The sequence below is a fragment of the Microtus oregoni genome, unplaced genomic scaffold (genome assembly GCF_018167655.1).
Source record: "Microtus oregoni isolate MIOR12 unplaced genomic scaffold, Mior012 000050F_ref0000143, whole genome shotgun sequence".
Lineage (NCBI taxonomy): Eukaryota > Metazoa > Chordata > Mammalia > Rodentia > Cricetidae > Microtus > Microtus oregoni.
Window position 1 is genome coordinate 10,475,181 of NW_024543256.1, and position 71,364 is coordinate 10,546,544.

Consider the following 71,364-nt stretch of genomic DNA (forward strand, 5'->3'; position numbering starts at 1 on the left):
GGCTTTGCAGCTAAAGCTGAGTCAGGAAGCCTCTCTTAGATGAGGTGCTTGCTTGCCTCTGGCAAGCAGAGCAGACCCGAGAACACAGCGAGTCTAGTTGCCATCAAACTAATTGTAGCACTTTACTCCATTTATGCTCTATTCAAAAGCTCTGTCTCCCGCAGGAGCCAGACAGAGATCACAATGGCGGCACAGCCCCAGGAAGTCGCGCATTAAAATGACACAGCGTTTTTTCTGCTACTGTTGCCAAATCAGGAAATCTCTCTACAGCATGCCACCAACAAACGGCAAAAATCTGTGTTAAACTCTCTCTCCCTTATTTTTAAGCCTTCTCAGGTTTTTTAAGTGGGTTTAGTCCATCACGTGGGGCGCCAACTGAAGTAGTGGGGGCGACGGGGTTGCGTTCCCAGCACCCCGGCCGCCTGCTTGGCTAGCTTATGCCCCAAAATAATTACACAGACACTGTATTCTTTTAAGCACTGCTTGGCCCTTTAGCTCTAGCACTTACAGGCTAATTCTCACATCCCAATCAACCCATCTCTAATAATCTGTGAGAACCGGTCTTACCGGGAAGATTCTAGCCTAGTCCATCCTGGGTCGGAGCTTCATGCCCGGAGCGGGGCATGGCGTCTCTCTCAGGCGTCTGCTCCCGAGAGAGCTGTGGAGTCTCTGACCTCACTTCCTCTTCCTCCCAGCATTTTGTTCTGTTTACTCCTCCCACCTATCCTCTAGCCAATAAAATGGGCCAGGGCAGTGCCTTTATTAGCCAATGACCTTCCTCCATCAACAGAGGGCTGATATCCAAAATATACAAAGAACTCAAGAAATTGGTCATCAAAAGAACAAATAATCCACTAAAAAATGGAGTACAGACCTAAACAGAGAACTGTCAATAGGGGAATCTAAAATGACTGAAAGACATTTAAGGAAATGTTCAATATCTTTAGTCATCAGAGAAATGCAAATCAAAACAACTCTGAGATTCCATCTTATGCCTGTAAGAATGGCCAAGATAAAAAACACTGATGACAACTTATGCTGGAGAAGATGTGGGGTAAAATGAACACTCCTCCATTGCTGGTGGGAGTGCAAACTGATATAGCTGCTTTGGAAATCCGTATGGTGATTTTTCAGAAAATTAGGAAACAACCTACCACAAGACCCAGCAATACCACTTTAGGGAATATACCAAAAGAATGCTCAATCATTCCTCAAGGACATGTGCTCAACTATGTTCATAGAAGCATTATTTGTCATAGTCAGAACGTGGAAACAACCTAGATGCAACCTAGATTGAAGAATGGATAAAGAAAATCTGGTACAAAATGATGGAATCTTGAAATTTGTAGGAAAATGGATGGATCTAGAAAAAACATATTGAGGTCACCCAGACTCAGTGAGTAAAATATAATATGTATTCACTTATATGTGGCTTTTAGACATAAATCAAAGGACCCTAAAGAAACATACATGAATCTACACAGGAAGGTGAAAGAGATAGGATCTCCTGAGTAAATTGGGAGTGTGGGGTTCATAGGAGAAGGTAGAAGGGGAGAGAGGAGGAAGAGATGGAGCAGAGAAAATGTATAGCTCAATAAAAACAATAAAATGGAGTGTTGCAACAGTGGTGAATTATTATCATATTTATGTAAGGAATATTCTTGTATATTTGAATTTCATTTATCATATAAAAAGAATAATGTTTATTATTTTGTCTTGCATTCTATTTTCTCCACGTGCTAAGTGCTGAGATTGTAGGCATGGCCCACCAGCCTTGACTAAGAGGATTTGGGGGGTGGGTTCTATTGCTTTTTAAATTGATCAATTTGTTTTTTAAAATTTCATTTTACATTCCAACCACAGTTCTCCCTCCCACCTCTGCTCACACTCCCCATGCCTCCCCACAGCAGCGCACATCTCTTCTACTCCTCCTAAGGGTAAGGGCACATTAATTTGGGACGGGACCAAGTCCCTCTTCCCTGCATTAAGGATAGCATCACATCTCAACACAGAGAATGGGCACCAACAAACAAGGCTGAGCACCAAGGATAGATCCTGATCCCACTGCCAGTATTACCTCAGATAGTCCAAACTTCACAACTATCTCTCCACATACAGAAGGCACATCTGAGTCCATCAATTACTGGAGAAGCCTCTATAATGATAGTTGGGGTAGTCACCAATCTGATAATAGGGGAAGGCCGCTTCAGGAACCCTCTCCACTACTGCTAGGAATCTTAGCTGGGCTCATCCTTGTGGATTCATGGGAATTTCCCTAGCACCAGGTTTCTCCCTAAAACCATAGTGACTCTCTCTATCAAGTTCCCTCTTTCATTGCTTTCCCACTCCATTCTCTATGACCATCCTGTTCCCTCATGTTCTCCTTCCCCATTGCCTCTCCTTCACCACGGCCTCACCCCCAGTTTACCCAGGGGATTTCATCTAATTCCCCTTCCCAGGGCGATCCATGCATCCCTCCTTGGGGCTTCCTTGTTACCTAGCTTCTCTGGAGCTCTGGATGGCAGCCTGGTTACCCTTTGATTTACATCTAATATCCACTTAGAAGTGAGTACATACCATGTTTGTCTTTCTGAATCGAGGTTACCTCACTCAGAATTTTTTTTCCAGTACCATCCAATAACCTGCTAATTTCATAATACACTTATTATATAAGTGTACAGCATTTTCTTTATCCCTTATTCTATTGTGAGACATCTAGGTTGTTTCTAATTTTGGGCTATTGGGAATAGAGTGGCAATGAACATGGAATAGCTATTATCCTTCTGGTAGGTTGAAGTGTCCTTGGGGTATATGCCCCAAGTGCTATATGTGGAATATGAGGTAGTTTGAGTCCCATCTGGAGTACAAGTATTGAAGAGATCAGGATACAAGGAACCTATCTAAACACAATAAAAACAATTTACAGCAAGCCAACAGCCAGCATCAAATTACACGGAGAGAAGCTCAAAGTGATTCCACTAAAATTAGGAAGAAGACAAGGATGTCCACTCTCTCCATATCTTTTCAATATAGGATTTGAAGACCTAGCTAGAGCAATAAGACAACAAAAGGAGTTCAAGGGATACAAATTGGAAAGGGAGAAAAGTTAAACTTTTATTATTTGGAGATGAAATATAAGTGATCACAAAAACTGTACCAGAGAACTCCTACAGGTGATACACATCTTCAGTAATGTGGCAGGATGCAAGATCAACTCAAAACAATCAGTAGCCATCCTATATACAAGTGACTTGATTGGTTGAGGGGGAGAGAAATGGGAAGCTGTGGCGGGGAGGAGGCAGAAATCTTTAATAAATAAATTAATTAATTAAAAAAGAAATCAGAGACATCACTTTTTGCAAAAGCCACAAATATAAATTCTCTTGGGGTAACTATAACTAAACAATTGAAACACCTGTATGAGAAGAACTTTAAGTCTCTAAAGTGATGTGGGAGAGTCTTCTGTTTTGTCTTGATTTCATTGGTTAAAGAAAGAAACTGCCCTGGCCCTTTAATAGGACAGGAAATTAGGTAGGCGGAGTAACAGAACAGAATGCTGGGAGAAAGAAGCCAAGTCAGGCAGTTGCCATAGCTGTGCTCTCCAACATGGATGCAGGTTAAGATCTTACCGGTAAGCTACCACCTTGTGGTGGTACACAGATTATTAGAAATGGATTAATCTAGATGTGAGAGTTAGGCAATAAGAGCCTAGAGCTAATGGGCCAAGCAGTATTTAAAAGAATACAATTTCCATGTAATTATTTGGGGTGTAAATCTAGCCATGTGGGCAGCCGGGTGCTGGGGAGGCAGCCCACCGCTCACTCCATATTACAGAGTGGTGCCCTACAACATTAAAGAAAGAAACTGAAGAAGATATCAGAAAATGGAAAGATCTCCCACACTCATGGATGCTCTTGCATAGGTAGGACCAACATAATATAAATGGCAATCTTACCAAAAACATTCTAGAGATTCAAAGAAATACCCATCAAAATCCAAACACAATTGCTCACAGACTTATAGAAAAATATTCAACTTCATATGGAAAAACAAAAAATCCTCAGAATAATTAAAACAATCCTGTACAATAAAAGAACTTCCAGAGGCATCACCATCCCTGACATAAAACTTCACCATAGAGCTAAAGTAATAAAAGACAATTTGGTAGGCATAAAATCAGACACATGGACCAATGGAATCAAATAAAGATGCTGACATTAATTCACACACCTGTGAACACCTGATTTTTGACAAGGAAGTCAAAATATACAATGGAAAATGGAAGTATCTTTAACAAATGGTGCTGGATAAATGGTGTCAACATGTAAAAGATTACAAATAGATCTAAATCTTCAGCCATACACAAAACTCAAGTCCCAATGTATCAATGACCTCAACATAAATCCAGTTGCTCTGAACCTGATAGAGGAGAAGGTGGGAAGTATCCTTGAACACATTGGCACAGGAGACCGCTTCATAAATATAACAGGAGTAGCACAGACACTGAGAACAACAACCAATAAAAGAGACCTCCTGAAACTGAAAAGCTTCTGTAAGGCAAAGGACATAGTCAATAAGACTAAATGACATCCTTCAGAATGGAAAAAGGTCTTTACCAATCCCACATCTGACAGAGGACTGATCCCCAAAATATATAAAGAACTGAAGAAACGAGGCTCAAAATACCCCAATTTAAAAATGGGGTATAGAGCTAAACAGATAATTCTCAACAGGACAATCTCAAATTGCCAAAAGAAATTTAAGGAATTGCTGAACATCCTTAATCAACAAGGAAACATAAATTAAAATGACTCTAGGATACCATCTTACACCTGTCAGAATGACTAAGATAAAATTATGAGGACAGCTTATGTTGAAGAGGATATGGAGTTAGGGGAACACTCCTCCACTGCTGGTGGGAGTGAAAACCTATACAGCCACTTTGGAAATCAGTATGGTGGTTTCTCAGAGTGGGAATCAGTCTACCTCAAGACCCAGCTATACAACTTTTGGGCATTTGTTGTTGTTCGGTTTTCAAATGTTGCTTGACTGCTTAGTCAATGTTTTGGAGAAAAATCTTGCAGTTTTCTGTCATAGGTGGATGGCCTATCTTAGACATTCCTCTGAAAAGACTTACCTTATATTCCACAGTCCTACTGTTTATCCCTAGCTATGTCTTCACGGTAGATCCTACACTCACTGCTATAATGCAAAAATTCCTGAGAGGAGATAGTTTATTTCCAAAAGTGAGTTCTGCCAATTGTCTGAGTCCCCACCTAGGTCATCTTAGTTCTGTTTCTCAGTTGGTAGCCTTCTAAGGAAGGACTTTTGCTTTGAGTGAAAGCGAGGAGAGAAGGGAGGCCTTTCCTGTGTGCAGGGACAGTTGTACAGCAAGGTTATGTTAGAAGCATGAAATCATGATAGTTATCCTGATACTTTTCTTATTTTCGCCCTGTGTTTAAAAGACACATTTTTCTTTAAATATATTCTGATTAGAGTTTCCTCTCCCTTTAACCTCCCCAGTTTCTCCCCTCCTCCCATAACATCCAGATCCACCTCCATTCTGATTCTTATTAGAAAACAATAAGTTCCTAAGAGATAAAAAATAACAAAATTAATTAGAATAAGATAAAATGCAACTATCACATAGAAGTGTCCTTGTGGTAGGGTAAAGTGTCCTTGGAGTATATAACGAGTGTGCTTTATTTGGAATTTAAGGTAGATTGATTACCATATGGAGTACAAATCCATCTAAATCAACTCACAGAAACTCAAAGAGACCAAAGCAGCAAGCATGAGGCAGGCATGGGTCTGCACCAGGTCTTCAATGTATATATTATCTCTTTCAGTATTTTAGGAGAACTTTTATTTGTATTTTTTTGGGGCTGTTGAGTGTGTGAAGAAGTGCGTCTCTGATTCTTGGGTCTTCTTGTGGGCTCTTTTACTCCTGTTCATTTGTCTCATCCAATTTCAATTTGATAATTGTGATTTAAAGTCTTATTCTAATTTATTTTGTTGCACTTTGCTGTTATCTCTTAGAAGCATATTATTATCTACTGAGAGATAGAAACAGAATGGATCCTGAAAGAAGGGAAGGTAGAGCAGAACTGGGAGGAGTAGAGGGAAGGAAAATTATAATCAGGATAGATTACGGGGAAAATCTATTATGAATGAAATTGAAAGGATGATTCCCAGAAAGAAAGATAACACAAAAGGGTCATGGCTCACAGAGATACACTGACTCATATTTTATTACTTCTAGGTCATTTGGGTATCAGTACTTATCCACCAACATCTCAAACCTAGACCACAGTCAGTACTGAGATGTTATTGCTTCTTCCCTTGCCCTCATTTACCTTTTGTTTCCATCCCTCCATCCCTCTCTTTTTGCTTTTGTCTTCACTTAATTTAGGTAGCTCTCGGTCTACCACACTAGCTCACCTGTTTGCCATTACTCCTTGTCTTTATCTAGAAGTTATATATTAAAGGCCTGTTTTAATATCATTCTTTGTAGTATTCCAATAATTGTTGAGGTTAAGCAATGTCTTATGTGGACTCAGTCTTCTATAGTCTGGCATCTTCTCAGGTACTCTTTATTAATTTTTTCCAGTTGAAACCTGGGAGGAGTGAGAATATGAGCAGAGGTCAAGACCATGATGAAGACACCCACTGAAATAGTTGTGAGTTCACCAACTCTGGCCAGACAAGGAAGGAACCAGCATAGGACCAAGATGGACCTTCTGAATGTGGGTGACAGTTTATGGCTGGGGCAGAGTGCAGGGCCACTGGCTGTGACACCAGGATTTATCCCTGCTGCTGGTGCTGACTTTTTGGAAACCATTGTCTTTGGATGGATACCTTGCTCAGCCTGGATATAGTGGGGGAGGCCTTGCTTCTTCCTCTGGGCAATGTGCCTTACCCTCTCTGAGGAGTGGATGAAGGTGGGCTGGGAGGGGGGGTAAGTGGAGGGAATGGGCTGAGGAGAGGGAATAGAAACTTGGATAAGCATGTAAATGAAAAAAAAGATAGATTGCTTTCTTTCTAAAAAATACTCACTTTTCTCACTCATCTGAACATACATACAATATTTATTTAATGATTTTGTATATTGAGACATATACTAGATGATGTGTGAAAAGGAGGACATATTTCAGAAAACCTCTCATTTTTGAAACTTACAAAGCGTGCGGTGAGATACATAAACGTGCAGAAAGTGACAGTACCTTAGGGTTTTATGAACCAATAGCTACCGCACATTTAGTTATTGCCATAAATGGAGTGATGGACAGTATTGGCAACGTTAAGAAACAAAATGAGCAGCCTGACCAAGATTATAAAAACTGCCTTTCAAGCCCTGAAACTAATTAGTGCTTTAAAAGAGGAAGAAGGTATGCTAGAGAGGGTTTCAGGAAGCTACTCATACTCTCAGATATGACCGCATATCAGCAACATATAATTATTAATTCCGCATGATACTGGCATGTTGAACCACCTGCAAGGTAAAGTTGAAGTAAAATTGATGGGACTGAGTACTTCAAAGTATCATTCATTGTTAGGTTACTTTGCTTTAAAGAGCATAAGGTTTGTTGTTATTTTTGTTGTTGTTATTATTTTTATTGTTATTATTTTTCCTTTGATTGAAAATAGATTGTTTTCTCATGCAACAAATGTCCCAAGAATCCTATCAAAGCACTAAACTCAACCTGGAATCCAGGATGCTCAAAGGACCTGATGCAGACCCTTGCAGAGACTCTGAACGTTGGCTCGGTTCCTCTGACTTCACAAGGGCTTTGATGAAGCTGTTATCAGGTGTGGGGATGTAGCTCAGAGGTAGAACACGTGTTTTGCATATGTGAGGCCCCGGGTTCGATCCCCGGCATCTCCAAAGCAGTTCTTTTAACCTTTGACTGTTCTTTTTCAGGATGTTTCTGTACAAGGTGTCCCAGACTTTAAATTCCCGTGATGAGGTCATATATGCATAGCTAATTATTGGAATGAAATTGCTCGTTTGTCACCGTGACAGCAATGTTCATCTTTGTGACGACATTTCCATAGATACCACCATGGTCTGGTGAGTACAATGTGGTCGGGCTTTTAGGGATATGCTTTGTTCACAGAGCGGAAAAAAAAGAAAAGCTCTGCATTCGTAGTGGGGACAGTTTCTCTAATGGGTATGCTTTCTTGGGTGAAAACAAGGGTGAAGAGTTCTTCCTTTGAGAGGAAGTAAGGGAGGGCTGGGCGGAGCCATTCCTGGTTACTAAGGGGGAGGCAGCATTGCGGTTGTCATAGAAACCGGGGTCATTATGGCGACTCTTTTCAAATGGCGACCGGACGATGTCCTGGAAAGGAGCATTCAGTTCCTGGTGTTTGGACTGAGTTGAGCTTATGGATTCCCGGAGGTGAGCACCAGAATCTTTCTGAGGGTTGGGAGGCAGATGCAGGGATTCCAGACCCAAGTAGGACCACTCCTACCTCGGGGTTTGCAGCCTGTGTTTCTCCGGAAGGAGAGAGACTTGGGACCATTCTGCCTCCTCCTGTGCTGTTCTGTACAGGGCTGTGCTGGAGCCATTGTCCAGGAGGGGAATTGTGGGAGAGTGAACAGGAGGGAGATGAGGCCAAATGAGCACTCTGTGATCCCGACTTCCTACTCTGTGCTTGAGATTGTTCGCCCATGGATCGGTGAGATGTAAGAGATAAGTGAGATGGCAGGGCTGTCTTTCCAAGTTGCAGTCAGTCAGATCTCTGGGCAAACAGAAAAGAAAGCAATTGTTTTCTCTTTGAACAGTTTTAATATTATTTGAATGAGTTAATATTCAGCTATTTATTCCCAGCTTTATTTACCACTGGATGACCAGCGAGTACCTTCCTCTCCACTACCCCCTTCTTCCCCAGACCTGTCTGTACATGTCCCTCTCTGTGAAAAGGCCATGAGATTGCTAGCCCATAGGACCGGTGAGATTTAAGAGGGAAAGCCTAAATGCTAGTCAATAATTACCCTACATGTCTCAGATGAGTGGTAAAAGACTCACTTGGTTAGAGGATTTTCTTTTTAGTAATCTGCGGTTTTGTTTGGATTTGAGACAGCATTTCACTGTGTCCTACCCTGGCTCAGAACTCTCAGTGATTCTCCTGCCTTGGCTGCCTCGTGAAGGGGTTGCAGGTGTGGGACACTTTGTGCTTGGCACCGGTCTGGCATTTTAATTTCCATTTCCTTGGGCCCGCCCTGCCAGGTGGCCCTGATCTCTCCTCAGAATCCCTAAGACACTGCTTATGGCCTTAATATCTCTAATGAATCTCTATAAAGGGGGCAATCCTATCAACACCCCCTTGAAAAGCACACCTGAAATATTTCACGGGTCTCAATGACTACTTTCTGACTGACATATGAGGTTTTCCGTATGTTTCATAGAAATGCTTTATCAGATATATGTATTTCTAACTTTTCTCCTAGCCTCAGACTTATCATCTCAATTCTCATCCATGTCTTTGGAAGAGCAGGAGATTTTCAATTGTAAGATCCCACCTTCTCTAGTTCTTCAATTACGGTTTTTATTCGGTGTCTTGTCTGCGAAATCTTTTCCTGGAACCCAGTGACAGGGATTTTCTTCTTGTTTTCTGTTGGACATTTATAGGCTGATTTTTATATTTTTACATCTCTAATTTATTTTGAATGGTCTTCACATATGATACGATGTAGGTCCTAGTTTATATTTGTGGGTTTGGATATACACTTGCCTCAGCATTGCTTCCTGAAAGGCCATCTTTCTGCATCAAATTGCCTTGTTTATTTGTGAAACATCAGTTCTCCAATAATCCAATCATGGTACATATGCCAGTAATCCCAGTGCCTGGGAGGCTGCAGCAGGAGTATGGTCAGTTCTTCTCAGCACACACTACACGCACTACACACAAGCTTGATGCCAGCATCAGACACAGGAAAAATGTTGACTCGATATAGGCAGTGGTCTGCAAATGTGTGGATGTGAGCGTGGAATGTTGGTTTTGGACTTTTTCTTGCCAACTTTGATTCAATAGCATGCTGGTCCAATTACTGTAGGTTCACACAGAGGTCTCCTATCAGGCAATGCTGTTCTCTAACATTTGTCTGTTTCTAAGGTTTACACAAGCTATATATTTAGTCTACAATGTTTAGAGTTATCCACTCAATTTTTAAAAAGAATAAGTGCTATTTTATTGTTAGTGCATCGAATCTGTAGCTCAGTTTTGAATCAACAGACATCTTACTAATAATGAATTGTTTGAGCCGTGAACATAGTTGTCCTTCATTAAGACAGGTTGTCTCCAATTCAGCAATGTTTGGAAATCTCTCGGCCTATCAGCACTATGGATCTATCTGTCGGGATAATGCACAAATATTTGTACTTTTTGATTCATCTATAACTGCTATTATTTTTTAAACAAATTGATACGTATTGTTTTTTCTGTGAACAAATTATTAAATCTTCTGTAAACTGTCAGGAAACAAGTGTCAATGAAACTTACAAAGGATATTTTTTGTTGCAAGCATGGATTATTTCATGATGCAAACTATATTTGATGTGTAATGCAGCATGTCCCTATTTTCGTATCGGCATTTACAGGTTATTATTGACAGTCTGAAACAAATGAGAGAAATGTCCCAGAGACAAGTCCATGGCCATCGTCACAGGAATCTCATTCAGACCACATAATTTAGTAGCTCTCACCATCCTGTGTGTGGTCAGAGATGAATCTGTTGTAATGTGGTTGTACCCCTTGAGCTCTCAGTAAACACCAGGGAGCTAGGAGAGTGAGAATGAGGTGTCGTGTGTGTGTGTGTGTGTGTGTGTGTGTGTGTGTGTGTGTACAGGAATTCCTTGGCAGAGGCTGGTCTGCAAAGCCTGGTTGATTGACTCTTAGACCTGCAGTGATATGGAGATGGTGGAAGTCGCAGTCCCAGGGCCTAATTACAATTTCCTTTGTGTTCTCTTGAGCCCATGAGTAGCCACTCCTTGGGCCCCCTGTGTTGGACTTACCTAACACCTTGTCACTAACAGATGACGTTGGACCTGACATTTAAAATATCAGAATATGTCTCCTTATCAAAGCTTTAAGTCTCTACCAGTCAAACGACTGCGTGTCATCACATAGCAGCTAGTGCCTGTAGCTGTGGTTTCTCTGCTTTACCATAATAGTCTACTTAATATTATCACCCATGTACTTAAAGAGAGTCTATAGTTTCTTCATTCTATTATTATAAAAACTTCATGAAACTGTTTCCACATTGTAACATGTAATTTGTACTAACATAAACCTGTCTCACTCATGTTTACTCACAGATATTTGACTCCAGAATGAACTCTCCTCTTCCTTTGAGGTGAGAGCTGTGTGTTTACATTGACATTTGTTAGTGTGTGTTGTGTATATGCTCATGCTTGTGCAGATATGTCCCTGGATATATATTGTGAAAGTTAGTTAATCACTTACTGCTGTGATAGGTTATGTGTTATAATTCTCCTGGTCCTCTTCAATGATGACCTGGTGTGTAGTATACTGCTTACTTATCTCCATATTTCTTTACTCATGTGCTGACCTATATCAGTATGGCTCAACACCCATTTTCCCAAACTGTTCTCCTCTCTATTGCCGTTCTCTATTTCCATGCTCCATTTGTCCCAATATTGGCCAGAGGAATCCATTTAAGATGGCATCAGTGTTCATCTGGTGCCTCTGGAGAATTTCCTGGGTCTAAGCATTGCGCTGTCTGAGCCCCTGTGTGGAAAGGAAGTAATGATGCCCACCTCAAAGAATAATTTTCAGGGCCTGAATGGAGAGAAAACAAAACCTGTGTATTTATGTGGTTGGCGGATTTCCCTTGCCCCCTTTGTGCTGCCCATGGAAGGCTGTGGCATGAAAGTAGGGGCCTGAGTGCACACAGAGAGGGGGAGTTCTTGCCACGGGAATGGGAAATGCACAAGCTCACATTCCCAGTATGTGTCTGCAGTCACAGTTATCACTGTATATGCCCAGGGTGGTGAGATGACCTGGGAGGAGGAAAAACATCATTGTGTACCTTCCATTGATGTCGTCTGCACAGACAAGGCACCATCATTCCATCCCCTGGGATTTATGTGCTTCCTCATCCTGGTTTCCTCTACTTCATGAGTTTTCTTTTCCCTTCTGCTGCCTTCTAGTGTAAAGTAAAGGGTTTAATCTTTGCAACCCAGAAGCAGGAGTTTTAAGGAAGAACCCAGTGTGCTGTGATGTCTGCCAGACTGAGCAGAACGTTGGGACATTAAGGGTGAGTTAGTTCCCTTACCCATCCTTAACCATTCAATATGATAACAATACCTCATGTTCTGTTCATTAGCAGCTCTTTGAGGTTAAATGTGATCCCATGTGCCTAAATGCCTTGTCATCTCAGTTGGATGGAAGGATCAAGGCACTGTGAAGTGAGTATGTTACATCAGCTATCCCAGATCTCTCTGGTCGGTGTTAGTGCTACTCAGATATCGTGATTGCCTTCAAGTCTAACCCTATTTGATGTTACTGCAATTATAGTTCCTTCACAATCACCATTGTAAGAACAGAATCTACAGTACATTTACTCTGTGTCTATAGAGGACCACATCACATCACTTATACTTTTTGCTTCAAACATCACACAGAACTGAGAGCTATTAAAAGGAAAAGGAAACGTATATATTTTAATCATATTCTGCATTGATATTCTTCTTCTTTCTTCCAGATATTTCTGTTTCCTCTAAGATTTGTTTGTTTTAGAAACTTCCTTTAGCCCTTTTTAGCAGCATGTCTCATATTGATAAACAATTACGTTTACTTTTGATGATGGTTTTTTATCCCCAAGATAATCCAGCAGAATAATTTATGTAGACATAGAGATTCAGGTTTGATAATTGCTTTTATTCAGCACTATAATAAATAGTGTGCTTTATCCCTTGGACTGCATGCCTCATTATAATTACGTGGCTCTCTTTTTGTCTACCAGAAACAGAATTCCTTCAACATGATCTCAAGGTTTTTTCTTTTTTCTTTTCTGAAGTTTGACTATATCAATCATTTCATGTATCTTGGGTTCATATGCTTCCTGGTTTACTCAACATTGTTTTAGAAATAGATTTTTTCCTTTGTGCTTTCATCTACAAGTTGTTGCATCTTCTGTTTTCATGGCCCACATATTTCACTGCCCTCTCTTTTCCTTCCTCTTTTAAGCTCCTGTTCGTCTCCTCATGGTCTGTTTTCTAGTTTTATGACCTGCAAGCATGACCACACACAGCCACACTCACAAACGAATTCAACTCTAGATTCGATATCTGAGAGAAAACTTGGGTCTTTTATCCTTACTTAGTCTGCATTGTTTTACAGACCTTCTGGAAAACTTGGGTCTTCTCCTACATTAATAGATGCATAGAGGTCACCATTCTTGGAATATTTTTGTCTTTTCTGCTAAGCCGTGGTTTCTATTGCTGTGAAAGAGGCCTTTCAGTGCATCAGTGCCTAGATACATATGTGCCTCCCAAAACCAGTTTGTGATGATTGGTTCTCTCCTTCCACCTCATGGGTCTTGGGAATTGAACTCAGCAGGCAGGCATAAGTATATGTGCCTTTCTTTTACCAATTGAACTACCTGCAAATTGCAACATTTTAATCCATACATGCATTTGTGTACAAATTTAACAGTCTCATGTGGAGTTAGTGTTGGCGAATGTTCCATATTCATCTGGAGAGTGGGTAGGTTGTCTTCTATCAAGTTTCAGAAGTCCATAGAGCTACAGGAAAATTAGCTTTCATAAATCTTTTCAATGTATTATTTCCCATATGATTATTGTTGCATCGAAAACAGTGTGTTCCAATCTACTATTGTTCCTGAGCTTTTCCTTATCCATTGCATTACTCAGATCTCACTAAAGCAGTGGTTCTCAGTCTTCCCAATGTTGTGATCCTTTAATCCGGTTTGTCATATTGTGGTGACCTACGACTACAAAATTATTTAATTGCTACTCATAACTGTAATTTTGCTATTTTTATGGACCACAATGTAAATATCTGTGTTTATTTATAGTCTTATCTGATCCCTGTGAAAGGAGTCAAACTCAAAGGTTGAGAACCACTGATCTAAAGGAATATAATTGGTAGAATGTGCCTCCCAAAACCAACAATGGCTCTGTCTGGCAGAAAAGCCATAAATGGTAGTTGTTCAGTCAACAAGACTGGATGTCTTAGCAGTCCCAGTTTGGCACTGGAGATCTAGAGGATTCTTAGGGACCTGCTACTTTTCTTCAGTCACTATTGGAGTCACAAAAATGTAGGTTCTAACTCCAACAAAGGGATGCCTCAGAAGCAGGGTAGATGACATTGCTGATAAGAATGAGAGCAAGCAAAAATAAAAGCTTTCCTCTTCCACGTCCTTTGATGTGGACTTCCAACAGAGATGATGATTAGGGTGAATATTCTCACCTCACATGATCCAATCAAGAAAATCTCTCACAGGAGAGTCCAGATACTTGAGTTTTAGTTGATTTCAGATATAGTCTTAGTGACAACCAAGATTAGCCATCACATTCCTCAAAAAAATGCCACATTATTGGTATATTTCTTGAAAAAGTAACATTTTGCCACTAAAGTTGAGCCCATAGAATTATTGTGGGTTTCAAAAATATCTCTTAATTGCATATTCTTTTAAGCATTTCTCAAATATCAGAATTTTTATCTCAGGTTACCTTTTATTTGTAATTGGCTATTATTTTTTGTTCATTTCTAAGTGTTCAGTGTAACATTTAAGGGATATGTGCTTAAAAGTCAGTATTTTAAGATTTTATCTTTTTTTCTGTCAATTATGTTTTATTTTATTTTATTTTTTATTTTTTATTGAAAAAAATTTCCGCCTCCTCCCTGCCTCCCATTTCCCTCTACCTCCTCCCACTCCTCTCCCCCTCCACCCACTCCTCTCCCCCTCCCTCTCCAGTCTGAAGAGCAGTCAGTGTTCCCTGCCCTGTGGAAAGTCCAAAGTCCTCCCCCCTCCATCCTGGTCTAGGATCATTGGGCTACCAGGCGACCCTGTTTATGTGCTGAGGAGTTCCATCTGGACGGGTGAGTGTGTGCTATCCAGGGGCAGATTGTCCAGGAAAAGAGCACAAACCCCCCTCCCCCAGCTCCTTCTGCAGGGCTGTCTTTCTTACACACGGCCTCCCCCCAAAGCCTGCGTTTTCTGAAAGGTTCTTTGCTCAGGAACAGTTTTCTGCTCCTACATTAAGGCTACCCACCCAGAGAGGTGAGTGTCTGCCAACCGGGCAGGCCTCAAGGACCCCCGAAAGGGAGCACGTGCACCTTCAGCTTGTTGGCATGGTGTCCTGTGTTCTACTTGTCCCCGCCCTGCCCCCCAAGACCCCCCTTTTGTCCGCGGGTCATTGGACTACCAGGCGTCCATGTTTTGGTGTTAAGATTTTATCTTAACAGGTAACCTGAAGAGTATTTTTCTTTGCTTGATGTATTCATATACATTTACATTTATTATGAAATCAATACTCTTGGTCACTTAGAATCATCTCTATTCTATTACATGAAAAGCCATAGGTAGCACTTACCTTAATGATGTCTGTGAGATGTTCTGTATCCTAGATACAAGGATTCCTTAATCTGGTGCATGGTTTTCAAACTTGAATTCCCCATCAGGGCATTGTCTTCATTTATCAACCATTACGTGGAAGAGCATACAGCTGACACTTGATGGACGTCCTAACAACAAGCTTCTCAACTTATAAAAAGAGGTTTGTTATATCTAAGAAGTTTGGTTTTTATTGCTTTTATTGAGCTATACATTTAGCTCTGCTTTCCTACCTTCCTATACTCTCCCCTTCCTCCTCTCCTTTGACCCCCCCCCCATGGCCAGTTTTCTCAGGAATTCTTGTCTTTTTCTCCTTCCTATGTAGACCAGCAATGTCTCTCTTTCTTGTCTAGGTTGTCTGGGGTTGTGGAAAGTAGGCTGGTTTTTCTTTGCTTTTTATCCAAAAGTCACTCATGAGAGAGTACATATTACATTTGTTTTTCTGGGTCTGGGTAAGAAGTTTGTTTTGAATCCATGTTCCTGAGCTTGAAGGTATTTAGGTTGTTCCTCAGTCTGTTCCTCACTGCCTTCACATCCTTCATTGCACCGTTTATCATAGCTAGTTCTGTTGCTCTTTCTCTCCCATTTCTCCACCACACATTTTGCTCACCATAATGGCTTCCTGGAAGTAGCGGGTCGACCTGTGAATGTCTTCCCCAGCCCAGGCTTTGACAATGCAGGCTTGCCTGTGGGTGTGTGGCACCTGCCTGAACAGAATGGTGTCAGGCAGCCTGGGGATATCTTCCCGGCACCCAATGACTGCAATGTTTTAAAAATTGTGTGTATATTGTAAGCATTGCTGCTCAGATGGAAAGGGATCCTGGCAGTCAGGAGCCAAGGAATACCACAAATTCACCTTAAACTTAGAAGCTCACAGCCCTGCTTCAGGGAAAGTTTTTCCCAAATTAACAGCTCTGCTCTGGTAGGGGAGGGTTTCCCTAGCAAAGTTGTTACAGCTCTGCTCAGATCCTCAGAAGAGTAACAACTCTACTCTGCTAGGAGAAGCTTTTCCAGTTCTGCTCCCCTCTCCTCCACTCGTCTCCAGTTGAAGTCATTGCTTCTCTGTTCTTCTTAGGCAAAGAAGGTCTCACCCAAGCCTCATTCAAGAGATTCACTGGGAGGGAAGAGTCCAGGAGGTGGCTGACCCTGCAAAAGTGGGAAAGGCAGCTCCCAACTGAACAGGTACAGGGTGGTTTCATGCTCAATGATCTGCTGGTTTTCCTGCTCAGGGATTGGTTGGTTTAATGCTGAGATATTGGTTAGTTTGTTTTGCCGAATTGGTAAGTGGAAGAGTGTGTTTCTGTAGCTTTGGTTTCAGGGGCAAATGTGTTTATTTCACTGGCCTTTTTTAAACGTTGGACTCTGGTTTCAGGGCCAGTGAACTGATTCTAGTCTCAGGGTCAGTGTATGTTTCTTTTGCTCTGGTTTCAGGATTAGGGTGTGCTGCTTTGGACAGAAACGGGTGTTGCTCCCCTAGAAACAGATATGCAGTCCATTGTGGGCCAGCAAGTGAGTGCTGAGAACCCAGTCTGGGTCTTCTGTAAGAGCAGCAAGTCCTCTTAACCATGGGGCCATCTCTGCAGTCCAAGTCATCAAATATTAAACGTAATTACTATTTTTCTACTTTTCCCCATAATGACAATAGACATCTTCTTATACTCAGGTAGGTAAAAGTTTCATTATTTACCAATCCATAAAGTTTCATTTCTATGTTAGTTAGGTTTTCACTCCCAACCACTGCCCTACCCTGTCTGCAGGAAATTACAACAATCTGATATTATACCAGCACTCGGGAGGCAGAGGCAGGCGGATCTCTGTGAGTTCGAGACCAGCCTGGTCTACAGAGCTGGTTCCAGGACAGGCTCCAAAACCACAGAGAAACCCTGTCTCAAAAAAAAAACAATCTGATATTATAGACAAATTAATATATATGCTGGAATGTATTAGAATAGAACCAGAGTTTAGAGACATCTGGCCTTCATTCATCTTGAATATATGTTTAAATTTATCTATTTTGTTGCCTATGATAATTGTTCATTCTTAATATTAAATGGTGTAGCAATGTATAGCTACACAGAAAATTTTATAATTTATTTTTATTTTATATGTATATATGTTTGCCTACATATAGGTATGAAGAGCACATGCATGCCTGGTGCCCATGGATGCAAAGAGAGGGTACTGGATCCCTTGGCACTGGAGTTACAGTTGGGAGCTGCCATGACAGTCTTGGGAAATGAGTCATTTACCTGTAGCCTGTTGTTTAGGTTGTTTTCAATTTCAGTGTCTTTTATATAAAGCTGGTGTGAACTGAAATAAATAAGTCATTAAAAGAAAATATGTCCTCTTCCTCCAGGTTATATATTTGGGAATGTGATGGTCAGATGACAATTAACATATCAAGAAATTGGGAAATACTTTTCCAAGTCTCTGTCCTGTTTTCCATGGCCACCAGCAGTGGGTATGAGAGTTTCATCCTCCACAACCTGCCAGGTCTTTGTATGACAAGTCTTTATTTCTGAGTATTTTATGGGTGTGTCAAGAGTCCCCTCAGAGTCACCTGTCTCTCTTCCCTAAGTGTTAAGCATGTTGTGGCTGTATGTTTCTCTTAGTGGAGCATCTACTCACCCTTCTGGCCAACTTTTATTTTCTGAAATGTCTATTTTCTTACTGGCTCTTTTTGAGGTTTGGGAAATCTGGAAACAGTAAGACTGTCACCTGATAAACAAGTTCCCACATTCATTTTCCCAGGCAGGAAAAATATGTTACTAACATATATTTGGAAGAGTGGACATTTTCTCACTTTATGGAGTTCTTAACAATCCAGTTGTTCATTTAATGAAAGGAGGTTTGTTATATCTAAGAAGTTAGTCTGTAATTCATTCGTTTTCTCCTACACGATTCATGTTTAGGTTGTATTCTTTTCAAAAAAATATTTATTTATTTATTATGTATACAATATTCTGTGTGCATGTCTGCAGGCCAGAAGAGGGCACCAGACCTCTTTACAAATGGTTGTGAGCCACCATGTGGTTGCCGGGAATTGAACTCAGGACCTTTGGAAGAGCTCTTGACCACTGAGCCATCTCTCCAGGCTCTAGGTTGTATTCTTGATCAATTATCTTTTAGATTTCTTTTCACTATGTACTGAGTGTCTGCCTGTATGTCTGTGTGTACGATATGCGCATTTGAGTGCCGATGTCCACAGAGACTAGAAAAGACTGTCAGTTCCCCTGGCTCTGCAGTTATAGGCATCTGTCGGCCACCATATGGGTGCTGGAAACTGAAGTCAGGTCATCTGCAATAGCCAAAGGCACTCTTAACCTCGGAGATGTCTCTAGTCCTGTGTAGATCCTTTGTTTGTTTTGGGTTGACTTTTGTATCCTGAGATAAACAACTTGTCTATATTTATATTTGTGCATGGGGATGTCTGCTTGTCCCAAAATAAGACAGAAGACAGGGCATTGAAGGGGATATGAGAGGGAACACACAGCCCCTCATCCTGTGATCATTTTTACATTTTTAGGACATTCAAGAAGCCTCAGCCCAACTGATAGAGCCAAAATTACCTGCAGATATGATGCAACTATCCCTAAAAACATCTCAAAGTAAGTTTAAAAATAAAAACAAACAAACTGGGGTCTGAAGATAGGGTTCATTCTTTTATATTTCTGAATGTCTTCCAGAGGATCCAGAGTTGATACCCAGCACCTACCCAATGGTTGACACTGTTTGTAACTCCAGTTCCAAGACATCTCAAACTCTGGTTCCCTCTGTGAGCAGTAGGTACTCACTCATGTGGTGCACAAACTTCCCTATGGAAAAATATTCAACAAATATAAATAAATTAATTAATTGTGCTTACTTAGGACAAGAATACTTGTAAAATCACATATTAACCTTAAATTTAATTTACTAAAAGAAATTTTAAAAGCGATAAGAACATTTCAAAAGATTATTTTTTTATTTTTGACCTTTTAATAACATATTGTATATTTTTCCTAATGGGAAAACAGAACCTATTTAAAGACTCAAAGTATTCTTACATGTAATTTTAAAACAATGTAACTCTGAGAGCCATAAAAATCTTCACATTTCTCACTCTTCTGCCCTCCTCACACACCCTTTGTACTGACACCTAATCTCAAGTGTCTCTCTCTAGTCCTCACTCAGGCCGTCATGCATGAGCCATCCTTATTCTGTGTGAGCTTCTATCCACAGGATTAATAAGCTCACAACCTTTGCTTCATCCTGGCTTTTTCTGAAAGTTTTTTCTGCAGCCTAGACCCAGTTTACCAGGGTCAAGGTCATCAAAGGACAGGGTGATCCTCAGGCTGAAGGTCACGATGCTGGGCTGCTCCTCCCTACCACTACAGGGAGTCCCAAAAAACCTCGGTGACCAGCATATTCCTGCTTCATTGAAGTGTCTTTGTGTCTTTGCTAAAGGTGTGTCACACGTGTGTGACTCTTCTGTCCCCTTCATATTCTTTTCTGTCTTATTGTCATTACCACTCAGGCACGCTGTCTTCATTTCTCTAGGTTTATAAGGAGTCTGGAAGTCATGTGTTCATCCTCCAAGATTTTTCCTTTTGAAGGTGTTTTCATGCTCTGGTTTTTCATATTCACTATGAGTTTCAGGATAAGCCCATTAGTTTATGAAAAGTCTGTTAGATTTCTGTTGGTATTGCACTGGATCTATAGGTCTTTTTGAGGAGAACAGACACCTGTATCTTCCATTGCATGAAGGTGATTGCAGAGTGAATTCTAATTGGTCTTAATAATAAAATCTGGAGTCAGATATTACGAGGTTGAATCTATAAGATCAGAACAGCAAAGCAGCCAGCTTCCAGTTCTTTCCTCTATGAAATCCTCAGACCAAATGGAGCATCCTGTCTCTACAAGACCTCAGACTGAATGCCTGGATCTCCTATCTCCTCCCACCTTATATTCCTCTCTTCAACAAACCCTGGGAAGAAAAGTGTGAGCCACCAGTGCCTGACTCTCTCTCTGTTTTAGACTGGATCAATCTAGTGTATCCCAGGGTGGCCTTGAACTCGCAGAGATCCATTTGCCTGTACCTCCTGAGTGTTGGGAAAGGTGAGTTCCAACACTGCCTGTCCTCTCTGGCTAACTAGTGGCTATCTGCACACACTGATTCTCAGGCAAGCTTTATTGTCATAGGACAAACAAAATATCACCACAGTCGACGAATCTATACATCATTACTCTCAGCAATGATTTGTCCCATTCAGTGTCTAGGCACAACAGAGAAGCGGGCAGAGTTTTTCTAATTATTTCATATTTCCTGATGCTATCTCCAGTGACAGGGATTTTAAATTACAGCTTCCACACATTTCACTGTGGTCAAATGTCTGTGGGTAGATTTTAACAAAAGCTCTCTTTTAGGTTGAAATGTCAGGTTTCTTTCTTTATGATGAAAATGTCTTTGAAAACATATATTTGCTTATGTTTCAATTTCAGTATTTTGAAGTTGCAAGTTAATTATGAGAAAAGAAACAAATGTCCAACACCCAGTTTGGGGGAAATTTTCTAAGGCAGCCACAGGTCTAATGTTTGCCCAAATGGAATCTTTGGAATCATAGAGATACTCCTTCACCTCCCAGCCAGCTCCATCAGGTAGGTGTTGAGATCACAGTGGAGAGAAAGAAGGGGATACATGTGAAGAGTTAGGTATGTATGTGTAACTCCAGAAAGATTTGTATTATGTAGAATAATAAGGTAACTTTTTTCAAAATATCTAATAATATTTTTGCCAACACAAAAGGGTCAAGGTTAGTACTCGTGTGTTTTCCCTCTTGTTTTCCCATCCAGTCATGCAGATTTTAGCAGTGTCTGCTGTAGACTGTTTACAGAGGGGGTGTTTTATGGATGGGTCTTGCCATATGGATTATTACCATGACGCCTGCTAAGTGTTGCTCTGATACCTACTTCCCTGTGCAGTTACTAGTATACAAGCATTGCTTGTCTTTGAGTAAAGTTTCCCTTTTATCTTTTGTTTATTAATGGATTTACTCATGCATTTGTGTCCACTCAGAAACACCCATTTTTTAAAGGAGTACCACTTTGTCATCATTATATACTGTGATGCTTAAATTATCCCATAACATGCCCGTGCAAGGACACACATTCAAGTGGACCTGCTCTTCACTTGTTATCTGTCTAGAATTCTGGATTATCTGACCACCCCCAGAAGACAGTGATCACCAAATGCTAGCTGTCAGTGACACTTTGTCTCCTCTTTCTGTCAATATCAGGTCTCTTCTATGATAAGAACAACAGGAAGGCAGAGAGAACACGCAGAAGGTTGACAAGAAGCTGACATGAGCCCTTGTTTCCAGTATGTGAGTCATCAGTGCCACCAGTGTGAGTGTGTGTGTGTGAGTGTGTGTGTGTGTGTGTGTGTGATGTGTACATGGGTGTGTATAGGAAGGGTCTGTGAGATGAACAAAGAAGAGGAAGATGTCACTGCACATCGTTGACTTGACTGGATGCAGACAGACTACTCCATCCCTATATTCACTACAGTAGAGTGCATGAGCGTTCTCATCTGCCTTCTTCCCCTCCCCATGAGATTTCTCTCCCCTTACTCTGCCTTCTAGTAGAACAGGGGAGAAAACAGTGAACTCTCCATGCAAAACCAGCTCCTGGAGAAGAACCAAGTGTGGTGTGGTCTTGTCAGCCTGTTACCTGAGCAAGAGTGACAAGATCATGTGGGACTCACCAGGTGAGTCATTTCCTTTTCTCTTCCCATCCGTGTGACCACCAGGGGATCTGTGATGCCTTGTAGGAACACATCCTGTTGAGCAGGTAGCAGCAATAGCAGCACACTGTGGATCAATGGTATTCATAGACTCCCCAGATGACTGAACCCTGTAGGGGTCCCTTTAAATGTCCAGGACTGAAATGGAAGCCATCCCCATCAGACCATTTCCTGAATGGGTCATGCATTTCTGCATCACATTTGCAGGGAGTGCTTATTAAAATGGTAGAAATCTGGGTCCACACTAGACACCGAATCAAACCCTGTGAAGTGTGGTGTGGCATAGCCACTTCTTTCTGATGGCTGTCCATGTTAAAAAGTATTGCTACTGTGTTTGTTATTCTGTCTTCTAGGATATGGAGTCACAGACTGCTTAATTCCATACCGTGTTCTCTTGCTACTCCCGTAAATACCAGTGTGTTACATGGCATGTCAAATACGCATCAATTCCTTCATATATATTTATCCAGATATTCACATACTGGCCTCTTTTGTGAGCACCTTGTTCCTGCACTGTGAAGACTAGCACGGGTTCCTGTATTTTGTGTTAGATAGGCAAACTGTCAGTAAGCAGAAGAAATCAGTAATCAGAGCAATTCCATGTATTATTGGCGCTTTAAAGATCATAAAGGGGACAGGAAATAGTTGTGATGGAGATTGTGGTACGTGATGTTACCCCCTAAAGTTTTCAGAAGTTAGCATGTGATCTGAGTCCTGAATGACAAAAAGAAGCAAGGCCATGCATAAGCCATGTTATGGGCGTGCTTGCCCCCATGGAGAACAGTGGATCTAAGAGCAGGGGACAAGGCCAGTGGCCAGAGCCTTGAAGACAATGTGGACACTGCTTGGGGATAGGGTAGAAAGGAAGATGTGTGTCGTTTTCAGCTGACTATGACATTTGGATTATATGATCAGTGTGGAAGGTGAGTTATGGAATTGACATGATTTGATTCCTTTTGGTGGAAGGTGACTTGGCACTGCACAGAGAAAGGCCTGGGGAGGGCGGGATGAGGGAGTGTGTGGAGACAGTGGAGATGGTTCAGAAGACAGGGGAGGGATGGAAGTGGATTGAAAGAGGGATGAAGCCTTGCTGCAGTGATCAGCGTGAGAGCTGCCCTGTGCAGCCTTGTCTGGGAGAAGGCAGATAGCACCTGTATGCGCTGTGCATTTTCCTTGTGGAGACGTTGCTCTAACATCTCTGGATTTGTCTGACCACTTGGAGACACAGTGCTTCCGTTTACTGACATCAGTTGTTCCACGTGTATTTGACACAGGGTAATTTGAATACCCAAACTAGTTGTTGTAAAACTTAGTAATTTAACAACGTGTCAGCTGATGAATAATTTTCAGATGTAAACTTTTCTAAGTAAAACTAACTGTAGAAGAATTTCCAAAAGAATAAGAATCTAACATTTGTCTAACGAAAAGCAAACCTAACGTTTAAAGTATTTTTGAAAGTGGTTGTTCTACAGCATGTACTGCTCTTGGCAGTTTTACGGATGAAGCGAGTAGGCTTTAGGCAGAGTCAAAGTGAAATCAGTCTCTAGGTGCTGCAGCTCCTGCTTGTCCCTATTCTTTCTCCAGGAGACTACTGCCTTTAGAAATGCGTATTTTTGACAGGTGGGCGTGGCACACACATTTAATCCCAGGACTCACGAGACAGAGCAGTATGATGTCTGAGTGCAAGGCCAGCCTGTAATTCCAATTGCATACATCAACATTAGTCTGTCACATATGCAGGAACTTCTGACTGGCATTTAGAGCAGATGTTGTAACTAAAGGCCCATAAAATCAATGAGTGAGCATTCTAATGCTCTCAATTCAGAGTGGTAAGCACAGCTCAGAGATCACAGCTCACTCTGTTTCGTCCTCACAGATATGCCCAGCCTGTGTTTGGAAAATGGGTCCAGCACATCCAGGCTCAGGGAAGCAAAGTTGCTGGGCCTAGGAAGGTTCCACATCTCTCTGACTCTAGAACAGTGGTTCTCAGCCTGTGACTTGTGACCTCTATCCCCCAAACTATCTATCCCCCCCCCAAACGTCTATCCCCCAAACTATTTCCATTGTGATTCTTACCTGTAACAACTTTACAGCGATGAAGTAGCAACAGAAATGATTTTCTGGTTGGGATCAACACACATGAGGGACTGTATTAAGAGTCATGTCACAGCATTAGGAAGGCTGAGAACCACTGCTGTACAGATATCCAAACACAGAATCCGGCTTCTCAGATATGTCTGGGATCCCTTCATCATTGTCCCCATACTCCTAGGGAGGCACAGCCCCACATCACGACACCCACACTCACATCTCCGTGCAAGGGAAATCCTGTTCTTCTTTCTCCGTCATTTCTATATCCACACACTATGCTATATTTCCAAATTTTCTTTTTTTATGTCTTCAGCACTGAGCTTAAGGATGTGTCTGATTCTTTGACCAACCTTTTTCCTGTTTTGTGATTCTTCTGCAGGGTCTGGGTCATTGTTCTGCACACACAACCACAGAGAATACAACAGCAGCCTCCAGTCCCTTGTTGCTGACCTTTGAGGAAGCTGGGCATGTAAGGTAGGTTTGCTCTCAGGAGACTTGCTCTCGGGAACAGGATGTCCTTGCCAGAGGCTGGACTCGAGGATGCTGCAGCACTTAGATCTGCCCAGCATCTGTGGCCCTGTCCGAAGCTCTTCAAAACTGTGGTGGGAGCACATGTGGGGATTTTTAAAAGTGGTCCCTAGACACTGGTATGGCTCCCCTGGCAGTGCAGAACATTCCCAGCTATATTCTTGATTTTTCTGGTAGCTGTTCAATGAGAATGCTATACCATGAAAAGAAATCACTGGTGAATTTAAAAAGCCACAGTATGGGGACTGGCGACATAGCTCTCGAGGCAGAATGATTGCCTAGAATGGAAATTGCTCTGTGTTCTTTGACCCTCTGGGCATGTTCACCCTCACCTGTAATACCAGCACTCAAGACGTAGAGGCAGGAGGAAAGAGATGTGAGAGTCATTACTGTTTATGAGAGTATGGGTCCCAGCACCCATGGCAGATAGCTCACAACTGCCTTTAACTCCAGCTCCATCAGGAGTCAATGCCTCTGCCCATCATGTGCATACGACAGACAGACAGACAGACAGACATAATTAAAAGTAAAAATAAATCTAAACAAGAAAAAAGAAGAATCAGCTCCAGGTCATTGAACCAAGGGGAAAACACAGTGGAATTTAAAATATGAACATTATAATGGCTAATGGACTTTAACAGTCTACAGTCTTGCTGGAGAGATGTTCAGTGGTTAAGAGTGCATTCTATTCTTGCTGAGGATGCAAGGTCTGTTTCCAGCATCCATTTCCAAAATCCGTGATGGACCGTACCTCAGCTCCAGGAAGGTATGACCTCTCCTGACCTTTGTAGGCACGTGCATTAATGTGTAAATACACACACAAATATACACAACATAATTATTATTAAGTTATGCACATTCTTTGCCTTAAAATCATTTACAAATTAAAATAATTGCTGTGAAACATTAAAGAAAACTGCTCAAATGCCAGGCAATAATGAGAACAGTTTTCATTCGCATTATGTGGCAAATGCGTGCACTTCCAGCTATTTGAACACTGGGGTTACAGGATCATTACTGCAAAGAAGTTTCAGAACAGCCTGAATAGCATAGAGAGGCCCTGCCTCAAAATGAAAACCAAACAAAAACCAATAATATCTCAGAAAATGTGAAATTTCTTAGGAAAACAATCTTAGAGTACATGGTTTTTCAAGAGATGTGGATCATTATAAAATAATTTTTTGCAGGGAAATCAATGATAAAATTACTTATTTCGTGGGAATTCAACCATATACATGTAGAAATGGAATGAAAATGTTACTGGGCCGAGAAGAAAACAGTAGCATTAAGAATGTGTTTACATTAAAATGAATACTTGAGCTGGGGCAGTGTGGTAAGCTGGGAAGACCAGCAGCACTCTGAAGTCTGAGGGAGGAAGGGGAAGAGTCCCAGGCTGGGCTGGGCTGCTCTGAGACTCTGCACTAAACACACAAAGTAGATATCAGGACTATTATCATTCCATTCACTGTGGGAAAGTTTCAGCTTAGTTCTGTCATGGGAAACCATCCTCTTTTCACTGGATGTTAGGCAGAGCCCTGTGTGTCCCTGGCAGACACATTAAAGATTACCATCCCCTAAATGGGGAAGTGACTTCCTCACCACCACATACAGCAAGGCGCACAGAAAATGGCGGCTGGGACTCTACTCAGATAGCTCACTCTCAGGAGATTTCCCTGCAGACAGCCCTGTGCCTTAGGGGTAGGAATAAGCCCAGCAACAAACACAGATTTCCTTATGGTAGTACATGTGCTTTCCTGTGGTGTTTGAAATTTCATATCCAGGAAGGAAAGTACTTTAAAGTGTAATCTGAGAAAATACTTGTGCTTGGGTGGTAAAAGTAGGGCTGGGGAGACAGCTAAATCAGTAAAGTGCTGGCCTTGTGGGCATGAGGCCTTGAGTGTCATTCCCAGAGAGCATCATCCAGAAAATGAAGATAAACTACAGGAGGAAAAGTAGCAGGTGTGGCGGGACATGCTTATGTGTGAAGGTGGAGGCGAGCCCATCCCTGGAGTGTGCTGACGAGCTAACCCATCCTGCCTTGCGTGTTCCAGGCCAGTTGGAAACCTTGTCTAAGAAAAACATCAGGGGGATGGCGCCTGAGTTACAGCACCGGAGGCTGTCTTCTGTCCCCTGACCTCACGCGCGCGCACACACACAAACACACACACACACAATTGCTCACGCACTCACAGGCATGCTCGAACCCACAATCACGCTTTGGATAAAGGATTATACACCTTCCATACTTCAGGAGAAGTAGTCATTTTGTTGAGTTTCTGGAGTAGTAAAGACGAATGTAATCTATTCTGATGCTGTGTGCATGCCTCTGTGTGTGTGTGTGTGTGTGTGTGTGTGTGTTTACACACAGAACTCCACCATCTCTATCTAATGAGGCTGCTTTATCTTAGCCTTAGACTGGGATTGGTCTCCAATCTCGGGTTTACATTTGATATACCTAAGATGTCCAGTTTTATGTGCCAGGAAAGTATAATGAAGTGAAAAAACACTGCCTTATCTTATCTAAGGTCCCTTCAAGTCCAGGTCACAGCCAATGTTCCCTCCCACCCAAATATAGATGCCACTGGGCCCAAGACTCTCACTGATGTAGTCCCCATTATGGCCAGGAGGTGGCATTCAAACTACATGCCTACATTTATTTTCTTTAAAAGGGCTGAAGTTTTATGGAATAGCAATGCGTTTTTAGTGTGTTTGGAAAGCTGGCACACATATAGAGCAGTTCCATTTATGGATTGCAGCAACTGTAGTGCTCCACAACTCACTTCATCCTCCCTAAGTGTAAAGTGGGCAGTGCACACGGGATACAGAGTGGTGCTCTGTAGAGAATATGAATGTGGTGGGCACCTTGAATCCCCTGACACTGGGATAAATGGATTTCCTAGATTTTATATCCCCTCTCCAGGAGGCTGTGGTACAGTCCCCAGATCGCTGCCTCCCAGGCAAGTTGTATCCTGGTCAGTCACTGCCATTGTGTTGCACCATGCCTGCTGGGGACTTCCAAGAGCAACCTGGTGTTTGTGGTGTGGTTGCCAAGTACGCTTCCATGGTGTTTGTGGTGTGTTTGCCATGTACTTTTCAATGAATATGCTCTGCATATGGCTCAGATGTAATATGTATTCACCCTTACGATGTAGAACAAGATTGGGGCCCCTTCTCTATTGCAGGAAGATCTCCAAAGTATTTCCTTTACCTCACCATCATTTTGGAGCCACTAATTTGATATTGAAAGAGAAATTATCCCCTGTGCCCTACAAGAAGAGATAACACAGAAGAAAAGAGGCAGGAAGCCCAAGTCCATTGACAGCCACAGGACATTGTCTGAGCTACTGTTCTGTTGCTGGGAAGAGGCGCTGTGCTGAAGAGAATTTACAGAACAAAGCATTAAATGGGGAGCTTACTTTCAGTGTCAGAGGGTTAGTCCAGTACCATCACTGTGGGCAGCATGGCAGCAGGCAGCCTGGCAGGGCACTGTAGCAGAAACTGAGAGTTTACATCCTGATCACAGGCAGGAGGCAGAGGGCTTTTGAGACATCAGAACTCACCCATTGACACGCCTCGTCCAATAGGGCCACACATCCTAATCTTTCTTAAATTATTCACCATTGAAACATTAACCATAGGAGCTTACGGGGACCATCCTCATTCAAACTACCACTGTCATGTAAGGGATTTCCTCTGCCCCATTAGCAGCTACAGAGGGAGAATTGGGGCTGGTTGAATACTCATAAGTGCATTGACTAGAATCTGTTCCAAGATGTCAGTCATTAATACAAGAGACTACTGTGGGACATTTTGGGGCAAGCAGGAGGCCATTCCAGTTACTTGTCTAAAATAATGTGCTCTTCAGAAGACAGTAGTCCCCTTTTGGCCCTCTTCATGGACAAACCTGCATATACTAAAACTGTAAAGACCTTGAGCACACAGGAATTTATGAAACAACATCTGTCTTGGTCACTGTTCTATTGCTGTGAAGAGACACCATGAGCAAGGCCACTCTTATCAAAGAAAGCAATCACGTGCCTTGCTTATAGTTTCTGAGGTTGGTCTGTTACCATCACGGCAGGGAGCATGGTGGCACACAGGCAGACATGGTGTTGGAGAAGTAGCTGAGAGTTCTATTACCTGATCCACAGGGAGAGAGAGGCTGACACTGGGCCTGACATGGGATTTTGAAATTCAAAGCCCACCCCCAGTGGCACACTTCCTTCAATGATGGCACATCTACTCCAACAAGGACACCACATCATCTAAGCCTTCTCAAAGAGTGCCCCTCCCTGGAGACGAAGCATTCAGATACATGAGCCTATGGGGACCATTCTTATTCAAACCTCCACACCACCTCCAGACTCCAAGAGATTTGAGCTCTGTGTTTGCCAGGCGCATATCCCTGGGATGGTCTATGCTGTAAAGCTTCCCTTTTATCCCACATTGATGCTTCCCCAATTTTCTGCAAAGAGGATGTGGGAAATTTCTCTCTTTTTTAGCATAAGGTGACCTTCTCCCAACTTGTGCTCTTATAGGGGTAACATGAACACAACTTGGCCAGTAAGGTTTCCCTTCCAATTCTGCAGTTGCTTCTAAGATACAGTCTGAGTCATTATACCAGGATATCAGATGTGCACATAGCTAGAGTTTTGTGGAACTCATCAATTTCTCAGACATGCACAGACAGGTGTTCTCTTCGGGTGCTTAGCTGACTTGGGGCAAATGAAAACATCGTGCAACTTACTAAAATGGGAAACTCAGAGATTTGAATTGTCAAGATGCTTGAAGAAGCAGGCCCAGTGGTAAAAGGAAGTGTCCTTTAGTCATTTCTTGTGAGTGGGCACAAATATCCACAGGGGAATTTCCTTTTGTAAGAAGCAGCTATAGAGTGAGATGGTGGCGCATGCAGACAGGATACCTACCACCATAATAAATTCCTAATGCACTGAAGTAAGTTAACTATGTACGCCACCGTTGGGGAGCTGGAGAGATAGATGGTCCATGGCGAGAAAAATAATCTGTTAAAATTGGAGGCAGGTGGCCAGGCGGTGGTGGCGCACACCTTTAATCCCAACACTCGGGAGGTAGAGGCAGGTGGATCTCTGTGAGCTCAAGGCCAGCCTGGTCTACAAGAGCTAGTTCCAGGAGGGCTCCAAAACTACAGAGACACCCCGTCTCAATCCCACCCTCCAGTGGAGGCAGGTAACATCTGATGATTCATGTCAGAATGGCAGGATCACAAGCTGTCTAGACAGTTGGTCTATAGCCATGAGAACTGGGGCGGCTGATGGGAATTCAAGGATCCATGCATTCAGGGTAACAGAAAAATCAGTACACTCTGGTTCGTGGCATCTTCTGGACATAATAGGAAAGCTTTTGAAAAATTACATTTCCAGTGATTATCTCTCAAATGAGCCGAGGGATTTTTACAGAATTGCAATCCTTCACATACTATATGGTACATAGAAGGACCTAACCCTAACCCTAACCTTAACCCTTGGGGAGCTGAGGCCATAGATGGTTCATTGGTTAGGAGCGATACTTGCTTCCCCAGAGGACCTGAGTTCAAATCCCAGCACGAATGACAGGAAGCTCAAACCATGTGCAAATCCAGCCTCCAGGATCCAACACTGCTGGACACTGACATTCACATACATAGCCCTCCTCCCCAGGATTAAAGTAAATCTAAAGGCAAAGATAACCAATGAAAATTGGGAAAAGTTTTTCCCTGTCCTGTTATATTTTGAGGAAAAGTTTTGTTTCTGTTCATTAACAACAACAAAAAAGCATTTAAAAAACTTTAAAAGATGCCATTTCATGGTGATAAAATAATCTGTTAAAAATTGAGTCCAGGAGACATCTCCTGATCCATGTGGGAACAGCAGGACTGTTTCCTATCACACACCCCAATCCAGAGCCCCTGCACATACAAACTCAGTGTCTCTATTACGCTCCCACAGGACTGGCGGGGATTTTCCACTGTAAACATAGTGTGGCCTGCTACCACATAGCTCAGGGAAGTCCATGAATTCCAGAGCTTTCTGACATTCTTCAGAGGGCTGGACTCCAAGCCCGCCTGTCACCTGGTATAGAAGGAATACTGAAGGCTCCTGCCTCGTTTTCCCCCTGCTTTTTCTTAATCTGGTCTGATCCTTCCTCTTGTGGAGGTTGTGTGGCAAGAGAGGCTGCTCATCTCAGCAACTGGGAGGACCAGACTCTTCCCATTTCTGCGGCCACCTGGACACTTACCTCACCCTGCAAGAGCAGGGATGGAAGGAACATTGTGAAACACCGCCTCAGGGTCAGGGTTCCCGAAGGAAAGGCTCTAGGGAAACTGGGAACATGGTCACCTCTGCCCTGAGCAGTGTGGACAGCGGGAGAAGAGGGACTGCTTCCTTAAGCAGTAGAAAAATTCATAGCTTTAACAAGAATTTATTGTATATATTTATTGTGCTGGGATGTAGTGTGTTCAAGATCAGAGGACAATTTACAGGAGTTGGCTCTTTTCTTCCACCAAGTAGCTTCCAGGCCTCAAACTCGTTGGGCTGGGCTGTAAGCACCTTTGCCTGGTGAGCCAACAGATGGGCCAAGAATTCCACAGTCTTGGTTCTTCCGTGTGCATGTACCAACCCTGCCATAAAAGAATGCATGTATGTTTCCAATTGGCCAAAATATGCAAGTCACACAATTTTAGTAGATGTTGTCTATATTCTTCTAGTGTTAAAAAGTAGAATTGTGCCGGGCGGTGGTGTCCAGCGCCTTTAATCCCAGCACTTGGGGAGCAGAGGCAGGCAGATCTCTGGGAGTTCGAGGCCAGCCTGGTCTACAAGAGCTAGTTCCAGGACAGGCACCAAAGCTACGGAGAAACCCTGTCTCGAAAAAAAAAAAAGAAAGAAAGTAGAATTGCTCTTTATTTTCTCTAATTTCCATGTGTGTTCCATAGTTTACATTGATGCCCCAACATATGTCTTGGGGTAATTCTGGACTTCATACTCTAAAAGGGAAAGCTTAATGACTGAGTTGTCTCTATGCTACACCCATTTAAATGGAAAATGTGACAGAAGAAAAGCCCATACATTGCTGGAGGAGAAATTCCATGTACTCCCTATGTAGAAAAACTAGGCAGTGTTGACCAACAGTCAGATGTGAAGCTTCCACAGCTACCGCAGTCCCAGGTACTAAGGAGAGAGTCAGACATGATGTACACACGAGAGAACATGCACAAGAACGGTCGCACAGCACAGCTACACATGTCCAAGTGATCCCAGATGACCTGACCCCAGAAACCTCAGAAATCCTCTCCGGAATGGAAAGTTGCAGTCTGTATATTAATCTACGGGTTCTTTGGCAGCTACGTACACGCTAACACTCATATGTATTGCATAATTCTCTAACCATCCCCAGATGTCGGGATCCTAAGGACACTGATCTCTCTGAGTGCTCTGAGTGAGTGGACCCCCCACACTGCCCTCTGATGCCCCAACCTTGCCTATAGGGAAACTCCATAGTTGCCTTGAAGTCCTGCAACTCACATTTTGATCACCAGATGGCGCGCCTGGCTCTATTTTCTAAAGGCTGGTTTTCACTGAATAAATTAATATTTTTAATGAAAGAAAAAATACTTCTCAAAATAGGTAACAAAATAATAAGTACCAATATGCCATGATTCTCTTTGTGTATTGTGAATTCTACAAGATTGAGTGAAGGTACACACGCACTCAAACACACACACACACACAAACAAACACACACACACATACATTTTCTTCAGCCATGTCATCAATTTATTTCTGTGAATTAGTAGTTTATGGTGTGCCAGGCATCATCATTCTAACCCCACATCTACATGTCTCACACAATTCCTTTTTCCCTCTTGATCTGCTCAAGTGGATTACCATGGAGACCATTCAAAGAGACTGCCTAAACTGCCTGGTCCACAAAGAAAAACAAATGCTGCCTTGGAAACCAAGGAAAATTTGGCCCATCCTTCCCATAGTGCTCGCTATCAGGCCCCAACTCTTCTCCTGGCTATATCTCCCTTACAGAGGGGAGGGAGGATAAACCTTGTGTGGTGTCTGTCTTGGAAGTTATCCTGGGTGCGGAGTAGATTTTTTTCTGATTCTTCTTCCATTTGATAGTGCAGTTAACATGTCTCCATACTTAACCAAGTATGGATGATCTATTAGAAAGCAATTTGTTTAAGGGGGACACTGAGGTGACACTAAGCACTTGACTTCCCTTTCCCACACTGTGGAACTAGAACCAGAGCCACAGGACAAAGAGGAAGGAGAAGCACATCTTCAAAGACAAAGACAGGCAGAGGGTCCAGTCTGAGCATGTAACTCCCCTGATTTTAGGAAATGCTCACCACAGGTTTCTCACATAGCAGTCACCTCCTCTCAGCTCTCTCCGTGGGTAGTCTGATAGCAAAAAGACACTCTTCTCCATTGTTGGAGAGAATGCAACTGTTCTCCAAGCCTATGGATGGATCTTATGCTAGTGAAAACCACAAGCGTGCATTCTGGGACCAGGGGTCTTTCTTCTAAGGATTCATCCCAAAGAACACGGAATGAGACACAAAAACTCTGACAGAGCAACAATGTAGAACTCCAAGAGCAGAACTATAAAAATCATCTGTGGGAAGGATAGAGTGACAGCATGATCTCAGGTGTATCTATGACCCAAATGATGAGGTACGCATGTGCTTAGCCAGGTATGATGGTATGCATCTGTGATGCCAACAGGCTGATGGTAAAGACAAGAGAATAGTCATTTTGAGGCTATCCTGACCTACATAGTGAGCTCAAGTTTTACCTGACATATACTGAGATTCTATCTCAAAACAAACAAAATAATTTTTAAGAAGGCAACATGAAGTCCATGTTTATAATTATAGAGTGATCTCCAGGACATATTGTGATTACACAACACAAGGTGAAGAAATGAGGCCAGGGTTATCTGCCTAATGTTTTCCTCAGTTACATGTGGCACATGGAGGTTAATAAATTATATAACCCTATTTAAAATAAATAAAGTCAGCTTTAACAAACAAAATTTAACCGTACTTATAAATGTCACCCTCAGCACTGCTCAGATTTCCAGTGGCCAACAGCCACAGACAGCTAGTGCTTCCTGGGCTGGGCAGTGCAGACCCAGAGCATTTTCATCAATTCAGAAAGGTGCATTGGGAACAGAGAGTGCACACCTTTATTGTGAGTGGGAGAATTGATAAAATATGTATGCTTGTGCTTTGAAACACTGGCTAGTTAAGCGCCCCCCCAAGAAAAGAAAATGATCTCCTATAGAGTGCCCTGGAAGAAACCAGGACAGAGGCTGACATTTATGCTCTCGAAGATGCTGAAGTACTCATTCCATGCCCTGATTCCAATCAACTACTTATCACCAACAACTCCATTGCTCAGATTGAGTACACTAAAAACACTGCCCCCTCAAAGAAGCCTGGGGGAAATGGCTGATTCCAGATTTGGGGCCAGGAATGCAACAGAAAAGTGCACAGTGACCTATCGCATCAGGATGAATTTGGAAAAGACTAAGAAGTCCGTGTTAAAATGGAGATCTTCACTTGAGTGCAGCAAGTCAGACTTATCAGGGAGATGTGGAATATTTTCTCTTACAGACTGAATTAAAGACCAGACGTGATAGTAGTAGCCAAACCTACTATTTTATAATATATATGAATTTAATTGGAGTTACCTGACAAAAGGGATGCCATGGATTATTAAAAAGGCCAGTGCCAAGTGTGGAATACCCCCTCCATCGGTTGGTCAGGGCTCTTCCAGTGATCCCCCAAGACAATACAGGTCATTGTCATTGCTCTTGATTCCTATTGCTTAAGACATCACACACTTTGGCCACAGGGTATGGAAAAATTAAGTTGACACTGACCAGAAACCTTCCTTCCTATTACCTAGTTTTCCTATTACCAGAAGATACTACCAGGCTATTGAGGGGAGGAAAGTTGTCAATGTTCTTATTCCTCTGTGAACTACAATAATGGCCAACATGGCAAGATATACCCATGGGTCAACAGTGGTATGAATATCACAGAGGTAAACAAGTAACTTTATGTTTCAATTTAAGGCCCACTCCACAGGAGGAAACACTTGCCTAGTACTATAAATCTGATCATGATCCCATGGTTGGCGAGTTCAGAGGTCCCAGAGGTGAAACTACTACCACTCACACCACCACTACCACCAACACCATCACCATCACCACCATCACCACCATCACCACCATCACCACCATCACCACCACCACTAACACCACCACCACCACCATCACCACCACCATCACCACCACCACCACCACCACCACCATCACCACCACCATCACCACCACCACCATTACCACCATCACCACTAACACCACTACCACCACTCACACCACCACCACCACTAACACCATCACCACCATTACCACCACCACCACCACCACCACAACCATCACCACCGTCACCACCAACTAACACCACCACCACCACTAACATCACCACCATCACCATCACCACCACCAAAATCACCACCACCACCACTAACACCACCATCACCACCACTAACACTACCATTACCACCACCACCACCACCACCACCATCACCACCACCACCACTAACACCACTACCACCACTCACACCACCACCACCACTAACACCACCATCACCACCACCACCATCACCACCACCACCACCATCACCACCATCACCACCATCACCACCACCACCACCACCATTACCACCACCACCATCACCACCATCACCACCACCACCAATACCACCACCACTATCACTACTACTACCTTTACCACTAGTGCCATTACTACTACTCCTCTGGTAGGTGAACATTGTATGACACTTCCAGGTGTCACTAAGGTGAGCAAGTTTTGCTGGAGAGATGAGAGAAGCTTCTTCATCAACTGATGTGTGTCATTAAATCACCAAGTTTCACGATAAGGGTCATTGGGTTTCCAAACCATCCAGGGAATGTCTCAAAAACACAAGAAACAACTGATATCAGAAAACAGCACCACTATGTGGACATGGAGCCAGAAAAGCCCAGGAATTTTTGCCCCGCCTCTTCCCCATAAGCCCCATGCACAGTCACTGCCCTGCCAACAGCAGCCATGGCCAAAGGTTGCACTCTCTACACACTGCAGCTGCATGGCTCCCGTTGACCATAATGGCTGTTCCAACCCACTCTCGCAACAGTTTCTACTCAGTTCATTCTACACACAATAGCATAACAACAACAAGAGTGAAATTGTGACTCTCTCCAAATCTTCCTTTCATAGTCATAATACAACTGAAAGACTATGAGAGTCATCTACCCTTTCCACCTCACACCGACATGACTACACTGTCCGCCAGCCTCTAGGCTTGTCCTCTGCTCGTAGACCAAATGAGGTCCATGTGGACAAGCCGACCAACAAGGCTTGTATATCCCTTCTTCTTCTTGTCAATCAGGACTCGAGTCAAATGCTACCTGATGAAACCGACCTTTGGGGGAAACCCCACCTACAACAATCCCCATCACAGCCATTTTATGTCCACCTTGAGTTCTTTAAAGCACAAATAACATATGGAGTTGCTCCAGTTACTGCTTTCCTCTACTTACTGACAATTTAGCCTTCTAACTCTGCTAGTCTTCTCAGTGCAGGAACCCGGTGCTCACAAAAGAGGCCACTATGTGAATATCTGGATAAACATACATGAAGGAATTGATTTATCTATTTGATATGCCATGTAACACACTGGTATTTATGGGAGTAACAAGAGGACATTGTATGGAATTAAGCAGTCTGTCACTCCATATCCTGGAAGACAGAATGTAAAACCCACTAGCAATACTTTTTAACATGGACAGCCATCAGAAAGAAGTGGCTATGCCACACCCCACTTCACAGGTATTGATTCAGTGTCTGTTGTGGACCCAGATATCTACCATATTAATAAGCATGATTTAGTGTCTGTCGTGGACCCAGATATCTACCATTTTAATAAGCACTCCCTGCAAATGTGATGCAGTAATGCATGGCCCTTTCGGGGAAATGGTCTGATGGGGATGGCGTCCATTTCAGTCCTGGTCATTTAAAGGAACCCATGCAGACTTCTGTCATCTGGGGAGTCTATGAATGCCATTGTTCCACAGTGTGCTGCTCTTGCTGCTACCTGCTCAACAGGATGTGTTCCTACAAGGCATCACAGATCCCCTGGTGGTCACACGGATGGGAAGAGAAAAGGAAATGACTGACCTGGTGAGTCTCACATGATCTTGTCACTCTTGCTCAGGTAACAGGCTGGCAAGACCACACCACACTTGGTTCTTTTCCAGGAGCTGGTTCTTCATGGAGAGTACACAGTTTTCCCCCTGTTCTACTAGAAGGCAGAGTAAGGGGAGAGAAAGCTCATGGAGAGGGGAGGAAGGCAGATGAGAATGCTCATGCACTCTACTGTAGTGAATATAGGGATGGAGTAGTCTGTCTGCATCCAGTCAAGTCAAAGATGTGCAGTGACATCTTCCTCTTCTTTGTTCATCTCACAGACCCTTCCTATACAGACACACACACACACACACACACACACACACACACACTCACACACTGGTGGCACTGATGACTCACATACTGGAAACAAGGGCTCATGTCAGCTTCTTGTCAACCTTCTGTGTGTACTCTCTACAGTCTTGTTGTTCTTCTCATACAAGAGACCTGACATTGACAACCTTGAAAAGCAACAAACTTGGAGGATGAATATCTGACTCCCAGACTCCTTATTTACCTAGAGAAATGAAGACAGTGTGCCTGATTGGAAATGACAATAAGACAGAAAAGAATATGAAGGGGACAGAAGAGTCACACATGTGTAGGGGACACCTTTAGCAAAGACACAAAGACACTTTAGTGAAGCAGGCATATGCTGGTCACCGAGTTTTTCTGGGACTGTTGGTGGTTATAGGAGGTACAGCCCAGCATCGTGATCAGCTGCCTAAGGATAACCCTGTCCCTTTGATGACCTTGACCTTGGTAAAGCTGGATCTATGATTAGGATGCAGAAAAGAATTTCAGGAAAAGCCAGAATGAAGCAAAGCTTGTGAGCTTATTAATGCTATGGAAGAAGCTCACATAGTATAGGGATGGCTCAGGAATGAAGGCCTGAGTGAGGACTAGAGAGACTTGAGATTAGGGTGTGTGAGGAGGGCAGGAGAGTGAGAAATGTGAAGATTTTTATGGTTCTCAGAGTTACATTGTTACATTATTACATTGTTTTAAAATTTCATGCTTTGAGTCTTTGAACTGGTTCTGTTTTTCCACTTGAAGAAAATATACAATAGGTTATTAAAAGTAAAAAATAAAAATGCTTTTAAATGTTCTTATCCCTTTTTAAAAAATTTTAGTAAATTAAATTGTAAGGTGAATATGTGATTCTGCCAACATTCTGGTCCTAAGTAAGCATAATTAATTAATTTTTTAATGTTTTTCACAAGGAAGTCTGTGCACCATCTGAGTGAATACCTATTGCTCACAGAGGACACCAGAGTTTGAGATCTCTCAGAACTGGAGTACAGACAGTTGTGAATCATCAGGTAGGTGCTGGGTATCAACCCTGGATCCTCTGGAAGACATCCAGTGATATTAAAGAATGACCCCTATCTTCGGACCCTAGTTTATTTGTTGTTATTTTTAAACTTTCTTTGAGATGTCTTTAGTACTACTTACATTATATCTGTGGGTAATTTTGACTCTATCATTTGGGTGGAGGCTTCTTGAATGTCAGTTAGAAAAATGTAAAAATGATCACAGTGCCGGGCAGTGTTGGCTCACTCCTTTAATCCCAACACTTGGCAGGCAGAGGCTGGCGGATCTCTGTGAGTTCGAGGCCAGCCTGGTCTACAAGAGCTAGTTCCAGAACAGGAACTAAAAAGCTATGAAGAAACCCTGTCTCGAAAATCAAAAAAAAAAAAAATGATCACAGGGTGAGGGGCTGTGTATTCCCCTCTCATATCCCCTTCAATGCCCTGTTTTTCTGTCTTATTATGGGACAAGTGGACATCCTCATGGACAAATATAAATATAGACAAGTTGTTTATCACTGGATACAAAAGTCAACCAAAATTAACAAATGATCTACATAGGACTAGAGAGACATCTCCGAGGTTAAGAGTGCCTTTGGCTATTGCAGAGGACCTGACTTCAGCTTACAGTCCCCATATGGTGGCCCACAGATACCTATAACTCCAGATCCAGGGGAACTGACAGTCTTTTCTGGTCTCAGCAAGCATCTGCATTCAAATGTGCATACGGCACACACAAACATATAGGCAGATACCCAGTAAATAGTGAAAGCAAATCTAAAAGGTAATTAATCCAAAATACAACCTAAGCATGAATCTTGTAACAGAAAGCAATTGATAGAATTATAGACAAAATTCATAGATATAACAAACCCCTTTTATGAAAAGAACTGGACTGTTAGGACTTCCATAAAGTGAAAAATGTAAACTGTGATATAAAAGATATTTTCCCTGCCTGGGAAAAAAATGAATGTAGGAAATTGTGTATTAGATCACAGCCTTATTGTTTCCAGAATACAGAAAGCCTAAAAAAGAGTCACTAAGAAAATACACAATTCCTGAAATAAAAGTTGTCCAGAAGGGTGAGTAGATGCTCCACTAAGAGAAACATACAGCATCAACATCCTTAACACTTAGGGAAGAGAGACAGGTGACTCTAGGGGACTCTTGACACCCCCACAAAATATTCAGAAATAATAATATGAAGACCTGGCAAGGTTGTGGGGGATGAAACTATCATACTGACTGCTGGTAGCTATGGGAAATAGGACAATAACTTGGAAAAATATTTCTCAGTTTCTTGATATGTTAATTGTCATTTGACCAAAGCTGTAACAACTTTCCTGATGGAGCAGAGCTGTTACTTTGAGGAAAGCTTTCCCTGAAGCAGATCTGTAAGCTGCTAAGCTTATACTGACTTTGTGGTATTCCTTGCATCTGGACGGCCAGGATCCCTTTACATTTGAGCTGAAATGTTTACACTACACATATATGTTTTTAATTGTACTCATTGTCTGGCAGAAAGACATCTCCACTCTGCCTTATGGCATCCAGGTCCAGAAGGTAATAGCCAATCACAGTCCAGCCAGAGTCCTCAAAGCCTGGTCTGGCTGGTAGACAACCAGAGGCCTGCCCAGAGCTACAAGGCTTCCATTACAATGAGCAAAATGTGTGGTGGACAAACAGGAGAGAAAGAGTAGGGGGATGGTTCATTTGCTGTGAAAAGAGGGGGAATAGAAGGTGGTAAGGAACAGGCTGAGGGGGTGGTCTTCTTGTCATTCATGGTCATGGTGTCAACAGGACCGAGGTTGCTACCAAAGGTCATTTCTGGGTCTCTGGTATTATTGCAGCTTGGGTCTATGTTAACATCCATGGTCCATGCTGCCACCAAAGGGCACACAGGAGCCTGGAGTCTGGGCTGTGTCCTCTTGCCTTGTTGGGATCTGAGCGCTGTGTTGCCATTGGAGTGACAATGATCTGAGAGACCCGAGCTGCCAACCTGGTGTTGTGCATGCCTGAGCTGCTGACCAGGGCCATATCTGTGACCCAGCAGTAGCCAGGGTCTTTGTCTTCCTGACTCTTGTTACCATTGAAGGCCATGCGGATGCCTGAAGTGTGGGCCACCACCTGAGGCCACGTTGGTGTCCAAAGGCTTTGCTGCAGCTGGTGCCATCCTGATCTGTGTGGTCTGTGAAACCACCCGGGAAATGGTGACATCAAGGACGAGTTGCTGCCAGGATCATGTTGGGTCTATGGTCCTACCAGAGCTAGGGTATGTGCTGATGTTTGTGGCCCATGTTACTACAGGGGGCCTTAAGAGCCATAAATGATGATATCCAAGGGCCAGAGTGAGCTGGTTCTGCCCTTTGGTGGACATTGTGTCAAGAGCTGGCCCTGACTTTCACAGGAGAGCTAGTCCCACACCTCACCATGGGCATTGGAAAACTGGGCCTGGTGCCATGGGCATAGGTGAGCTGGCTTCGGCCCTATCCTTAGGCAGGCAGCTGATCAGCTCAGCTACCACCCAGGCCCATATTGGGGTTCTTGGCTTGGCCCATCCTAACATCTACACCATCTAAGGCCTACTGGATTGCTGGAAATGACTGGTCCTGGGGAACAATGCCTGCAGAATCTCTGTTACTTGGGGTGACTGCAGGATATCCTAGAGGAGTTTTGTTGAGGGTCCCATGATGATAGTGTACCAGAAACTAGAGGCCATGAACAAGTTCAATGACTCATTGCAATGAAAGTTTACAAGTAAATATGATGAACAAAAAGGTATACTGTGTGACTCACCTTATATGTAGATCGTATTAAAGTGTAATAGAAGCCCGAGTACTGCTTCTGATGACTTCAGTTGGATCCCCAGGACCCACATTGTGGAAGCAGAGAAATGACTCCTGCAAGTTGTCCTCTGTCCTCTACAAGTACACTGTAGATCATGTATGGCCTTGCCAGACACACAAAATAGGCAGACAAATAAATGTAAAAAATGTAAATGGACATAACTTACCAAACACAAACAAAAGCCAAAAATAACCGATGTTCTTATTGCTGACTGAAATAGACTCTAAAATGATTGCTTTTTTCAAGACATATATCTGAAACAAAGGCATTAAAATCTTATCTTGAACACATAAAAAGAAGTAAACACATACCATCCAGGAACGAATTATTAGAAATCTAGAGTTATAATCTTAACGTTTAAGAAAGAACTAAAACTAAAGTGGAATAAAACAATTTGAAAACATGCAGTAATGTTATGTGTAAAATTCATTAGGAGAATGCTAATCTTTCATACTTATATTTCAGTCACAAAGCAAAATATGGATTGAAGGAAAATTACAAGAAAGTATAAAAGCCGATTAATAATTGCAGATGAATGCAAAGTAGTTTTCTCAATGTGACCACAATCATAGGAAAATAATTTATTAAATGAGAGGCCCTGCATAACCTAACCTCAAAGGCATATGCCCTGGGAAGACATATGGAACTCTTAAGTCTGATATAATCTTTTTTTGTTGAAAGCATGGATTATTCCGTGATGGGAACTTCATTTGATGTGTAATGCAGTTTCTCCCCCTTTCCTTATCAGCATTTGCAGGTTATTATTGACAGTCAGAAACAAATGAGAGAAACATCCCAGAGACAAGTCCATGGCCATCGTCACAGATATCACACGCAAAAGACATACATAATTTAGTAGCTCTCACTATCCTGTGTGTGGTCAGAGATGAATCTGTTTTAACGTGATTGTACCCCTTGAGCTCTCAGTAAACACCAGGGAGCTAGGAGAGTGAGAATGAGAGGTGTCGTGTGTGTGTGTGTGTGTATGTGTGTGTGTGTGTGTGTGTGTGTGTGTGTACAGGAATTCCTTGGCAGAGGCTGGTCTGCAAAGACTGGTTGATTGACTCTTAGACCTGCAGTGATATGGAGATGGTGGAAGTCGCAGTCCCAGGGCCTAATTACAATTTCCTTTGTGTTCTCTTGAGCCCATGAGTAGCCACTCCTTGGGCCCCCTGTGTTGGACTTACCTAACACCTTGTCACTAACAGATGACGTTGGACCTGACATTTAAAATATCAGAATATGTCTCCTTAACAAAGCTCTAAGCTTCTGCGAGTCAAAGTACTGCGTGTCATCACATAGCAGCTAGAAGCTGAGGTTTCTCTGCTTTACCATAATAGTCTACTTAATATTATCTCCAATGCACTGAAGGAGAGTCTATAGTTTCTTCATTCTGTTATTATAAAAACTTCATGAAACTGTTTCCACATTGTAACATGCAATTTGTACTAACATAAACCTGTCTCACTCATGTTTACTCACAGATATTTGACTCCAGAATGAACTCTCCTCTTCCTTCGAGGTGAGAGCTGTGTGTTTACATTGACATTTGTTAGTGTGTGTTGTGTATATACTCATGCTTGTGCAAATATCTCCCTGGATATATGTGTGAAAGTTAGTTAATCACTTACTGCTGTGATAGGCTATGTGTTATAATTCTCCTGGTCCTCTTCAATGATGACCTGGTGTGTAGTATACTGCTTACTTATCTCCATAGTTCTTTACTCATGTGCTGACCGATATCAGTATGGCTCAACACCCATTTTCCCAAACTGTTTTCCTCTATTGCTGTTCTCTATTTCCATGCTCCATTTGTCCCAGTATGGCTAGAGGAATCCTTTTAAGATGGCATCTGTGTTCATCTGGTGCCTCTGGAGAGGAGATGGAAAGTCTAGGAAATCCATCCATTCCAGTGTCAGGGGATTCAAGGTGACCATCACATTCATATTCTCTACAGAGCACCACTCTGTATCCCGTGTGCACTGCCCACTTTACACTCAGGGAGGATGAAGTGAGTTGTGGAGCACTACAGTTGCTGCAATCCATAAATGGAACTGCTCTATATGTGTGCCAGCTTTCCAAATACACTAAAAACGCATTGCTATTCCATAAAACTTCAGCCCTTTTAAAGAAAATAAATGTAGGCATGTAGTTTGAATGCCACCTCCTGGCCATAATGGGAACTACATCAGTGAGATTCTTGGGCCCAGTGGCCTCTATGTTTGGGTGGGAGGGAACATTGCCTGTGACCTGGACTTGAAGGGACCTTAGATAAGATAAGGCAGTGTTTTTTCACTTCAGTATATTTTCCTGGTACATAAACCTTAACATCTTAGGTATATCAAATGTAAACCAGAGATTGGAGACCAATCCCAGTCTAAGGCTAACATAAAGCAGCCTCATTAGATAGAGATGGTGGAGCTCTGTGTGCAAACACACACACACATATGCACACAGGCATGCACAGAGCATGAGAATAGATTCCATTTGTCCTTCTACTTCATTGCCCAGAAACGGAACACAATGATTACTTCTAAAGTACAGAAGGTATAAACATCGTTTATCCAGTGTGTGGTTGTGTGCCCGTGTGCATGTGTGTGCTTCTGCAATTGTATGCATACATGCATGTGGTCAGGGGACAGAAGACAGCCTCCGGTGTTGTACCTCAGGTGCCATCCCCCTGAAGTTTTTCTTAGACAAGGTTTCTCACTGGCCTGGAACACGCAAGGCAGGCTGGGTTGGCTGGGCAGCACACTCCAGGGATAGGCTTGCCTCCACCTTCACACACAAGCAAGTCCCACCACACCTACTACTTTTCCTGCTGTAGTTTAACTTCATTTTCTTGATGATGCTCTCTGTGAATGACACTCAGGGCCTCATGCCCACAAGGCCAGCAATTTATTGATTTAGCTGTCTCCCCAGCCCCACTTTTACCACTCGAGCACAAGCATTTTTCTCAGTTTACACTTTAAAGTACTTTCCTTCCTGGATACGAAATTTCAAACACCACAGGAAAGCACATGTACTACCATAAGGAAATCTGTGTCTGTCGCCGGGCTTATTCCTACCCCTAAGGCACAGGGCTGTCTGCAGGGAAATCTCCAGAGAGTGAGCTATCTGAGTAGAGTGCCAGCCGCCATTTTCTGTGCGCCTTGCTGTATGTGGTGGTGAGGAAGTCACTTCCCCATTTAGGGGATAGTAATCTTTAATGTGTCTGCCACGGACACACAGGGCTCTGCCTAACATCCAGTGAAAAGAGGATGGTTTCCCATGACAGAACTAAGCTGAAACTTTCCCACAGTGAATGGAATGATAATAGTCCTGCTAATTATTTTGTGTGTTTAGTGCAGAGTCTCAGAGCAGCCCAGCCCAGCCTGGGACTCTTCCCCTTCCTCCTTCAGCCTTCAGAGTGCTGCTGGTCCTCCCAGCTTACCACACTGCCCCAGCTCAAGTATTCATTTTAATGTAAACACATTCTTAATGCTACTGTTTTCTTCTCGGCCCAGTAACATTTTCATTCCATTTCTACATGTATATTGTTGAATTCCCACGAAATAAGTAATTTTATCATTGATTTCCCTGCAAAAATTTATTTTATAATGATCCACATCTCTTGAAAAACCATGTACTCTAAGATTGTTTTCCTAAGAAATTTCACATTTTCTGAGATATTTCTGGTTTTTGTTTGGTTTTCATTGTTAGTTAGGGCCTCTCTATGCTATTCAGGCTGTTCTGAAACTTTTTAGCACTAATGATCGATCGTGTAACCCCAGTGTTCAAATAGCTGGAAGTGCACGCATTTGCCACCTAACGCTGATGAAAACTGTTCTCATTACTGCCTTGCATTTGACCATTTTTCTTCATTGTTTCACAACAATTATTTTAATTTGTACATAATTTTAAAATGTACATAACTTAATAATAATTACGTTGTGTATATTCCTATGTGTATGTACACATGAATTCCTGTGCTTCCAATGTTCAGGAGAGGTCATACCTTCCTGGAGCTGAGGTATGGTCCTTCAAGGATGTTGGAAATGGATGCTGGAAACTACCTTGGATCATCAGCAACAATAGAATGCACTCTGAACCACTGAGTCATCTCCCCTGCCAGACTGTAGACTGTTAGATTCCGTTAGCCTTTATAATGTTCATATTTTAAATTCCACTGTGTTTTCCCCTTGGTCAATGACCTGGAGTTGATGCTTCTTTTTTTTTCTTGTTTAGATTTTAGTTATACTTTTAATTATGTCTGTCTGTCTGTCTGTGGTATGCACATGATTGGCAGAGGCATTGACTCCTGATGGGGCTAGAGTTAAAGGCAGTTGTGAGCTATCTGCCATGGGGGCTGGGAGCCATACTCTCATAAACAGTAATGACTCTTTTGTCTCTTTCCTCCTCCCTCTACGCCTTGAGTGCTGGTATTACAGGTGAGGGTGAACATGCCGAGAGGGTCAAAGAACACAGAGCAATTTCCATTCTAGGCAATCATTCTGCCACGAGAGCTATGTCGCCAGTCCCCATACTGTGGCTTTTTAAATTCACCAGTGATTTCTTTTCATGGTATAGCATTCTCATTGAACAGCTACCAGAGAAATCAAGAATATAGCTGGGAATGTGTGCACAGCCAGGGGAGCAATAGCAGTGTCTAGGGACCACTTTTAAAAATCCCCAAATGTGCTCCCACCACATTTGTGAAGAGCTTGGGACAGGGCCGTCAGATGCTGGGCAGATCTAAGTGCTGTAGCATCCTCGAGTCCAGCCTCTGGCAAGGACATCCTGTTCCTGAGAGCATGTCTCCTGCCAGCAAACCTACCTTACATGACCAGCTTCCCAAAGGTCAGCAACAAGGGACTAGAGGCTGTTGTTGTACTGTCTGTGGATGTGTGTGCACAGCCAATGACCCAGACCCTGCAGAAGAATCACAAAACAGGAAAAAGGTTGGTCAAAGAATCAGACACATCCTTAAGCTCAGTGCTGAAGACATAAAAAAAGAAAATTTGGAAATATAGCATAGTGTGTGGAAATAGAAATGACGGAGAAAGAACAGGATTTCCCTTGCACGGAGATGTGAGTGTATGTGTCCTGATGTGGGGCTGTGCCTCTCTAGGAGTATGGGGACAATGATGAAGGGATCCCAGAGATATCTGAGAAGCCGGATTCTGCGTTTGGATGTCTGTACAGCAATGGTTCTCAGCCTTCCTATGCTGTGACGTGACTCTTAATACAGTCCCTCATGCGTGGTGATCCCAACCAGAAAATTATTTCTGTTGCTTCATCATCGCTGTAAAGTTGTTACAGGTAAGAATCACAATGGAAATAGTTTTGGAGATAGACGTTTGCTGAAGGGGTCAAGTCACAGGTTGAACCACTTTTCTAGAGTCAGAGAGATGTGGGACCTTCCTAGCCCCAGCAACTTTGGTTCCCTGAGCCAGGATGTCCTGGACCCATTCTCCAAACACAGGCTGGTAATTTCTGTGAGGAGAAAACAGAGTGAGACCCTCTGCTCTGAGCTGTGCTTCCCACTCTGTGAATTGAGAGCATCACACTGCTCATGTGCTAATTTGTAGGTCTTTAGTGATAATACCGGCTTTAAATACCAGTCACATGTTCCTGCATATGTGACAGACTAATGTTGATATATGCAATTGGAATTACAGGCTGGCCTTGAACTCAGACATCCAACTGCCTCTGTCTTGTCAATGTTTGCTCCGTGCCCAGCTGTCAAAAATACGCATTTCTAAAGGCAGTCTTCTTCTGGAGAAAGAATAGGGACAAGCAGTTGCTGCAGAATTTAGAGACTGATTTCACTTCAACTCTGCCTAAAACCTACTCACTTCCTTCATCTGTAAACCTGCCAAGAGCAGTACATGCTGTAGAACAGCCATTTTCAAAAATACATTGAATTTTGGGTTCAGTTTTTAAGAGACAAATGTTAGATTCTTATTCTGTTGAAAATTATGCTACAGTTAGCTGTACTTAGAAAACTTTACATCTGAAAATTATTCATCAGCAACTCGTTATCAAATTGTTAAGTTTTACAATGACTAGTTTGGGTATTCAAACTATCCTGTGTCAATACACGTGGAATAACTGATGTCAGTAAATGGAAGCACCGTGTCTCCATGTGGTCAGACAAATCCAGAGATGTTAGAGCAATTTCTCCACAAGGAAAATGCACAGCGCATCCAGGTGCTATCTGCCCACTCCCAGACAAGGCTGCACAGGGCAGCTCTCCTGCTGATCACTGCAGCATGGCTTCATCCTTCTTTCATACCTCCATCCCTCCCCTGTCTTCGGAACCATCTCCACTGTCTCCACACACTACCTCATCCTGCCCTCCCCAGGCCTTTCACTATGCAGTGCCAAGTCACCTTCTACCAAAAGGAAACATATCATGACAATTTCATAACTCACCTTCCACACAGATCATATAATCCAAATGTCATACACAGCTGACAATGACAACATTTTCCTTTCTGTCCTATCCCCAAGCAGTGTCCACGTTGTCTTCAAGGTTCTGGCAACTAGCCTTGTTCTCTGCTCTTAGATCCACTGTTCTCCATGGAAGCAAGCACGCCCACAACTTGGTTTGTGCATGGTCTTGCTTCTATTTGCCATTCAGGACTCAGATCACATGCTAACTTCTGAAACCTTTGGGGGTAACATCACATACGACAATCCCCATCACAACTGTTTCCTGTCCCCTTTATGATCTTTAAAGCGCCAATAATACACGGAATTGCTGTGATTACTGATTTCTTCTGCTTACTGACAGTTTGCCTATCTAACACGATATACAAGGACCCGTGCTAGTCTTCACAGTGCAGGAACAAGGTGTTCACTAAAGAGGCCACTATGTGAATATCTGGATAAACGTACACGAAGGAATTGATTTGTCTATTTGATATGCCATGCAACACACTGGTATTTAAGGCAGTAACAAGAGAACATGGTATGGACTTAAGCAGTCTGTGACTTCATATCCTGGAAGACAGAATATCAAACACACTAGCAATATGTTTTAACATGGACAGCCATCAGAAAGAAGTGGCTATGCCTCACTCACTTCCTAGGGTTTAAATAGTGTCTGCTGTGGACCCAGATATCTACCATTTTAATAAGCATGATTCAGTGTCTGTTGTGGATCCAGATTTCTACCATCTTAATAAGCAATCCCTCCAAATGTGATGCAGTCATGCATGGCCCATTCGGGGAAATGGTCTGATGGGGATTGCTTCCATTTCAGTCCTGGTCATTTAAAGGGACCCCTACAGGGTTCAGTCATCTGGGGAGTCTATGAATGCCATTGTTTCACAGTGTGCTGCTCTTTGCTGCGACCTGCTCAACAGGATGTGTTCCTACAAGGAGTCACAGACCAGCTGCTGGTCACACAGATGGGAAGAGAAAAGGAAATGACTCACCTGGTGAGTCCCACATGATCTTGTCACTCTACTGTACTGAATATAAGGATGGAGTAGTCTGTCTGCATCCAGTCAAGTCAAAGATGTGCAGTGACATCTTCCTCTTCTTTGTTCATTTCACAGAACCTTTATACACACCCATGTACACATCACACACACACACACACACACACTCACATTGGTGGCAATGATGACTCACATACTGGAAACAAGGGCTCATGTCAGCTTCTTGTCAACATTCTGCGTGTTCTCTCTGCAGTCCTGCTGTTCTTCTCATAGAAGAGACCTGACATTTATTGGCAGAGGACACAAAGTATCACTGACAAGAAGCATTTGCTTTTGGCTTTCTTCCCAGGGGTGGTCAGATAATCCAGAATTCTAGACAGAAAACAAATGAAGAGCAGGTCCACTTGAATGTACTCCCACGGGCATGTTATGGGATAATTTAAGCATCACAGTATATAATGATGACAAAGGAGTACTCCTTTAAGAAATGGGTGTTTCTGAGTAGACACAAATGCATGAGTAAATCCATTAATAAACAAAAGATAAAAGAGAAACATTACTCAAAGACAAGCAATGCTTGTATACTAGTAACTGCACAGGGAAGTAGGCATCAGAGCAACACTTAGCAGGCGTCATGGTTATAATAAACATGGAAAGAACCATACATAAAACACCCCCTCTGTACAAGTCCACAGCAACACTGCTAAAATCTGCATGACTGGATGGGAAAACAAGAGGGAAAACACATGAGTACTAACCTTTTCCTTTTTGTGTTGGGGAAAATAATATTAGATATTTTGAAAATAATTACCTAAGTATTCTTCATAATACAAACCTTTCTGGAGTTACACATACATACCTAACTCTTCACATGTATCCCCTTCTTTCTCTCCACCATGATCTCAGCACCTCCCTGATGGAGCTAGCTGGGAGGTAAAGGACTATCTCTATGATTCCAAAGATGCCATTGGGGCAAACCTTTGACCTGTGGCTGCCTTAGAAATTTTCCCCCAAACTGGGTGTTGGACATTTGTTTCTGTTCTCATAATTCACTTGCAACTTCAAAGTACTGAATTTTGAACACAGCAAATATGTGTTAGCATCAAAGACATTTTCATCATAGAGAATGTAATTAAATATTTTAACCTAAAAGATTCATCAATAACTCTGTCTAAATTTAACACAGACAGCTGACCACAGTGAAATGAATGTGTGGAAGCTGTAATTTAAAATCCCTGTCACTGGAGATAGCATCAGGAAATATGAAATAATTAGGAAAACTCTGCCCACTTCTCTGTAGTGCCTAGACACTGAATGGGACAACTCATTGCTGAGAGTAAAGATGTATAGATTCATCGACTGTGGCGATATTTTGTTTCTTCCATGACAATAAAGCTTGCATGAGAATCAGTGTGTGCAGATAGCCACTAGTTAGCCACAGAAGACAGGCAGTGTTGGAACTCACCTTTCCCATCACTTAAGAAACAGAACTCTGTGTCAAGGCCATCCTGGGCTACAATTAGATTGATCCAGTCTAAAAGAGAAACAGAGTCAGGCAGTGGTGACTCACATCTTTCATCAAAGTGCTTTGGTGTCACACACCTTTAATCCCAGCACGAGGGAGATGGAGAATGAAAGGAATGTGGCTGGGAAAAGAGAGGAATATAAGGTGGGAGGAGATAGGAGATCCAGGCAGTCAGTCTGAGGTCTTGTAGAGACAGGATGCTCCATTTGGTCTGAGGATTTTTTCGGGGAAAGAACTAGTGTCTGGCTGCTCTGCTATTCTGATCTTATAGCTCCAACTACTTAATATCTGACTCCAGATTTTATTATTAAGACCAATTAGAACTCACGCTACAATCATCTTCATGCAATGGAAGATACAGGTGTCTGTTCTCCTCATATAGTCCTATAGATCCAGTGCAATACCAACAGAACTCTAACAGACTTTTCATAAACTAATGGGCTTATCCTGAAATTCACAGTGAATATGGAGAACCCCAGCTTGAAACAACCTTATAAAGGGACAAACTTGGAGGATGAACACCTGACTTCCAAACTCCTTATAAACCTAGGGAAATGTAGACAGTGTGCCTGATTGGAAATGACAATAAGACAGAAAAGAATATGAAGGGGACAGAAGAGTCACACATGTGTGAGGGGACACCTTTAGCAAAGACTAAAAGACACTTCAGTGAAGCAGACATTTGTGCTTCACCGAGTTTTTCTGGGACTCCCCATAAGTGGTAGGGAGGTACAGCCCAGCACAGTGACCAGCAGCCTGAGGATAACCCTGTCCCTTTGATGACCTTGACCCTGGTAAAGATGAATCTAGGATGCAGTAAAGAATTTCAGAAACAGCCAGGATGAAGCAAAGGATGTGAGCTTATTAATCCTGTGGATAAAAGCTCACACAGAATAAGGATGGCTCCTGCACGATGGCCTGAGAGTGGACTGGAGAGAGACTTGAGATTAGGTGTCATTGCAAAGGGTATGTGAGGTGGGCAGGGAGGGAGGTACAGTGGGAGACGGAGAAATGGGAGGATTTTAATGGCTCTAAAGTTACATTGCTGAAAGAATGTAATTCAGAAAATTTCAAGATTAAATTACATTAAAGCCTATATTCAGGTTTTTAAATTAACTATAAGAATATTTTTACTCTTTAAATGGTTCTATTTTTCCATTAGGAAAAAAATATTCAATAGGTTATTAAAAAGTAAAAAATGAAAATAAAAAGCAATGCTTTTAAATGCGCTTATTCCTTTTAAAGTTTCTTTCAGTAAATTAAATTGTAAGGTGATTATGTGACTTAGGCGATAGAATAGAGTGATATCATCATCCATCTCAAGGCTACAAGTATTCTGCCCCTAAGAAAGCATAACTGCGTTTTTTATTTTCTGCTTTTGAATGCTTTTCCACAGGGAAGTCTGTGCACCACGTGAGTACCTAATGCCCACAGACAGTACCAGACTATATGAGATCTCTCGGAACTGGAGTTACAGACAGTTGTGAACCATCGGGTAGGTGTTGGGTATCAACCCTGGATCCTCTGGAAGACATCCAGTGATATTAAAGAATGAACCCTATCTTCAGACTCTAGTTTATTTGTTGTTATTTTTAAACATTATTTGGGATGTCTTTAGGAATAGTTGCATCATATCTGCAGGTAATTTTGGCTCTATCAGTTGGCTTGAGGTGTCTTGAATGTCAGAAAAATGTAAAAATGATTACAGGGTGAGGGGTTGTGTGTTCCCTCTCATATCCCCTTCAATGCCCTGTCTTTCTGTCTTATTTTGGGACAAGCAGACCTCCCCATGCACAAATATAAATATAGACAATCGTATATCGCAGGATACAAAAGTCAATCGAGAATGAACAAATGATCTACACAGGACTAGAGAGACATCTCAAAAGTTAAGAGTGCCTTTTGCTATTGCAGAGGACCTGACTTCAGTTTCCAGCACCCATATGGTGGGTGACAGATGTCTGTAACTCCAGATCCAGGGGAACTGACAGTCTCTTCTGGTCTCAGTGGGCATCTGCACTCAAATGTGTATTTGGCACACACAGACATACAGGCAGACCCTCAGTAAATAGGGAAAATAAACCTAAAAGAAGTCCAAATTACAACCTAAACATGAATCTTGTAGCAGAATACAATTGGATGTTCAGGTTCATGAATTACAAACAAACTTCTTAGATATGGCAAACCCCCTTTCATTAAATGAAGAACTGGAGTGTTACGAATTCCATAAAGTGAGAAAATATCTATTCTTCCAAATATATGATAGAAACATATTTTTCTTACCTGGGAAAATGAATGTGGGAAATTGTATATCAGATGACAGTCTTCTTGTATCCAGAATACAGAAAGCTTCTAAAGGAGACACTAAGAAAATAGACAATTCAGGAAATAAAACTTGACCAGAAGGGTGAGTAGATGCTCCACTAAGAGAAACATACAGCAGCAACATCCTTAACACTTAGGGAAGAGAGACAGGTTGTAGTAATAAGGGTGCTGGGGCTGCGTCCCCGGCACCCGGCCGCCCCCACGGCTAGCTTTACCCAAAATAATTACACGGAAACTGTATTCATTTAAACACTGCTTGGCCCTTTAGCCCTAGCCCTTACTGGCTAATTCTGTTATCCTGATCAACCCATCTCTAATAATCTGTGAGCACCGGTCTTACCGGGAAGATTCTAGGTCGGAGCTTCATCTCGTGTGTCTGCCCAGGAGCGGGGCATGGCGTCTCTCTGAGGCGTCTGCCCCCGAGAGGAGAGCTGTGGAGTCTGAGCTCACTTCCTCTTCCTCCCAGCGTTCTGTTCTGTTTACTCCTCCCACCTATCTTCTAACCAATAAAATGGGCCAAGGCAGTTCCTTTATTAGCCAATGACCTTCCTCCATCAACAGGTGACTCTGAGGGGACTCTAGACAACCCCATAAAATACTCAGAAATAAAGACTTGTCATACAAAGACCTGGCCAGTTTGTGGAGGATGACTCTCCCATACCCACTGCTGGTGGCCATGGAAAACAGGATGATAACTTGGAAAAATCTTTTTCTGTTTCTTCATATGTTAATTGTCATCTGGCCATCACAACCCAAATATATAACCTGGAGAAAGAGGACATATTTTCTTTTAAAGACTTATTTATTTCAGTTCACAACAGCTTTATATACAAGACACTGAAATTGAAAACAACCTCAGCAACAGGCAACAGGCAAAGACTCATTTCCCAAAACCAGCATGGCAGTTTTCAACTGTTAACTCCAGTGCCAAGGGATTCAATGTCCTCTCTTGGCTTCCATGGGCAACAGGCATGCATGCGCTCTTCATACCTATATGTAGGCAAGCATATATACACATGAAATAAACTAAATTATAAAACTTGCCGTGTAGCTATACAATGCTACACTATTTAATATTAAGAATGAACAATTATCATGGGCAACAAAAGAGATAAATTTAAACATATATTCAAGATGAATGAAGGCCAGATGTCTCTAAACTCTGGTTCTATCCTAATACATTCCAGCATATATAAATTTGTCTATAATATCAGATTGTTGTATTTTTCTGCAGACAGGGTTGGGCAGTGGTTGGGTATGAGAACCTAAGTAACATAAAGAAACTTTATGGATTGGTAAATAATAATGAAACTTATACCTACCTGAGTATAAGAAGATGTCTATTGTCATTATGGGGAAAAGTGGAAAAATACAAATTACGTTTTATATTTGGTGACTTGGACTTCAGAGATTGTCCCATGGTTAACAGGACTTGCTGTTCTTACAGAAGACCTGGGCTGGGTTCTCAGCACTCACTTGCTGGCCCACAATGGACTGCATATCTGTTTCTAGGGGAAACAACACCCCTTTCTGTCCAAGGCAGCACACCCTGATCCTGAAACCAGAGCAAAAGAAACATACACTGACCCTGAGACTAGAATCAATTCACTGGCCCTGAAACCAGAGCCCAACGTTTTAAAAAGGCCAGTGAAATAAACACACTTTGCCCCTGAAACCAAAGCCACAGAAACACACTCTTCCACTTACCAATTCAGCGAAACAAACTAACCAATCTCTCAGCATAAAAGGAACCAATCCCAGAGCAGGAAAACAAGCTAATCACTGAGCATGAAACCACCCTGTACCTGTTCAGTTGGTAGCTGCCTTTCACACTCTTGCAGGGTCAGCCACCTCCTGGACTCTTCCCTCCCAGTGAATCTCTTGAATGAGGCTTGGGTAAGACCTTCTTTGCCTAAGAAGAACAGAGAAGCAATGACTTCAACTGGAGTCAAGCGGAGGAGAGGGGAGCAGACCTGGAAAAGTTTCTCTTAGCAGAGCAGAGTTGTTACTCTTCTGAGGATCTAAGCAGAGCTGTAACAACCTGGTTGGGGTAACCCTCCCCTACCAGAGCAGACCTGTTAATTTGGGGCAAACTTTCCCTGAAGCAGGGCTGTGAGCTCCTAAGCTTAAGGTGAATTTGCAGTATTCATTGATGCCATCTTAAATGGATTCCTCTAGCCAATACTGGGACAAATGGAGCATGGAAATAGAGAACGGCAATAGATGAAAACAGTTTAGGAAAATGGGTGTTGAGCCATACTGATATAAGTCAGCACATGAGTAAAGAAATATGGAGATAAGTAAGCAGTGTACTACACACCAGGTCATCATTGAAGAGGACCAGGAGAATTATAACACATAACCTATCACAGCAGTAAGTGATTAACTAACATTCACACATATATATCCAGGGAGATATCTGCACAAGCATGAGCATATACACAACACACACTAACAATTGTCAATGTAAACACACAGCTCTCACCTCGAAGGAAGAAGTGAGTTCATTCTGGAATCAAATATCTGTGAATAAACATGATTGAGACAGGTTTATGTTAGTACAAATTGCATGTTACAATGTGGAAACAGTTTCATGAAGTTTTTATAATAACAGAATGAAGAAACTATAGACTCTCCTTCAGTGCATTGGAGATAATATTAAGTAGACTATTATGGTAAAGCAGAGAAACCTCAGCTTCTAGCTGCTATGTGATGACACGCAGTACTTTGACTCGCAGAAGCTTAGAGCTTTGTTAAGGAGACATATTCTGATATTTTAAATGTCAGGTCCAACGTCATCTGTTAGTGACAAGGTGTTAGGTAAGTCCAACACAGGGGGCCCAAGGAGTGGCTACTCATGGGCTCAAGAGAACACAAAGGAAACTGTAATTAGGCATTGGGACTGCGACTTCCACCATCTCCATATCACTGCAGGTCTAAGAGTCAATCAACCAGGCTTTGCAGACCAGCCTCTGCCAAGGAATTCCTGTACACACACACACAGACACCTCTCATTCTCACTCTCCTAGCTTCCTGGTATTTACTGAGAGCTCAAGGGCTACAATCACGTTACAACAGACTCATCTCTGACCACACACAGGATGGTGAGAGCTACTAAATTATGTGGTCTGAATGAGATTCCTGTGACGATGGCCATGGATTTGTCTCTGGGACATTTCTCTCATTTGTTTCAGACTGTCAATAATAACCTGTAAATGCCGATAAGAATTTAACGACAAACTGCATTACACATCAAATAACGTTTTCATCATGGGATAATCCATGCTTTCAACAAAAAATATCCTTTGTAAGTTTCATTGACACTTGTTTCCTGACAGTTTACAGAAGATTTAATAATTTGTTCACAGAAAAAACAATATGTATAAATTTGTTTAAAAAATAATAGCAGTTATAGATGAATCAAAAAGTACAAATATTTGTGCATTATCCCGACAGATAGATCCATAGTGCTGATAGGCCGAGAGATTTCCAAACATTGCTGAATTGGAGACAACCTGTCTTAATGAAGGACAACTATGTTCGCGGCTCAAACAATTCATTATTAGTAAGATGTCTGTTGATTCAAAACTGAGCTACAGATTCGATGCACTAACAACAAAATAGCACTTATTCTTTTTAAAAATTGAGTGGATAACTCTAAACATTGTAGACTAAATATATAGCTTGTGTAAACCTTAGAAACAGACAAATGTTAGAGAACAGCATTGCCTGATAGGAGACCTCTGTTTGAACCTACAGTAATTGGACCAGCATGCTATTGAATCAAAGTTGGCAAGAAAAAGTCCAAAACCAACATTCCACGCTCACATCCACACATTTACAGACCACTGCCTATATCGAGTCAACATTTTTCCTGTACCTGATGCTGGCATCAAGCTTGTGTGTAGTGTGTGTAGTGTGTGCTGAGAAGAACTGACCATACTCCTGCTGCAGCCTCCCAGGCACTGGGATTACTGGCATATGTACCATGATTGGATAATTGGAGAACTGATGTTTCACAAATAAACAAGGCAATTTGATGCATAAAGATGGCCTTTCAGGAAGCAATACTGAGGCAAGTGTATATCCATACCCACAAATATAAACTAGGACCTACATCGTATCATATGTGAAGACCATTCAAAATAAATTACAGATGTAAAAATATAAAAATCAGCCTATAAATGTCAAACAGAACACAAGAAGAAAATCCCTGTCACTGAGTGCCAGGCAAAGATATCGCAGACAAGACACCGAATAAAAACCGTAATTGAAGAACTAGAGAAGGTGGGATCTTACAATTTAAAATCTCCTGCTCTTCCAAAGACATGGATGAGAATTGAGATGATAAGTCTGAGGCTAGGAGAAAAGTTAGAAATACATATATCTGATAAAACATTTCTAACATTTCTATGAAACATACGGAAAACCTCAAATGTCAGCGAGCAATCTCACGCACAGAGTGGGAAGTCGGGATCACAGAGTGCTCATTTGGCCTCATTTCCCTCCTGCTCACTCTCCGACAACTCCCCTCCTGGACAATGGCTCCAGCACAGCCCTGTACAGAACAGCACAGGAGGAGGCAGAATGGTCCCAAGTCTCTCTCCTTCCGGAGAAACACAGGCTGCAAACCCCGAGGTAGGAGTGGTCCTACTTGGGTCTTGAATCCCTGCATCTGCCTCCCAACCCTCAGAAAGATTCTGGTGCTCACCTCCGGGAATCCATAAGCTCAACTCAGTCCAAACACCAGGAACTGAATGCTCCTTTCCAGGACATCGTCCGGTCGCCATTTGAAAAGAGTCGCCATAATGACCCCGGTTTCTATGACAACCGCAATGCTGCCTCCCCCTTAGTAACCAGGAATGGCTCCGCCCAGCCCTCCCTTACTTCCTCTCAAAGGAAGAACTCTTCACCCTTGTTTTCACCCAAGAAAGCATACCCATTAGAGAAACTGTCCCCACTACGAATGCAGAGCTTTTCTTTTTTTTTTCCGCTCTGTGAACAAAGCATATCCCTAAAAGCCCGACCACATTGTACTCACCAGACCATGGTGGTATCTATGGAAATGTCGTCACAAAGATGAACATTGCTGTCACGGTGACAAATGAGCAATTTTATCCAATAATTAGCTATGCATATATAACCTCATCACGGGACTTTAAATTCTGGGACACCTTGTACAGAAACATCCTGAAAAAAGAAAATCAAAGGTTGAAAGTATTGTTTTGGAGATGCTGGGGCTCGAACCCGGGGCCTCATATATGCGAAACATGTGCTCTACCTCTGAGCTACATCCCCACACCTGGTAACAGCTTCATCAAAGCCCTTGTGAAGTCAGAGGAACCGCGCCAACGTTCAGAGTCTCTGCAAAGGGTCTGCATCAGGTCCTTTGAGCATACTGGATTCCAGGTTGAGTTTAGTGCTTTGATAGGATTCTTGGGACATTTGTTGCATGAGAAAACAATCTATTTTCAATCAAAGGAAAAATAATAACAATAAAAATAATAACAACAACAATTATAAGAACAAACCTTATATTCTTTGAAGCATGGTAAGCTAACAATGAATGATACTTTGAATTACTCAGTCCCATCAATTTTACTTCAACTTTACCTGCAGGTGGTTCAACATGCCAGTATCATGGGGAATTAATAATAATATGTTGCTGATATGCGGTCATATTTGAGAGTATGAGTAGCTTCCTGAAACCCTCTCTAGCATACCTCCTTTCTCTTTTAAAAGACGCCTTAGTTTCCGGGCTTGAAAGGCAGTTTTTATAATCTTGGTCAGGCTGCTCATTTTGTTTCTTAACGTTGCCAATACTGTCCATCACTCCATTTACGGCAATAACTAAATGTGCGGTAGCTATTGGTTCACAAAACCCTAAGGTGCTGTCACTTTCTGCATGTTTATGTATCTCACCGCATGCTTTGTAAGTTTCAAAAATGAGAGGTTTTCTGAAATATGTCCTCTTTTCATACATCACCTAGTATATGTCTCAATATACAAAATCATTAAATAAATATTTCATGTATGTTCAGATGAGTTAGAAAAGTGAGTATTTTTAAAAAGAAAACAATCTATTTTTTTTCATTTACATACCATCCAAGTTTCTATTCCCTCTCCTCAGACCATTCCCTCTTCTTACCCGTCCCCACAACCTTCATCTACTCCTCAGAGAAGGCAAGGCACATTGCCCAGAGGAATTAATACCTGGGGTTTTAATTTAATTCATTGGTCCATGTGTCTGCTTTTATGCCAATACCAAACTGTTTTCATCACTACAGCGCTATGGTGAAGTTTTAATTCAGGGATGGTGATGCCTCTGGAAGTTCCTTTATTGTACAGGATTGTTTTAACTATTGTAATTTTTTTTCACATGAAGTTGAATATTGTTCTATTAGTCTGTGAGAAATTGTGTTTGGATTTTGATGGGCATTTCTTTGAATCTCTAGAATGTTTTTGGTAAGATTGCCATTTATATTATGTTGGTCCTACCTATGCAAGAGCATCCATGAGCGTGGGAGATCTTTCCATTTTCTGATATCTTCTTCAGTTTCTTTCTTTAGAGACTTAAAGTTCTTGTCATATAGGTGTTTCAGTTGTTTAGTTATAGCTACCCCAAGATAATTTATATTTGTGGCTCTTGCAAAAAGGGATGTTTCTCTGAGTTCTTTCTCTTTATTTTATCATTTCTATATAGGAGGGCTACTGATTGTTTTGTGTTGATCTTGTATCCTGCCACATTACTGAAGGTGTTTATCTGCTGTAGGAGTTCTCTGGTAGAGTTTTTGTGGTCACTTATATGTACTATCATATCATCTGCAAATAATGAAAGTTTGACTTTTCTTCCTTTCCAATTTGTATCCCTTGATCTCCTTTTGTTGTCTTATTGCTCTAGCTAGGTCAACTAATACTATATTGAAAAGATACGGAGGGAGTGGACATCCTTGTATTCTTCCTAATTTTAGTGGAATCACTTTGAGTTTCTCTCCGTGTAATTTGATGCTGGCTGTTGGCTTGCTGTAAATTGTTTTTATTGTGTTTAAATAGGTTCCTTGTATCCTGATCTCTTCAATACTTGTACTCCAGATGGGACTCAAACTACCTCATATTCCACATATAGCACTTGGGGCATATACCCCAAGGACACTTCAACCTCCCAGAAGGTCACTAGCCATTCCATGTTCATTTCCACTCTATTCCCAATAGCCCAAAATTAGAAACAACCTAGATGTCTCACTATATAATAATGGATAAAGAAAATGCTGTCCACTTATATAATAGAGTATTATTCTTATTTCAGAAAAAAAGACATCATGATATTTGCAGCTTAAATGATGGAACTAGAAAAAAAATTCTGAGTGAGGTAACCCAGACTCAGAAAGACAAACATAGTATGCACTCACTTCTAAGTGTATATTAGATGTAAAGCAAAGGGTAACCAGGCTGCCATCCAGAGCTCCAGAGAAGCTAGGTAACAAGGAAGCCCCAAGGAGGGATGCATGGATCGCCCTGGGAAGGGGAATTAGATGAAATCCCCTGGGTAAACTGGGGGTGAGGCCGTGGTGAAGGAGAGGCAATGGGGAAGGAGAACATGAGGGAACAGGATGGTCATAGAGAATGGAGTGGGAAAGCAATGAAAGAGGGAACTTGATAGAGAGAGTCACTATGGTTTTAGGGAGAAACCTGGTGCTAGGGAAATTCCCAAGAATCCACAAGGATGATCCCAGCTAAGATTCCTAGCAGTAGTGGAAAGGGTTCCTGAACCAGCCTTCCCCTATTATCAGATTGGTTACTACCCCAACTATCATTATAGAGGCTTCTCCAGTAATTGATGGACTCAGATGGGCCTTCTGTATGTGGAGAGATAGTTGTGAAGTTTGGACTATCTGTGGGGGCCCCCAGCAGTGGGATCAGGATCTATCCTTGGTGCTCAGCCTTGTTTGTTGGTGCCCATTCTCTGTGTTGAGATGTGATGCTATCCTTAATGCAGGAAAGAGGGACTTGGTACTGCCCCAAATTAATGTGTCCTTACCCCTCTGGAGAAGTAGAGAAGGTGTGGGCTGCTGTGGGGAGGCATGGGGAGTGTGAGCAGAGGGAGAACTGTGGTTGGAATGTAAAATGAAATTTACAAAACAAATTGATCAATTTAAAAAACAATAGAACCCACCCCCCAAATCCTCTTAGCCAAGACTGGTGGTTCATGCCTACAATCTCAGCACTTAGCACGTGGAGAAAATAGAATGCAAGATACAAAAATAAACATTATTTTTTATTTTTCTTTATTTTTGTTTTATTATATTTTATTTTGTTGTGGTTTGTTATATCTTAGAAGCCTGTTTTTTTAAAATGAGAGAAAGAAAGGAAGTGGACCTGGATGAAAGAGACTGGGTGGAGCTGGGGGGAGTAGAGAAAGGGAGTCAGGAGAAATTGTATTCAGATTATAGTGAACTTGAAAAGAATCTGTTTTCAATAAAAAGGGTGGAGAAAAGTTTTAAAAAGAGAAGATCATTGTAGGACTTCAAATTAGAGGAAACTTATTTAAGTTTCTGTGCTAAATGATAAAGTGCATATAAATATATATCTATATCTCATGCAACATGTGGAATATATCATACCTGAAAATACGGTTGCTATTTATCTGACAGTGCTGGTGAACATGGTGCATCTCACTGTGCACTTCTAATTTCTAGGTTTCATGCTGAATGTGAAGAGACAAAGAGAAGACAGATATATGTAGCTGAGTCCCAAACTTTGCCTCATCGGTACCCTCCTGAGCCCATGCAAGCATGCACAGAGGCAGAACCTTTCCCTGCCCCTCTAACAACAGCCAAGGCAATGAACAGAGGCTGCTTTGTAATAAGGCATTTACTTTTGATGCTTTCCTCCCTTTAGCAGGGCAGGGTTCTGGGAAGATAGCAAAGGAGGGGAAAGAGGAGAAGGGGGAAAGGAGGGAGAAAGAGAGAGAAGGGGGTGTGGAGAGGGAGACAGTGGGAAGAGTCAGGCTTCCAGCTAGAGTCAATTTACCACACCAAACAGCCTGGGAACCCTTTGGGACTAAGAGGTTATCTGGGTTGCTGGTGCATATTTTGAGTGTATTAACTCTTGATTTTAGCTCCATTGTAGCCAGGCCTACATTTTCCTCTAGCTTCATGTGCAGAGATTTCCAGGGCCAGTCCTTTTCCATTAGCTGAACTCAGTTGGCCCATCTGTATACTGGGACTCTGCCTTCTAATCTTGGCTCTCAGTGCCCTTTTCAGCAGGCTATGCTTTTGTTTATGAGTAGGTTATTCTTCTACCCCGATCTGTCTGCTCACGCTAGATATGGGCCATGTTGTATCTGCTCCGGTACTCAGCCTCATGGTTCTTTTGTGAGGCCCTCCATTTGCGCTCCATAGACTGGGGAGGGGAGTCCCTGCTAAGTCTTTATTCTTACTAAGTGCCTGTTGTATGCCAGGTGCTGTCTTCCATGTTACCAACTCCTCTTGGCCGCACTTGTTATATATCTGCTTGGATTAAATGCCCCTTCTCCACCGAGTTTTCTGTGGCAGGAGTGGCACCTTTCTCTTGGTGTTCTTTCTCCTCTACCTAACCTCAACAGAGCAATGTGCTGCTAATCCCCTTCTCAATTGTCTGTAACTAGGTCTCTGACGTCAACATTCAAGTCTGCATCATTTCCAGAACATGGGAGACATACCTCCTCTTGGTACCATGCAGACTTAGGCCTGTAGTGAGGCTTTCCCTTCCAAACCTTTCCTGCCCTTTCTGGAGACTAGGACAATACTCCGTGCTTTCCACTGCCCTCCACTCTGCCTCAGCCAATGGATCCTGAATAAATAGCTGCGGTGGATTTAGGAGGTTGCCGGGGCAGTGGGCCTCTGCCTGTGTTTAACAGTACCTGAACACACTTTAAAAAAAAATGGAGAGCTCCCCATCAGATTCAGACTCCTTCCCTTCTACTGGGAAATCCTTCCTTGAAAGGAGCTGAAGTCTATCTCTGAGACCGGGAGCCATATGTAGTCAGCTAAAGAAAGCTCCTGGACACCAGGCAAGGCACCCACCCCCTCAGCTATAGGAATTGTATCCAGAGTCAGACGATCAGCTCCAAGCGATATAGAAATTGAATAGAGGGTTGGAACCTCTGATTTGACTCAAGAGTCCTGGTCATTGCCTATGGACCTTCCCGACCTTAGACTCAGGAATGTGGTGGCTGAGGCCATGACTCAAGTCTTCCCGATGCTGACCACCTATCTGCAGACTGTTCATGGCTAGTTTCTGGAACAGAAGTATCTGACCCTGAAACTTTGGTGTTTAGCTCCACTACCACTATGCCTTCATTCCACGTCCCCTCATTCCTCCCTGTTCTGATTGGTGTGAAAGGAAAGGCAGATGACATTAATGCCCACTATGTGACAGATACTTTCTTACATGCTAGCTACTATGTCTCATAATGCTGTGCAAGCATGTAGCATTGTTATTCACATATGATGAACATAGTAACTGAGACCTGAAGCAGTGGAGGTATAATTTTAGTTTTGCATTGCTCTGGTTATGGTAGCAAGCTTAAGAGGGCAGGTTTTAAAGCCAGATTTCATGAATTTGAATCTCAGCCCTTCCACTTCACAGCAGTGTGACTGTGAGCAAGTTACTCAACCTCTCTGAATCTCCGTGTTCTTACTTCTAAAATGGTAGTAATTATGCTAACAATTTAAGAAACATTGTGATGACTAACTATATATAACACCAAAGGCCCAAGTTGTTAACATTGAATATCATATCAAGGATTTCTTATAACCATTATTGTGTCAATTTTTCTTGCTAGAATTTATTGAACCACCATTAAAGACTGGGTATGCTAGGCATTCTGCATTTAAGATGGTCCCTGACCTTAAACCAAGTGTGGTGGCTCATGTTTGTAATATCAGATTATGGGAGGATGAGGCAGAAAGATTGCCACTGTGTCAGCGGAATCAGGTGTAGAGTGATAGATCAGATCACCCAGCCTCCTTTTCCGGTCTCTGTGCATGAAGGGTGCACCACATGTATGCACACATGTATGCATAGAACACACACACGTGTATGCACAGAACACACACACTCATGTATGCACAGAACATGCAAATACACGTGTATGCACAGAACACACATATACATGTGTATTCACAGAACACAAAATACACACACATGTATGCACAGAACACACAATACACACATGTATTCACAGAACACACACATACACGTGTATGCTCAGAACACATCATACACACACATGTATGCACAGAACACACACATATCCACGGTTTAATTTATTCAGTTGTATTATTTCTTAATATATAAGGAACAATATTGGGTATATTTTATTGATTTTTTTGGAGCATAGATTAGTGTTACAGTTTTACTCTAACCCGAATATTTCAGGCTTTGCAAACCTTGTTATAATAGCGACTTAAGAAACACAGGGTTTGGGGTGAAGAATTTGCTTAGTGGTTAAAAGCTCATCTTCTCTTGTAGAGGACACAAATTTGATTCTCAACGACCAAAACCCATAGCTTCCAACCACTTGTAACTCTAGCTGCAAGGATCTGATGCCAATTTCTGGACTTTAGTAGGAGTTACACTCATACACCACACACACACACACACACACACACACACAGAGAGAGAGAGAATTACACATAGAACAAAACCTTAAAAAATAAAATAACATGTTTTAATATTGAGTTGAGGAGAGGGTTCCCTGGCTAAAGGGCTTGTTGCCTAAGAATGAGGACCTAGATTTTATTACCCAGCACCCAATTAAAAGTCAGATCTGGTATATGTCGATAACCACAGTGTTGCAGGGGACAGAGGCAGGTGAATCCCAATGTATCACTTGTCAGAGAATATAATCAACAGTTCTCATCAACAATAGAAATTAGTATCAGCAGACCAAAGCAGTATAAATAAAATGAGGCAATTTTGTGGTAACATTCTTGAGTTATGGCATGAGGACACACAGAGTGAGGGCAGAGGATTGTAATTTTGAGACTAGTCTGAACTTCATGATACTGTCTTAAAAACGAAAACAATCAAACAAAACCCAGCCAGGCATGGTGGTTTATATTAATCCCAGGACTTAGGAAATAGGTAAGTGGATTTGGGGAAATTAGAGGCCAGCTTCTATGTGATGACTTTCAGTACTGACAAAGTGACATAGTGAAACACTGGCTCAATTTTTTTTTTTAACTGGAGTGGTGGTGGCGGCACACGCATTTAATTCCAGCACTTGGGAGGCAGAGGTAGTCGGATCTCTGTGAGTTCGAGGCCAGCCAGGACCACAGAGCAGGTTTCAGGACAGGCTCCAAAGCTACACAGAGAAACCCTATGGAAAAAAAAAAAACTTTAAAAAGGCAAAATATTAGTGTCCAGGTAAAATCTCGGTTTCCCTCTCCCTCTTTATGTCTGTACACGAGGGTGTATATGTGTGTGTGTTCTGGGCATACACGTGTCTGCATGTGTGTATTCGGTGCATACACGTGTGTATGTGTGTTCTGTGAATACAAGTGTGTGTATTGTGTGTTCTGTGCATACACGTGTGTATGTGTGCTCTGTGAATACACGTGTTTGTATGTGTGTTCTGGGCATACACGTGTCTGTATGTGTGTGTTCTGTGCATACACGTGTTTGTATGTGTGTTCTGGGCATACACGTGTCTGTATGTGTGTGTTCTGTGCATACACGTGTGTGTATGTGTATTCTGTGAATACACGTGTTTGTATGTGTGCTCTGTGAATACACGTGTGTGTTGTGTGTTCTGTGAATACACGTGTGTGTTGTGTGTTCTGTGAATACACGTGTGTGTGTTGCGTGTTCTGTGAATACACGTGTTTGTATGTGTGTTCTGTGAATACACGTGTGTGTGTTGTGTGCATACATGTGGTGTACCCTTCATGCCCAGAGACCGGAAGAGGAGGCTGGGTGCTCTGATCTATCACTCTACACCTGATTCCGCTGAGACAGCATCTTTCACTGAACCTGGAGCTAGGCTGGACATCTGCAGGCCCCAGAGATTTTGGGGTCTCCACTCTCTTCAGATTCAACAGTCCAGGGGTTACAGGAACCTGCATGGCCACAATCAACTTCTTACAAGGATTCCAGTATCTTTTGTGTCTGAATGGCAAGGACACTTAACCAACGAGTACTCTCTCCAGCTCCCAATTAAGAAATTTCTTTTGTTATTTTTTTTTGTGTTTTTTTAAATTTAAATTTCCATTCTAAAATTACACTTCTTCCGCACCTCCCATTCCCCTCCCGCCTCCCCCACACCTTCCTCCCTCCCCTCCCTCCTTAAGAGAGGGCAGGGTACCCTGACCTGTGGGAAGTCCAAGGCCCTCCCCTTTCCATCCAGGCCTAGGAAGGTGTGCATCCAATTAGCCGAGAGTACCAAAAAGCTAGCACATGCAGTAGAAATAGGTCCCAGTGCTTTTTCTCAGTCAGCCCCCATTGTCAGCCTCATTCAGAGAGTCTGATTTGATCACAGGCTCATTCAGGTCTGGTCCATCTGGCTTTGGTGAGCTCCCATTAGATCAGGCACACTGTCTCAGTGGCTGCACCAACCCCTCACAGTCCTGGCTTCCTTGCTCATCTTTTCACTCCTTCTGTTCTTCAACTAGACCTTGGGAGCTCAGTCCGTTGCTCTGATGAGGGTCTCTGCCTCCATCTCCATCCTTCGTCTAATGAAGATTCTATGGTGATACTCGAGATAATCGTTAGTGTGATAGTGGGGCAAGGCCAGTTCAGGCACTCTCTCCTCTGCTGCCCAAGGACCTAGCTGGGGACATCTCGTGGACACCTTGGATCATCTCTAGAGGCAAGTCTCTTGCCAACCCTAAAATGGGCCCCTTAATGTAGATATCTTCTTCCCTGCTCCTATATCAGCCCTTAATCCATCTTCACCTCCCCACTCCCCCAAACTCTCCCCAGTTTTACCTTCTTTCTTCTCTCTCCCCTTCTCCCCTTCCCCCATTCATCCCCCACCCCTACATTTACCCCCATGTTCCCAACATGGCAATCTTGTTTGCATTCAATTTCCAGGAGAATCTCTCTATATATATTTCTTTGGGTTCACCTTGTTATTTGGCTTCTCTAGACTTGTGAACTCTAGACTCAATGTCTTTGGTTTATGGCTAGAGTCCACTACTGAGTGACTACATAGCATATCCATCTTTTTGAATCTGGGTTATCTCACTCAGGATAGTGTTTTCTATTTCCATCCATTTGCATGCAAAATTCAAGATGTCTTTGTTTTTTACCGCTGAGTAGCACTCTAATGTGTATATATTCCATACTTTCTTCATCCATTCTTCCATTGAAGGGCATCAGGGTTGTTTCCAGGTTCTGGCTATTACAAATAATGCTGCTAAGAACATAGTTGAACAAATGCTTTTGTAGTATGATTGGGCATCTCTTGGGTATATTCCTAAGAGTGCTATTGCTGGATCCTGAGGTAGGGTGATTCCCAATATCCCGAGAAACTGCCACACTGATTTCCAAAGTGGTTACATAAGTTTGCATTCCCTCCAGAAATGGATCAGTGTTTGCCTTACTCCACATCCTCACCAGCATAGGCTATCATTGGTGTTTTTGATATTAGCCATTCTGACAGGTGTAACATGGTATCTCAAAGTTGTTTTGATTTGAATTTCCCTGATTGCTAAGGAAGTTGAACATGACCTTAAGTGTCTTTTGGCCATTTGAACTTCTTCTGTTGAGAATTCTCTGTTCAGTTCAGTACCCCATTTTTAATTGGATTAATTAGAATTTTAATGTCTAGTTTATTGAGTCCTTTATATATTTTGGAGATTAGACCAGCCAGTCGAGCGGGCACACACATACCCCTATGAATGGATCTCCTCCATACAGGAGCAGGGCATCATTATATTCAAAATATTATACAATTGTCAGAGTTATCAAAGTCCAGAACATTTCCCACATCTTAAAGAGAAAATGAAGAACAAACATAACTCCTTATCTTTCAGCAGTCACTCCTGTATTTCGATTTCTAGATGCTATAGTAACCACTAATCTGCTTCAGTGGGTCTGTCTTCTTATTCGAGACAGTCTCACGTATCCCAGGCTGTTCTTGAACTCACTATGTAGACTACAATGACCGTGTTAAGCTCCTGTCCCTCCTGTCTCTGCTTACCAAGCACTGCAATTCTATACATACATTTCAAAGGTGAGGTCTATCTGACTATTTATTCATTTTTTTTGAGACACAGTCTCACTTTGTAGTCCTGTTGGGCCTAGAACTCCCTATATAGACACGACTGACTTTGAACTCAGATCCACTTGTTTTTGCCTCCCAAGTGCTAGGCTTAAAAGCATGCAGCACTACACCCATCCTACATTTTCTTGATTGATGATTGATGTATGTGAAGGTCTGTCCTCACTGTGGATGGGACAATTACCCCAGCTTTGAGATCTGCGATGTTCACCTGGCAAAGGAGGCCTTAGGATACCCATGACTGAAAGGATTTGAGACATGGAAGCTGGGGCTGGGGTGGGGTAGAGGGCTCTGTAGTCTACCCTGGTCAGTAGATTGTGTCCTAACCCTGTTAAGATAAAGCCAGGCCCTGGCTGAAGAGCTCTGCCTTCTTATTTTGGAACTAGGACTCAGCTGTATTTGGTATTCCTCATTCTACTAAAGCTTTTGAGTCTTGATCATAAATAGCGACTTTTCTTTTTTCTTTTATACACTCTCTAAGGTTACAAGAAGGTACTTTGAGACATGTAATTGGCAATGACTAGGTTAAACCCTTCCCTGTCTTATTGCAGTGTTCTAATACACTGACTTTGGACTTTCAATAGAAATTAGTACAGTGTTGTGTGCCTCTCTTTTAGCGTGTGATGCTCACCATCATTCCCAAATCCCCTAAAAGTAGCTGACTGGAAAGTGAAGATGCTCATCGTCTCATTTTACCTTTGCTGGGATTTTAAAAGTCAGGCTTTTATTTTCCCCTGGGTTTCTAGAGTATCTTAGTTTCTGGAGCATCTTCATCTGCTGTCATTTGCTGCCACCAGAAAAGGACTAAATCTTTGCAATCAGAGTACTCTATGAAAACATGACTTTCTAAGACCGGCTGTTTCCTTGTTGAAAACCAACATACAATGTATTCATTGATATTTTGAATTTGTATGAAGTTTTAATTGTTATTCCTAATCTGATCATAGTTCTAGCAGGTAACATTTTTTGTTGTTCTTCTTTCACTCAAAATGGCTGACAAAACTTGACATATCGGAAATTGAAAAGCTTGAGAGATCAAAACTGAAAAAAATTACTACCGCAGAACAAAATATGTTTCCATCGAAGGAAAGTAAGTCACGGAGGTTTCTAGTTGAGAGGAACAGTGGTGAAAGTTAGCATAGTCAGTTAATAAACCTAAGTAGTAGTAAGAGAATTATGATAATTAATGCAGCAGTTAAAATATCAAATAGTTGTCTTTTATTTAGATAATGTACATGGTTTGTATGCTAGGTTATAGTAATAATAGTATCTAGATTCATTTCTTCTCACAAAATTACTAAAATTACATTAAAGCTAATTCTAGAATATTGGATGTGGCACTATATCAATCTCGATTTTGCCAAGGTTTTATGTTAATGTGAGTATTACACATTTTTCAGGATGCAATAGTTTGAATCTATGCTTTCACACATAAAAACTGTGCAACCTGTAGTTTAAGTCTTCTAGAACTAGCTATAAAATAAGGTGGAAGACTAAGTTTAGAGTTTGTGTGTATCCCGGCTTCCCAGCTTCAAAGAATCAGTTTGCTCTTCAGAATAACAACCTCCTGGAAAAACATAAACTGAACTTTTAAAAGCTGAGTGGTATTTTCATCTTGTCAGCTTTAATTGAAAACTCAAGAATTCAAAAAATCATCTGAAAACATGAAACTTCCTCGTTCTATAAGGATAAAACCGAATGCCATTCTTACTTACTCCTCATTCGTAGAACACTCTGTGGACACTAACAATATTTTAACAATATTTTAAATCTATTTCTTAAATATAAACTTTATATGTAAGAATATATAGATTATTGTAAAGTCTTCAGGTGTTCTAACACATACATATCTCCACTATGAGGATAAGTGATTAAGGCTTTTGCATGTTTAGCACCTTCTGTGACTTAGTAAATCTATCTTGTAGAAGAAACCTAACTTAATTTTAAGAAAATCAAAAAAAGAAAGAAAAAATAAAAGAAAGAGGAAAATCCCTTTTAAGGATTTTTTTTCCTATTTTTCTTTCCCTAGCCACCCAACAAGAAAAGGAGTTGGAGAAAAAAAAAAAACATAAAATTAGGAAAACCTTTGAAGAATAAACGTCGACATTGCCCAACGATCTTGGTTTTAATGGGTTTTTTTTTTTTTGTTTTGTTTTTTTTGTAAGCCTATGTGTTTCTAGAGATGTATGACAATTGCTGATGGGCTCTTGTCTGTACCTGATAGTTAAGTGTTAATAGGTACGGAGTTAATCAGTAATCAGGAACAGGCATTCCCTTTGTTTTTAAACTTCCTCATTGATGAACAAATTACAGATGTCTTTTGTGGAATAATTGTTCATAAGTGAAACCCCAGCCCTCTAACACCCCTATTTCCAATGAGTCTGGGAAAATTGGAAGCAGCATCCCAGTCCCTGGCATCCATCCTAAGCCCCTTCCCCCTGGGAGTTGCCTTGGTTCAGACTCCACCTTGCGGAAGCCTGCCAAGTCCTGACCCCTCTCCAGGAAGGATCAGAACCACTCTCACAAGCTAGTTAACATATGGTCCCAGGTTTTGCATGGTCTCTCTCTGTCTCCCCACCCTCCTCCCAGGCAGAGACAGCTGCTGGTCTCAGAGCGGTGGTGGCGGGCCATGTGTCATCAGGCAGTGGACCCCAGGCAGAGCAGGACTCTTGTACCTGAGCAATGGCTGGTCCCATTCAGGGAGACACATGGCGGGCAGGCAGAAGACAGAAACATGGATAGACACGACATGCAGAGTGAGGTTGAATGTTTATTTAGGGGGTTGTGTAGGGGAAAGGGTGAAGGGGAGAGAGAGAGAGAGAGAGAGAGAGAAGGGGGAGCCGAGAAGTGGGGAGTGAGGCAGAAGCAAAGCTGTCTCTCTGAGAGAAAGATGGAAAAGAGAATGCACTCAAGCAGGAAGCTGAAGATCAGATTGCCTCCATGGATGGGGGAGGGAGTGGGCGTGGCTTGACTCTTAAAGAGACAAAAAAATATTCCCAAGGTCTTTCTTATATTAAAAAGCAGCAGATTAGACACCACAGTTAGAAGGAATTGGGGTGGCGAATTCTCAAAACTGCTTCCTGCTGATTTGTGGGCATTATCCTTGGGGGGCGGGGAACCTGAGAAGGCTGTGTGCTGGAATCTGAGAAAGCTATGTGCTGGCCACATCCTGGCATAGTTGGTCTGTTTGCTTCTGGCCGGTGTCTATGGCATGGAAATATCTGGTATCTCTTATCCTGTTTAAGGTATTGTCAGAACAAAGAACAAAGTTAAATTAAGGGGAAAAAAATAAGGACGAGGGAATTGAGGGGGATGTGTCTGACCTGTTTAAGTTGGATTCTTTAATTCGGCTCACTGGAACTCTCAAGAACATTG

At 42.2% G+C, this 71,364-nt stretch overlaps 5 long non-coding RNA genes and 1 other non-coding gene across 9 annotated transcripts; 5 read left to right on the top strand and 1 right to left on the bottom strand.

The window, feature by feature from the left end:
* Positions 1 to 8,370: 8,370 nt before the first annotated feature.
* Positions 8,371 to 15,024, top strand: LOC121437245. The gene is made up of 4 exons (XR_005972938.1): positions 8,371 to 8,399; positions 11,319 to 11,356; positions 12,174 to 12,280; positions 14,966 to 15,024. It is a non-coding gene; the product is annotated as an uncharacterized LOC121437245 (long non-coding RNA).
* Positions 15,025 to 15,030: 6 nt separating this feature from the next.
* LOC121437247 lies at positions 15,031 to 16,735 on the top strand. Its single transcript, XR_005972943.1, has 3 exons — positions 15,031 to 15,090; positions 15,673 to 15,767; positions 16,680 to 16,735. It is a non-coding gene; the product is annotated as an uncharacterized LOC121437247 (long non-coding RNA).
* A 330-nt stretch (positions 16,736 to 17,065) lies between these two features.
* Positions 17,066 to 19,187, top strand: LOC121437248. The gene is made up of 3 exons (XR_005972944.1): positions 17,066 to 17,209; positions 17,961 to 18,097; positions 19,131 to 19,187. It is a non-coding gene; the product is annotated as an uncharacterized LOC121437248 (long non-coding RNA).
* Positions 19,188 to 19,195: 8 nt separating this feature from the next.
* Positions 19,196 to 24,921, top strand: LOC121437246. Of its 4 annotated transcripts, none has more exons than XR_005972941.1 (5): positions 19,196 to 19,212; positions 21,086 to 21,241; positions 21,880 to 21,966; positions 22,225 to 22,349; positions 24,856 to 24,921. It is a non-coding gene; the product is annotated as an uncharacterized LOC121437246 (long non-coding RNA). The 4 variants fall into 4 exon arrangements; XR_005972939.1 differs by having other exon boundaries at positions 21,880 to 21,962; XR_005972940.1 differs by having other exon boundaries at positions 21,880 to 21,962; positions 22,228 to 22,349.
* Positions 24,922 to 37,238: 12,317 nt separating this feature from the next.
* On the top strand, positions 37,239 to 40,472 carry LOC121437249. Its single transcript, XR_005972945.1, has 3 exons — positions 37,239 to 37,278; positions 38,508 to 38,606; positions 40,445 to 40,472. It is a non-coding gene; the product is annotated as an uncharacterized LOC121437249 (long non-coding RNA).
* Positions 40,473 to 57,947: 17,475 nt separating this feature from the next.
* On the bottom strand, positions 57,948 to 58,019 carry Trnaa-cgc. Its single transcript has one exon. It is a non-coding gene; the product is annotated as a tRNA-Ala (tRNA).
* Between the last annotated feature and the right edge of the window lie 13,345 nt (positions 58,020 to 71,364).